This window comes from Pinus tabuliformis, chromosome 8, assembly GCF_031772625.1.
Source record: "Pinus tabuliformis cultivar Carrire ecotype Pingquan chromosome 8, CPIR1, whole genome shotgun sequence".
Lineage (NCBI taxonomy): Eukaryota > Viridiplantae > Streptophyta > Pinopsida > Pinales > Pinaceae > Pinus > Pinus tabuliformis.
Genome location: NC_142294.1, coordinates 1,309,338,717 through 1,309,410,805, shown reverse-complemented (window position 1 = coordinate 1,309,410,805; position 72,089 = coordinate 1,309,338,717). Strand labels below are relative to the sequence as shown.

Genomic DNA, 72,089 nt, shown 5'->3' with positions numbered 1-72,089 from the left:
CTGGTAGTTATGTCAGCTCTTAGGAAGACCGAGGAGAGCAAGACTCACCATGTCATCATCGACAATCATGATTCCTACACTTCCAAGCTCATCCCTGCAGGTGGTGAGCTTGTTTAGATATGTAGAGATCGTTTCGCCCTTTTCACACTTGATTTTTCGAAGCTTGTCCTTCAGCTCCAGCTTCCTTTGGTTGTTTTTTCCTGATATAGATCCTTCAATGTCTTCCACATTGAAAATAGAGTCTCCTTCCCAGGGAGACTCGAGACAATATGGTCTTGAACTCCCTCCAGAATAATCCTCCTCGCTTTTGCCACACATTTCTTCCATTTCACCAATTCTTGGGCATTAGCTATTGTTGGCTTGGGGACTTCTTGATCAATGAAGTCCTTCAAGCCATTTTCCTCTAATACTGCTTCCATGTGATCCTTCCATGCTATGTAATTCGAGCTGCCACCCAAGTCATACTCGAGTCTCAAGCCATTGACCGCCATTAGTGAACTTTGAGATGTGATAAGAAATCAATTTTGTACCTACAATCAAGAACTTCAAACTTCGAACTTCGACCTTCTTTGTATACTTTTCTCCTCTTTGGTCACCTTTGCTCTGATACCATGTAGAAATTTCTCTATAGATCAACTATCTCCGATACCATGTAGAAATTCTCATTGTAGATTAAACTGATTATGCAATGTTCTAAAGAAAAATACTTAATCTACTTCTACAATCAAACTTGTGGAAGCTTAATTGATTTTGAGCAAGATCAAACAGAACACATATAACAGATGAAAAAGAAATCAATCACACATGAAACATAGAAGAATACTCTGGGGAAAGCCTCAGCTAAAAACCCCGATATATGTATTATCATACAAGTGGAAATATCTTAGGACTACATAAAGCTTTGGCTCACAAGCTATCCAGCTCTCAATACAATCCCTCACTGTTGCTTATAGACAGAATAGACAACACATATGCCTCCCTTCAGTCCTCTAAGCCTCCTATTTCCTTGCGTAGTTTCTCCTGGGTCCTCCAGCTGCAACCTGTGTGATCTCACCTCACACACAACACTGACCTACGAAATAACTGTGCAATCCTGAAGGATTGAATTCCTTCTGCATGGATGAGTTTCCTTTATAGAAAAATTCCTCCAACTAATAGTACATTGTCCCTTCCTTTAATCTCAACTGGGTCTTTTTTTGAACTTACATGCATGAGTTATTTATGAGAGAATATTCAGTTATCTGGAGAACACTAGTTGCATGCATGCATGCATTAACTGACTAAACTCACAATTAGTTCCACAAATTGTTTGGAACTAATTTAACTAGACTTAACTTAGTTAACTGACAACTCAAATACAACTCATCCTTATCTCATTAATTAAGGGATAACTTCCTCAATCAAAGGGATAATTGTTGCATGTCTTCACAAAGACTTCATGTTTGATTTTCTCCAACTAATTAACTCAAGATGAATTAATTAATTATTTTTCAAACAGCTGCTGAGACCAAATTCGAATTTTAATTCAAGGACTAATTAAAATTGGAATATATCCTGCAATGTTATTTTTAGCATTTCTATTTTATCATTCCTTGTTGCTATTTTCAACACTGGTACCTGAAATGCTATTTATAGCATTTCTATTTTTAGCATTTCTTGTTGCTATTTTCAAAAGACAATTTCCTGATAATTTTGCTCCAATGGACTCAAAGGCATAAAATCTTCAAATGAATCAATTTGATCTGGGGTAGGAATAATCCAAGGATCTGTATAAACTGAGATCATATTGATTTAGTAACATTCGGAGGTGGGAGAGTAAAAGTACCCATTAAAGTAGAGTCTTTGAAGAGACCTTCCCTCACACTCCCATAAGGAATCTCAGTATTTCCCACGTTAGGGACGTTGTCGTTCGATGAACTAGAAGAGAAGAAAGATAGTTGGTTGATGGTGACAATTTTTCCTTCGTGAGGAAAACGAAGCACCCGGAACAAAGAAGAAACCACACAAAACATAACGTGGGTCCAGCTTCAACTTCCACTTCTAATTCAAAAGTCTTTCCTTCCAATGTAATCAACAAGTTCGTGAGAATACCATATGGACGTGAGCCTCTGACATTAAAGGGCTCCAAGGTGTTCGGGGGCTAGTTAAGAGAAGGAGATCCAATGGCCTTCCAACACAAAACAAAAATGATGCAGGTGGAAGCACCTTCATCAATAACAATCTGATGGATCATCTTTCCTCTAATAAGAACCTGTATTAGAAAAGCAATCTGATGAGGAAGACGAGGAACATGGTTTTCAAGATCAAAGGTAATCAAACTCAAATCGGCATGATCAATAAAACCTATAGCAGACAACAATGACTTCCGTTACGTTGGACAGGTTTGAAGAACCTCCAAGGCAGACATCGTCGAAGGTGCTTCAGCTAAATCCTCAACAACACTGTAGTGTTGTGTAGCTCTAACATTTGGATTATAAGATGATTTTTGAAGTACACCCTTGGGAGGTGGTTGGATTACGGACTCACTGTTATGGTGCTCAATATGGAGTGGACCAGAACTAGACGGAGTAGAGGTACAAGGTATAGATTTGATGACTTCTTTTTCCATCGTCTACTTATGCGTGATTTGATAGTCCTCTGTTTGAGTAGCAATCGAAATAGGTGACGAACCTTGCATCATGAAAAATTGGGAACCAGAGGATTGTGGTTGGTCTACCAACTATGTCTGCTAAAATGCAAAAGGTTCTTTTAAAATAGTCAGAGTCCCTTTCAACAAGCAGTTAAATTCAGAACATCGGGGACAATCCTTGGTGTAATGATCTTCCTCACAAATCAGGCAAGGATATTTGGGCTTCCTCTTAGATGCATCATCAACAGATCATTTGGGTGAATCCTGTTTTGGGGCATCAACTTTGGCTTTACCCTTTTCATTTTTCTTACCTTTAGAGGCCTTATCTGCTACGATAGACTGAACAACATGTACCTCAGAGATTTTACCAAGACTTGATGAATTTTTTGAAGGATTATTGGAACCAGTGTTTGAAATAGATTTATGCTTTGGGAATATTTTCTAGAAGTCTAAGGCATGGAACCAATTACACCATCAACAGGTGGTACATCAGGAGACTTTGATGTTGTCAGATCTGAAGATGGTCTCGGAGCATCAGGCAACATCTCATACAACATGCCAGATTGCAAATAGACTAAGTCTAGATTCTGAGCATGAGCAATAAATTGCTCTTCGGTAACACATCCACCCATAGCTATATCATTAGCAATCTTGTTAACGAATGATTTCGTGAACCATTCAATCAACAACTCATCAGCAGTCTTGAATTTGATGAGGCGACATCGACGTCTCCATTCATGGATATGATTGGAAATGTGGGTTGCGATATCCTGCTTAAGGGATGTGATCAAACGAGTTTCAGTTTTATGCTGAACTGACATTTGGAAGTGGGTGAGGAAGGCCATAGCTAGAGAGCTAAAGTCAACATACGTAGCTTGAGGCAACTCGATATACCATTTTGTGGTAGCACTTGTTAAGGTTCTCTGAAAGAGGCGAAGACGGATAGAATCGTCAACATATGAATTTGAAGAGCACCATAAGTGATTGTGATCACATGGGCTTGTGGGTCCTCTTTAGAATTTCCTTCGATTTTGGGGCAATCGCCTGGAATTTTAGTTGGAACCGAAGGCCAGTAAGGCGAATGAAAAATAGGATAATTTGTGAGTCGTGAGACATCAAGCGGCTCCAACGCAGCCAAGAAGGGAAATTGTGTGTTGAACAACATACATGGTCTTTGAGGAGACCCAAAATGCGGGTTCCAACCTTGGTGGTAAGGATTTTTCCCCCATAGTGGAGGATTTTGTCCATACAGGATTTGATTTTTCCCCCACTGAGGGTTACCCTGACCATAAGGTGGATTTTGTTTAGGGTAGGTTTGATATTGACCTACCATAGGTCATTGATAAGCATTGTATGTGACATATGGGTTGTAAGGTTGTTGACCTTGAACTTGAAGAGATTGACCCTAATGTTGTTGGGATTGCAAGGGTTGACCTTGTTGATACACATATAAAGCTTATTGCTACAAAGGTTGACCTTATTGCTGCAAATCTTGACTTTGTTGCTATAAAGGTTGACCTTGCTACTGCAAAGGTTGGCCTTGCGAGTACAAAGGTTGAGTAGATTACTGATCAAACTAAGTTTGCTGCTGCAAAGGCTGCTGAGATTGTGACAAAGGTTGCCTCTGCTGTCGTAATAGTTGCCTTTGTTGATGCAATGTTTTCCCTTGCTGCTACAAAGGTTGTCCTTGTTGCTGCAAAGGTTGTTGGACAATTCCTTGGGATATACCCTGTGGGTACTGGTAATTCCCGAATTGAATCTGACCATATCCACCAGGAATAGGATTGACTAGGCTAGACATAAGCTCCCGCTTGAGGAATCTAAGACAGATTAACCAAGGCTTGTGAACCATATGGGACATAATCTTGTTGGAGTGGAATCTGAGCCATATAAGGTTGTTGATATTGGATGTTACCTGATCTAGATGGACCAACAGGGTTAGTAATACCACCATAATAATGTTGATTAACTCCAACCATGTGAGTTTGTAATCCACTCACATTGGTTTCACCTTACACAAGAGGAGTATTCAGATATTTCCCTCCAAGCGGTGGCACATTCTATCCACTTGACGAAGGGGTAGAAGAACTAACTGAAACCTAACCTGAAATAGTCGGTTGCACCAGAAGGGTCGGTTGAAACAACGAGACAGGTTGCGATGGAATCGTAGGTTGAACGAGAACTCATGTGACAATTGTTTGTACAGAAGTTCGAGAGGTCGCGTTTGGAATGAACGAACTAGATGTAAGCATATCATTTGAAGACCAAATGGGATTTTGATACAATGACAAAGCACTAGCAGTACCCGAAACTAACTGAGCTAAGGTTGTATAACCGGGTGGAAACATGGGTCCACTAGTTTTAGGAAGGCTGAGAGATGGGACTCTTCCTGTAAAAGGAAAGCCTTCTGGAGGAAATTCATACCCTTGCTCATCATCAATATGAGGAGTATGGGTAGCAGAAACTTTAGAATGACCTAGAGAAGAGGTGGGATTTCACCTTCTGACTCCATAGATGGAAACAACTGGTGACAAGGAACCCGAGATGTGCGAGGAGAAAACTCCAAAGGAATACCAGGCCAGTCGTAAGGACTGTAAGGACACTGAGGAGATATCACAACATAATCGAATAACGAATTCAACGGATAAATAAAAAGCCTTTGTGGACTCTCACGGGTGAGAATAGGATTGTCTGGGGTCTCAGGATCATACTCTTGAGGGGACCAGGAATCCGATGGAGGTGGACGAGAAGATAAGGGTTGGATACTTGGAATAATCCCAAGTTCAAAACCTTGATCTTCAAGTGACTGAGGAGGCTTTGGATGAACTCCTTTGGAATACCCTTCAGTATCAGATAATGAAGGGGCATTATGAGATGAACTCAATGGTTCAGCCATGATGACTTCCTCTCAAGTGTAGAAAAGGAAAGGAGATTCGTTAAGGGCTTTATTAACAATCTTGAAATTAACAAGGAATTACTCAATATTGGTCCAAGAAGCAACTGCTTGGGTTCCACACATTTATCATGGGCAGTTATTTTTAGAAACAAAAACTTTTCCTTTTCATCTTTTAAGAGTCGAGAAAAGGATGAAAAGGTGAATCTAATCGCTTTCAATGGTTTAGCGAGCTTGAAAGGATAAGTTCTCGATGATCTTTTCAAATTTAAAGAGTCAAAAAGGATCGAAATGACCACTTAGGTAACTCTAGGCAAAAGGAGTACCAAGTAACCGTGAATTGCAATATACCCCTTAGCAAATAAATTTACCAAGGACTTGGCGTACGTGTAGGCAATCTCCCCAAATGTTGTGTTTGGTGTATCATGTTTATAGGGCGGCAAACTCGGCTTCCTATGGATAAAGGATTACAACCTATGAAGCTCTCCCTTTATATACTCGATGGTACCGGGAGCACAAGTCCATGCTACCATTATCTAATGCAAAAGCAAATGACAGCTGCTAAGTTTTATAGATGCCGTAACACATCTCTAGCCTAGACCACTAAGTATGAACATCAATGTTTCAAATGCTCCTTAGATTAATTGATAGATTTTAAAGTTAATCATGGACTTAAGTTTCGATTTCAAAGCCTTAACGATGTTACATGTTCCTAAAATGCAACTAGATGACAAAATGAAATCCTTTCATTCAGTGAAAGCTATCTATGTAGGGAAGAAAATCACCCAAATCGTGCATCAAACCAATGCAAAAGTGCATCAATGACAATTTCCAAATGCTAAATGCAAAACATGAAATCTAATCTTTTATATTATAAGCAAATGGAACACCAAAACAAAAACCTTAAAGTGAACTACCTTAAGATATAATGACGATTTTTTCCTTTTCACTTTAGTGCAATCAAAGTAATCTAGTGCAAAAAAGTGAAAGAGAATGCAAGCAAGCCAAAAAACATGAAAATATCGTTCACATTAATGATTTGAATGCAACACAAAATGCTTCGAAAACTATTGAAAAGATAAATACTTTCACTTTCGCTTTTCGAAACACAAACTCAAAGAAAGCACTTCCTTTCGATTCAAATGAGTCAATCAATTTGTAATCTATTGCTTTTCAAAGGGAACTTAAGCGACTTTCATAGTTTCTACTCAATCTGACATTGATGAAAACAAGTTAAGACACAAGAACCAAAAGTGATTTGCAAAGGACGCCCAAACACACAAAAGATTCTTTAACACAGGTAACTGATCTATGATGAGAATACTAACGAGTAGATGAAGGATGACCTAGAAGACATAGAAACCCTAAAAGGCTTAATCAAACTTCAAACACACTTAAACCAAGTTAAGAGGCGATTGTAACGAGACAAGAAAAGAGTCAACTAAAAACACACTGGTAAATCATTGGGAGAAGGTAAAAAGAACTGAAAATCAGAAGACAAACCTTAAATTTATTTAACTTCTGTTATCATCGCACCTATTAAGACAAAAGCAGCAATCATCGCTACTATAATAAAAAAATCCGCGATATCATCGCGACTGTTAGGGGAAAAAATGCGATGGGCAAGAAAAACAAAGAAAGAGCACAAAAACTTCAAGAACAACTCAAATTAACAACCTTCAAGCATTTACCAAAAAGTGAGACTGGCTACAGACAAGCGATGAAGTTTGGGAATGGATGGTTGATCAAACTCATCAAAATACAAGGTGAAGAATTGGAAGGAAATGATCATAGGCTCCCCAGTGGAGTCACCATTTTGTTGACAAGGTTAATCCTCTCTACGGACAGAGATGATCCCTCTAGCCCAATGAGTGGGTCTAGCAACTGAAGTGACAATCAACTAGACATCTTCCTAAGTTACAATTGAAAAGATGAACAAAGGAGATGGCCTACCTTATTCTGATGCTATTCTGATTTCCTTTGTTGAGGACCCTGAACCGCTTGTGCCACAGGCTTGTTCCTGCTTCTCTCAGTGTTTGTGCACTTGCACAAGTGATCAAGACACAACAAAGCATGCCAAAACAAATAGAAAATCCAATAGCAACCTACTTAACTGATCAAGGAATGTCAACCTAAATGATACATGAACATATACATTTTGGGAAGATGAACCAGAAGTTTTGTATTATTAGAAAGTAAAGGTGTTATAGACATTTTTGTGCCTTACAGCATGAAGCATGAAATGTCCATAACCTAAGGGATCCAAAGTCCCTAAACATGTTGTTCCTACCCCTAGAGGAACAAGGTCAGCAAACCACAGCAATTCAAATCAGTTCTCCACTGAAAAACACTCAAAAACAAGTCAATTCTGGATCATGTCAACTGCTCCACTGAGCATCTGCGCTGAATGTCAACTGCTCCATGGTCTACCTGCGTTGAATGTCAACTCCAGCAAAGGCTACCTGCGCTGAGCGAGATTTGACAAGTGGAAGTCTCATTCCTCAATCTGTCAGTGCCCAGGAAGCTTCCAAAATGACACTTGGATCAAGGAATTCGCCTAGTGATGAGTAAGAGGTTCTAAAACTCCAAGTGGAAGCAAGGATCTCCAAGTGGACTCAATAACTGAAGAAGAACTGGAGTTAGATAGGACACTAGTCACACATCAAGCTGACTCATGCTCTCTCCAAAACTCTATATAAGGATCTCTACCCTATGAGATCTAGAGGCTGGAATTTGGTATTTGCAAAGAAGTGCTGCTGGTTTGAGGTTAGAGCTATTGGGTGATTTGCTTTGAAGGAGGTGAAGATAGAGATTCCTTTCTGCTGGGGAGGTGATGCTGGATTGGGCCTCTTATGGTTGTATCACTCCCTGAACTCTACTTCTTCCATTAATAAAGCATTTGAGGTTCTTCTATATGCATGTGTTCCAATGATGTATTGTTATACTTGCGTATTTGATTTATTCTAATCCTTGAATCAATTATGAATGTATGCTTCTTGTAGTTTCTCTCCCTTGTCATTTTGCAGGATCTTGGTGTAGCTGGGCCAGTGAAAGAGCAAGGAGCTGGGAGCAAGCAGCAAAGAGAGAAGATTGGATCAACCATTAGCGAAAGACATCGGTTAGTGGATCCCTTTCTCCCCTCTCTTACATCTCATAAAGAAGAAATCTTAGATAGCTTTGCTTTGATTGTTGCTGAGGTACTGTCACCCTTAGAGTGGGATAGGGTCATTCTGTATTGGATACTTTTCCCAACAATAAATTGGCGACTCCACTGGGGATCGTATCTTGTTGGTTGTTTGTGTTTTTGCTATTCATTTTATAAACACAGGGAGTACTGAATCGAACTGCATTTAGACCTTTCAAATGCAAAGTAGAGGGCAGTTACTCTAGCTCAGTTTCTGGGCATGTTTATGATTTGAAGAGCTGATCCACAAGGACTCTGAAAAGCTCTTAGTGATAGATCTTCATCCTCTTTGAATCATCCCTTAGTTTACCTCTGATTGATAGCTTTGATTTGGCCAAAAAACAGTTGATTTTTGAGCAATCTGCAGCCCAGAACCCAGGAGAAACGAGACTTTCTCCTTCAGCGCAGCTGTTGTGAAGGCAGTCTGCATTTCAACGCAGGTCCCGTGAAGGCCACCTGCGCTGAATGTCAAACTGACAGTGTTACACCTGCGCTGATCCAGTTTTGCCTTGTGCAACTGGGGTTCTCTGCTTTCTGTTGCCCTGTTTTGATCATTGTTTTGCAGCCTGTTATCAGTCAGTAGTCTTACCTGAAACCACCTTTCTTTGCCTCCATTTCCGCCTCAGTTGTATAAAGAAACTGTATTTGTTCTTTGTGTATTTCTTACATCATTTGTAGTTTCCCATAACGAAAGTGAACTAGTCTTGCTGTGGCCTCTTAGATCTAGACCTGTCATAAGTGTTGTTTTGATCCTAAGAGTTAGTTTGTTTGCTGTTTATAGCTGATTGAGCTTTTGCTTTCGTCATATGGTTTGAATTTATGTATTTCTAGTGTTGAAACAAGTAAATCTTAAGGTGTCTTTTGATTTTGGACAAAATCTTGTTTGCATTCACTTGAAATTGAATTCAAAGTTATACAACAGCTTTCTTTTTGTAATACATCAACATTAAGAAAGAGAAAAGAAATACCTGCATTGTGCATCTGCATTTTGACAGCTTGCATGTTGATTTAGGAAAAAGTGCATCAGTGTGTGCTCTATGATCTGTGTGAAAAGATGATGTCTTTCTTTTCCCTCAGTAGTTAAGATTTTCATAAGTTGAAAGATTGAAAAAGCTTGCTTATCATTCTTAGACTGCATTTAGGAAGTTGTATCATACATCTCGTGGTGATCCAAAAAGGCAAACTTCTAAACAAGATCAACCTAAAATGAATCAAATGAACATAACAACGCTTTGAAACATAACGCAAACACATAGAGGTCTAAGCTAGAGACGTGTTCCGGCGTCTTTAAGCCTAGTGACTGTCGATCTCGGGGAAGGTGGGTGATTCCTCCTGAGGGACGATAGCGCTAGTACGGATTGTGCTCCCACGTACCGTCGCGTATATATTGGGAGACCCCTATAGGCATATATCCTTTATCCTTAGGAAACCGTGTCGGCCGCCCTACTGATCGCAATGCAGTGAACACAGCATTCACGAAGATCGACCACCCGTACTGTAAAATGTATTCTGTGGTTTTGCGAAAAGTTTGGCACACCCTCTGCCTAGAACTCCAGAGCAGTTCCTTTTGGCTTTTTCAAACTCTATAACGAACAAATTCCATCCGAGCATTTGTCACTTCGGGCTCGTTAAAACATCGAAGGAGACTAGAGTCATCTTTAGCTTTTTCTCGACTCTTAAAAAGTGAAAAAGCAAGTTGTGTCTAAAAGCATCGTTAAAATTCATTTTAAACGGAACAAAATCACCTCCTATTCCTGCGTTGATCTTAAAGTTGAGAAAATGGAACACACCAACCAAGGAGTTCCCCTTGGTGGAAATCCTAGTCCCTTCTCCTCTTGGGGAGATGTTGGTGCGCCCCACATGGCCACATTGTCGCTTCCAGGGTTGACAATTGGCCTGTCGGTCTGGCTCTTCTCAACCAATGTAGTTCAGAACACCACGGTTCCTGAACAGTCAAGTCAACAGTTAGATCAGTCTAGAGCTGCCACCCAGCCATCTACTTCCGATAACTCTTCCTCTCCTCCTTCCTCCTCGCAAGGTAGAGCCGGCAAAAGCCAAGCTCCCAAAGAGAAGAAGGAGAAGAAGAAGAAGGAGCCAAAAGCGACTGGGGGCAAGCAAAAGACATCTGACAAAAATCCACACACAGCACTGACCGGGCCTAAATCGCCATGTGTCATATGTAGAGGGGACCACTTCCACAGAGATTGTCCCTGTATTCCCCGGATACTAAGGGACTGGTCCCCTCGTTTGCACAATTCGGGAGCATCAACCTCTGATAGCCATGTTGAATGCTTACCGTCAACCAGCGAAAGTGAAGGTCCAAGACAAAGAGGGAGAGCTGGATCTCCCTACAGACTGTGTGAAGGCGATCACGCCATCCACCGTTGTCCCTTCTTAGACGAGGCGAAGAGAGTTTTGGAAGATCGTCCGGTTTCACCGTCACGACTTCCTCCTGGATATAAAAAACTCGAGCCAAGTCCTTCGTTAGTTGAGAACCCAGCTGTACCGCTCAAGTGGTCAGCTAAAGCGTCTGTCATTGAAAATGAACCTACTGAATCCAAAACGGACGAAAGTCCAAAGGTCGAAACGGCAGTTGACCCGGTTCTCCCTTCAGAAGTTTCATCTTCAAATGACACCGTCACTGAAGATTCATCTTCAAATGACACCCTCACTGAAGAGAATAAGGATGACACCATCCAGATTCTTTTCATCAACACCGACTCTGATGGGCTTCGGGGCAATGCGCCCATTCCTTTATCGCAGGAAGGAACATTGTCAGGGTCATATCCGACCGTGTATTCGGTCCGACCACCAAGCAACCTAGTTGTGTCCTTTGACTGGAACCAACTAGGCAGACCCCGGTTACCAGCCAGTATACCATTCAGAATTATCGTCCAAATATACAGGATGGTAATGGCTGGCACTATCATTGATGAGGGGGCATCTGTGAGTATCCTTTCCTCTATTGCTTGGAAAGCACTGGGTTCCCCAGCGCTTTTGCCTGAGATGAGAAATCTATCGGGCTTTGATAAAGGAACCAGTCAACCATTAGGGATCCTCCCCAATGTGCCCATTACATTGAAAGGGAAGGTCGTTCAAATGAACGTGATGGTCGTTCAAGGACCCTTGGATTATAACGTACTCCTTGGACGAGACTATATATATTGCATGGGAGCAATTGTCTCCTCACTCTTTAGAGTAATGTGTTTTCCTCACGAAGGAAGAATGGTCAAGCTCGTAGACCAACTTTCATTTTCGGGATCACGCATCGCAAATAGTCATATACCAACCCTTAATGGTCTATTCACTCAAGAAATGTCTCCACCCCCAGTCCTCCTTCCTGATGAGCGCGAGTGATTCAGAAAGATGGGACTGGAACCCAGGGGGCATGCATCCTGGTCTGCTTCAGGCAGAGAAAACCTCAGGTATAGGGTAGGTTTCCGCGGGAGAATATGACTAGTCCGTACCCCATCCGTCTAGGAAGAGGGGTTGTTCTGGAATAAGATTCTTTTGTCAAAGTTATGTGTTTGGCGCTCGGTGTCACTCACCTTTGTCTATTTCGGTAGACATCGCCGAAGAAATGTTTAGTTTGAAAGATTAACAAAACAATCTTTGGGTAACCTGAAAGAGGTAAACCTCTCTCGGTAAAACCAATGTTTTGTCTTTGAGTAGTGTTCTTCTCTTGTCGCAAGTAGCTGTTCTCTTGCGATCTTGCAAAAATCTATTGAGATCGGACTAGCGAGGAGTCAAGTAGCTGTTCTCTTGTGCTCTCGTATAGATCCGCTAAAGTTGAATTAGCAAGAAGACAAGTAGCTGTGAACACCCGAAGAAAAGCAGGGGTGGAATCGTAAGGCTAACCTTGAAATCTTATTTTATACCTGGGGGCATGCAAACCTTTTGGAGTGCAAGCAAGGGGCGACTATTTGTTTTTTAAATTTTTAGGTCCTCCCTTTAAACCTGTAGGTCTAACCCTTTAAACTCGTAGGATTGGTCGTTTTCGAACTTGCATAACGAAAGGATCCGGAGCAAAGCTTTGTAAGATCTAAGCTCTCTAAAAAATAGCATCTTCAGTGAGACATTTCTTATCTTATGACTGGTATAACGAGCAGTTTTAGCACACAGTTCATGCTCGTTAGAAAATAAACGCAAGATCCGAGCAGTTTTAGCGCATAGTTCATGCTCGTTAAAAAATAAACATAAGTTTGTGAGCAAGCTTTCCCCTAGAGTTCAAGCTCATCGAGAAAAAACGAACCAGTAAATAACCATTGTGATCGTAAATTCATCAGCCATAAAAGCCCTGCTCGTGTTTGCACCGTCACCTCCACTTTTCATTTGGCCGATCATTCACCTCCACTTGATTGTTTACCTCTTTTGAGGAGCAGCTGCGAAGAGTGATTTCACCTAGCCATCCTTGTGACACTGCCGTGATTGGAAAATTCCAACCTGTACCTAGAATCTGCTGCTATCCCTGTTTATCACTCGTTCCTCAAAAGACGAGTCTTCTTTGAGCTCTTTTCAACTGACTCGTAAAATATGAAAAGATTGTCGAGTTTTGGCCTTCCAGCTCGTTAAAGGGACCGGAAGAGCTATCCCTCCTCTAGATTTTAATCTTTTTGGACCTGAGGGATTATTGCACAAAAAGATCGAGCGCTTGTTTTATTCGGCTCGTTAAAACTATCGAAAACTCATCCCTTCTGTATGGTTTTATACTTTTTCGGACTTAAGGGATTAGATGACGAAAAAGGACTTTTGGAGTTAACTTTACGTACCTTTTCAGACTCTCTAAAAATGAAAAGGACCGAGTGGTCTTTGTCGCTAGACTCGTTAAACTCTTCCGGATGGGTGAGTAGCCCACATAGGATAGAATTGAATAGGAGAGGGAGGAGCGGAACCACCAGCCAGGAAGACCCAAGAAGCCAGGAGCACATGCATGCTATTACCACACTCCCTTGCCCCTTACTCTTTCACTTACTGAACTTAGAGACCTGGATGGAGCTCCCAGCCAGGAATCACGAGCGTAGTTACTCACTCGGATCTACAGAACTTACCTTCACAGCAAGCAGCTTATGGAATTTGAATCGGTTCATTAGACCTTAGAAGCCCCCGGTTTATGGGATACTGAGTACAACTAGATCTTCAGCATTAAATAGCGACAAACTTGTCTTTAGACGAGAACGAGTTTCCCTATCGCTAGGCTCGTTAAAACATAGCGATGGGCTTGCCCGAAGGGCAGGTTATAGAACAAGCATATGTTATCCTCCTCAAGCTTGACAAAAATAAAGAGGTACTGGTCAGAAATGACTGGGGAAAAATTGGGAGAATCTCAAAGCTTTAATGGTAGCAAGTCGCTCTTGAACATGACACTTTTCCTCCGTACCACATTCGGGTTGGGTTGTTTCATTTGCCGGTCACATCACCATGGTCTCGCCATACCATCCATATTTGGGGTAATGCTACCAATCCATTGTATCAGTGTCGCCACATGTTCAAGAGAAGTCATTCAGAAAGAGTCAACCGTGTCCCATCCACTGCCATACATTATCCTTCATCCTTTCATGACCGCCACCCTGAATCATATTTCACAGATCGTTTTCACCTCCATTAAAATCATTAGCTCCATTCCGTGTCACTGATGTGGGATTCATTAAGGCCCTCCTTTGACGGATCACTTCTTGTTGACATCATCTCCTTATCCAAGAAGTTGATCTAGGAACACCCCCTTCAGTACTTTGAAGCTTGCATGCCTCAATGGAAAGTTTCTCACTTCCGGCGACAGGTATACATCAATGACCTTCGACCAGAAGATTTTGCGTGGTGTTCGACGCCAAGTCCTCTATTCACACCACGTGAATTGTACTGTAGTACCTTGAGGGTCATTGTCATTATTGGTGATTCCTCTCGCGCTTGTTAACGGTTTACCTCATTGACCGGTAATCAAGCGATGTCTTTCCATGTTCGACTTCAGTGCAATTCTCACATGGATCGACTTGTACTTAGAGTGAAGATCAAACGAGTTTGAAGACCCTGGATCTAGTTTCATCCATCCGGGCTGCGATATATATTCAGGAAATAAAGACATTTGACATGTACATCATTGCAGCAGATGATCATCCTACTCAAAGGATGATAATTTCACCAAAATTATCAGTCTACCATCAGACGATTGTCTGTTCTATGTACAAAAATGAATTTATAAAGCTGAGCATGGGAATGCCCGCCTCAGCTAGATCATGAAAGCAGTATGAAAAATAATGTATTGTATTGTATCTTATTACAGGTCTCTCCCCACAGCATTGGATGAACTTCGGATCCTCCTGATAAAGCATTTCACCCGATAAACGACCTCATACTTTAGGGGGCAACTGTTATAGACATTTTTGTGCCTTACAGCATGAAGCATGAAATGTCCATAATCTAAGGGATCCAAAGTCCCTAAACATGTTGTTCCTACCCCTAGAGGAACAAGGTCAGCAAACCACAGCAATTCAAATCAGTTCTCCACTGAAAAACACTCAAAAACAAGTCAATTATGGATCATGTCAACTGCTCCACTGAGCATCTGCGCTGAATGTCAACTGCTCCATGGTCTACCTGCGCTGAATGTCAACTCCAGCAAAGGCTACCTGCGCTGAGCGAGATTTGACAAGTGGAAGTCTCATTCCTCAATGTGTCAGTGCCCAGGAAGCTTCCAAAATGACAATTGGATCAGGGAATTTGCCTAGTGATGAGTAAGAGGTTCTAAAACTCCAAGTGGAAGCAAGGATCTCCAAGTGGACTCAATAACTGAAGAAGAACTGGAGTTAGAGAGGACACTAGTCACACATCAAGCTGACTCATGCTCTCTCCAAAACTCTATATAAGGATCTCTACCCTATGAGATCTAGAGGCTGGAATTTGGTATTTGCAAAGAAGTGCTGCTGGTTTGAGGTTAGAGCTATTGGGTGATTTGCTTTGAAGGAGGTGAAGATAGAGATTCCTTTCTGCTGGGGAGGTGATGCTGGATTGGGCCTCTTATGGTTGTATCACTCCCTGAACTCTACTTCTTCCATTAATAAAGCATTTGAGGTTCTTCTATATGCATGTGTTCCAATGATGTATTGTTATACTTGTGTATTTGATTTATTCTAATCCTTGAATCAATTATGAATGTATGATTCTTGTAGTTTCTCTCCCTTGTCATTTTGCAGGATCTTGGTGTAGCTGGGCCAGTGAAAGAACAAGGAGCTGGGAGCAAGCAGCAAAGAGAGAAGATTGGATCAACAATTAGCGAAAGACATCGGTTAGTGGATCCCTTTCTCCCCTCTCTTACATCTCATAAAGAAGAAATCTTAGATAGCTTTGCTTTGATTGTTGCTGAGGTACTGTCACCCTTAGAGTGGGATAGGGTCATTCCGTATTGGATACTTTTCCCAACAACAAAAGGGAAGCTTACAACCAAAGACTTGATGTTGATAGGCTCTCCTTGAGTGGTAATCCAAGTCCAAGCCAAGAACTCTCTAAGCACTCCTTCTCCAAGTCAAATGAATAACCTCTAGGCACAATCTTAGCATAAGGGTGCAAATGTCATAGACCAACCATTTGGGAATGGGAGAGGATGAATTTATAGGTTGGGAAAGGGAGTTAGGACCTCTCTAAAGATAGGATTAGGCCCTCATATCAAGGAGGTAGATCATAGGGATAAGACTAAGAGGCCAAGTTGGGAGGATTCTACCTCATTTATGCCAAACAACCTCCAGCTCGTTGCTCTAGAAGCTTCTAGATCACGAAGCTTCTCATCCTCTTTAGGAAAATTACCTCATTGGGATCATCACGGGTATGCAAGGGAAGAGAGCGGTGCCAATGCTGGTCAAGTACAGTGAAACATGCAACCATCGTTGTTTTAACTCTTATAAGAGCAATGATTCTCATTTTATGGTTTTAAGGGCTATTTCTTCAAGGAAAGTTGAAGGCATTTTCCAATCAAAGTTTTAGGAGGGATCTGAGTTGTATACGTGAGTAAGTACACTGCATAATTGTGATGTTTTAGGCACTTCGAGGTATGTCACAAGGAAGTGCAAGAGGTGTGACAAAATAATGTGTAAAAACCACTCAAGAAGGAATTCTTTTGGAATATCGGCTTTAATGAGCCTCTTCCTTCTCCATTCCTGGATATGATCAGAAATGTGGGTTGCTTGGTCTTCGTGGAAATTAGCTAAGAGCTCATTTCCAGCATCATAACGAATGGGCAATTGAAAATGGTTTAAAAATATGTGTAGTGTCCTATCTAGGGTGCTAGACTAGGCTATATTTATTATCGACCAGGATGCGTAGACTTAGAGGCATGCGTCTAAACTATATAGACATAAAGGATTATTAGCTAAGTGGTTATGATGGTAGGTCACAGGACTTCTTTACGGAAGATTGAGGTATGTTACCTATCACCCAAACACTTAGGTCACTCAGTTAATCTACTTAATTACAACAGTCACTCAATGCATTTACCAAATTAAAACACTGTGTATCACTTCAAACCAAGATTTCAATCTCCTTACAGAGACACCATGCATGAAACCCCTGTTCAGCAAATACTCAGCATTCACTAATATTTATGCAAGATAAATACATATGGAAATCATAAACATACTTTGAAATAAAAGCAGAGTTCATGACATTGCTTTAAAAGACAACAAAGGATCGAATCCCTTACAGGATACGATTCACGATCTCAGTGATGAACTGTTCAAGCACTATCATAAACATAAACCATACGCATTCTATTGAAATCGAAAACTAATCTTGATTGCTATGCATATCATTTAATACCCTAAGTTGCGAATGAAAAGGAAATTACAGTATACCAGTTTAACGCAGGGCCCGTCCGCGTTCCAAAGGTATACTGGACTGTGATCAACCGATTATAAAATCAACGCAACAAGACAAAGATCGTGACTGCAACTGTGTTCTTGATATTAAGTTCAAACTCTGTTTTCAAACGATACAATGATAACCAAACAACTACTACACAGAACTGTGTTTACATATGTTTTTACAACCCTTACATTTCGAAAATGAATGTACATTCATGATGTGGCTGTTGCCGCTTTTATCATGTCGAGATTTTTAAAATGTTTCTATCCTAAACTGATTTCAAAAAGGAACAAAACTAAATCAATTTAGAATGCTATGTTGTTGCTGCCTTTGTCGCCAACATGCTATACTTTGACCATCGTTGACCGCGCATGTAAGAGGGTCGATTCTTCTATAGGATAGATATTCGTCCATGCTTGGACATTCTACTTTTCATCCCTACCCTTCGCTCTAGCCTAGCTGTCATGCCACATGTCAAACAATGAACCAATTATAGGATGTTGGAACTTCCTGTAGTTATTTTACCAAAAATTCCTAATTCTTTAACATAAAACTCCTAAATCAATTTCAATGCATTTTAATAACTATAGGACTATTAACTAATCAATTTTCAAGGAATCTAAGAGATATATGATGGAAAGAAGTAGGCAAATGATATGTTTTAGGAGGAAAAAGGAGGTCATGGGATGGTACCAACATCTCTCCCCGACTTAATGAATTAGCATGTCCTCATGCTAACCCCGAAGTGCTTCCCTTGAACTCTGTCCCTACCTGTATCTCTGCTGCCTTTAGCAATGTATCCACATTCTTTTTCACCTGGGCATCTTTCTGACCATGGAGCTCCTGCTTTAATCTTTTGTATTTTTCTTTGAGGGTCTTCTTCTGGTTGTACCACTTAGTGGCCCATTTACAAATATCCGTTTTCTCAGCCTCAAGTTCACTGATTCGCTCCCTTAACTTTTCATTCTTCTGTTGAGTCTCTTTACTCTGCGCTCGGAGCATCTCATTTTCTTTCTTGATAACTTTTTCTAGCATATTAGCCTCCATGAGTTCTTCCTTTAATTTCTCAATTTGTTTCTCCAGTTTCTTCTGTTTCTTAATGGGAGGTGGTGAACCTTTTTCTTGCCTGTTATTGCTCTCGACCTCTATATCAGCTCCTGGTCCTGGTGGTGAGTGGTCACTACTCTCAATATCCATTGGTATAGGTGCATTGGATTCAAGCTGGTCTTCTTGTAACTGGGCTTTTGGTGCTCTCCTTGTTCTTCTTGAATAAGTGGTGAAAATTTTATCTTTCTCTGCCTTCTGAGCATCTTCTTTTCTCATTTTCCTAGTCCTTATGCTGCTCACAGGTGGAGGTACCTTGCTTGCTTTGGATACTGGGATCTCTTCATCGATATCCTTCATGAAACCTGAGTTCTCCTGCAGTTCTTCTTTGTCTTCCTCATCTTTAATTTGATTAGCAGCTAAGAACTCCTTCCACGGTTTCCCTCTTCTCTGCAATTCATGCTCAATAAGAATTTTAATTAAGCCAAAGTGATATAGGCTCTTGTCTTCGTTTCCCTTCTGCTTTTGGATGGTCTTCGACATCTTGGTCAGGCTTTGTAATAGAAAATATGGTAGACTGATGACACACTGTCTTTTCAAGTGTAGCAGTAATTTAATATGGTATAGATAGACAATACTGTAACGGCCTTCGCAGGTTACGAATTTTTGGAGAATATAGACCATCTCGTCCCAGGGATGCATCAACCAACTCCTTGGGATGCCTTTCTTCCAGTTAACTGATGAGACTCTGGATCTAGACATAAATTGAGTCCACGACTTCTCTTTAAATTGCTTTGTCTTAAAGTACTTCTCCCCTTCTGGGCTAATCCCTATTGACTGGGCTATGGTGTCCTCTGAAACCCTAAATGAGAAGTTACCTATCAGGGCTTTCTCTCCATTGAATGTGAAAGCGAATTGTTTGGTAACCTCTTCATTACTTCCATGAAATTTCTCTAAAAAGGGTAACCACTGTATCTCTCTGAGAATTGAAATGCAATCTTCATGATATTGAGAAATGTCGAACATGCTCGGCTCGACCCTATTGGTCATTTTGGCAGAGGGGTCGTGCTCTAGCAATTTCAACAAAGAAATTTCAATTTGTTACCTGGTGGTGTCGCTCCCTTAATATCCAGTATGATGCTCGGTCGACTGTCTTATGACTTTGGTGGGAGTCGAACCCGAATGGTGATATTTCCCTCTTGTGGCGCTCACTGCTTTCAATCCTTACTGTGGAAGTCACGGGAGTCAAATGCCAACGTGAAATAACTGAGAATGATGGTGAAATAACCAACTACACTTACTTCATAGCGTATTCATCTTTTGGAATAGAGGAATGGCTGTACCGCTTGTATAGATGCCATCATAGGAGCGCTGGAAGCGTATATGCAATACTGGGGTATGATTTCAGGGAGTCCTCTGAATCATTTGGCTACGTCGGGTGGTGGAATCATAATTTGGTCATGTGGAATACAATGAATAGGCCTGCTTTAACATTTGTTTCTTTCCCTTTTTTTTTAAAACACAATCCACCACGTGTCCTGTTTCTATTGGTACTCGGCCAAATGGAAGATGTTGGTATGGTTGTAGGATGCGATTGGCATAACAAGGTTGATATGAAAAGGGTAATGGATTTAGAGGTATGAAATAGGTTGAAGTATGAAAGATGATAAGAATCAGTGAGATAAGGGATGATGGAAAATGTAGTGTCCTTGAAATCGATCATAACAGTCACAGTCATTAAATTTAACATTAAAAATTAATCTAAGAAATTAAATGTTAAGAATAAGGAACACATTACACTTTTGTTGGTTGTTATTGCATTGGCATGCTGAGTAAGACTAGTCTCTTTTGACTATTCTTTGTTGTTCATAACAGGTCCCCTGAGATAGATTCGAATGCAACAGGTCCCTTTGAAATCTTGAAGGTGTTCATGCAGCTCCTTATATGTATACAGGTTCCTTGAGATTAGGTATTTGATGGAGTCTTGGTGCCCAGCAACCTGTGAATCCTTGTAGAAACTTGATGAAGCTTTGTTGAAGTAACCCTGAAGTAACAGTGTCTTAACAGGTCCCTTTTATGTGTCTTAAACAGGTCCCATTACTGTTGGTGCTGGTAGCATGGTCTTCTGTGATCTGAATATGAAACTACTTGAAATTCGTTTGCAAGGTATTCAATTCAAAAATAAACATATTTAAAAGCTTCCCATGTCTTGCAGAAATGAAACACATGAATTTTTCAGCTGATTACAACCCATTTAAGCATAGCAGAATTATTTCTTTTTACTGTTTAACACATAAAAACGAATTTGTTCTGCAAAATAAACCAACCACATATGCACAAGAAGTTGATAAAGCAGTTCACTCCCTCCAGGGCTACGTCTGCTGGGTCCAAAGCCTCCAAATGGGCTTGTCCTTGTTTTTATTAAATGCTCAAATTGAAAATACAGCTGAATAGAAGCATCTACAGGAGAAATAGATGGTAGAAATGGATTCAGAACACATGAATCCTTTAGGATTGACTATTGGATCACCTCCAATGGATACCTGCAACCCTGTACAGTCTTCCCAATACTGGCCCCTAGTGGCTCCTAGAACTTTCACGGCTCCAAAACGTATGCAAATGACCTCTGATGGCTGTAAGACCTGCACCAATGGCTTCAGAAGGTCGAAATTATCCAAAATCAAAAAAAAAATTCGTCCAAAACCGACTTCCTGGGCCAAAGTTATGGCCATTTACTCCAAACTACCAGTTTCCCCTAAAAGAACTCCAGCTAACTTTAGTGGAGGCCAGTTAGGCCCGCCAAATATGGCGGGTCCGACAAATTCGGCGCCACCGCCAACTAATCCGCCAACTGACTGCTGTTACATTTAATGCCTTCATCAGAGTGCGTGCTGACCGTTAGGTGTGCTGGCGGTTAGTTTAGCTCCTGGTTTTGTTGTCATGGTCATATGGGTATGGGGGCTGGCCCCCTTTGTTTTCCCGCTCAAAGTAGTTTAAACTTTATAAAAAATTCGTTTCCCCATACATTCAATGGTTATGTCTGTGGTCTGGCGGTTAAAACGTTTGGCTGTTTCAGACGAGGTCGTGGGTTCAAACCACGGGAACTCCATACAAAGTTTTGAAACAATATGCGCTGCACATTGCTTACGTCACCCAGGGCCACGTGGTGGCCTCCGGGCCTGCCACGTGGCGGATTTTGATTGGCCCGCAGAAAGGAATATTCTTCGGAATATTCTTTTTTTAATTTTTTTAAAAAAATTCCAATTTTCTAATGTTGCGGGCAAAATATTGTTTTGGCCATATCTCCCTCATACGGCGACCGTTTTCCGAACCGTTTGCGGCGCTGGAATCGGGAGGACGAGCACTTTCCAGTCGTTCAGCTGTGAACCAGTTTTGAGCACTTTGAATTTTGAGCATTTTTTAAAACACCTAGGACTTGAGCACCTGATCACGCCTCCCCATTGGGAAGCTTTTGGACCCCAAAAGCCTTCAACTACCTGTTAAAGAGGTGAGGGTACAGCTCCCTCACTCTGTCCACCTCCATCCACTTTGCCTTGTTCAGTTTGCTGCCTTTCAAACCAACCCGAACATAATCTACACTGCCCCTCCTTGAAGTACGTGTCCTTCTGTCAAGGATTGTATCTTCTTTCAGCTCATCTAAGAATTCTGGCGAGAAATCTTCTATAGATGGCAGCTGAACAGCACTTTCATGATCAGCAATCAAAGGAGGTTCATACAAACGTAAGTTCTCCACATTGACAACAACATACATTTGCATGTAGGAAGGCAAATCTAATTGAAAAGCATTATTTCCAACCTTCTTGAGGATTTTGAATGGACCATAACGAATAGGCTTCAGCTTTTTACCTTCTCCTTGCATCCTTTCCTTACTAATGTACAGCCATACCTCATCCCCTTCTTGAAACTTGTGATCGACTCTATGCTTGTCGTGCCTTTCCTTGTACTTGCCTTGACTTTTTTCAAGCTGTTCTTGAATTTGCTGATGTATTTGTTGAATTCTTTCAATGAATGAACGAGCTTTGTCAATATCACTATGTCCCTCAATGGCAACATCTTTCTCAAGAATGAAATCAAGAGGTGATTTTGGCAAGTAACCAAAACAAGCTTCAAACGGTGAGGTGTTTGTGGAAGAGTGCTTGGCACGGTTGTAAGCATGTTGTATGTAGTGCAAATGTTCATCCCAAAGCTTGGGATGCTTGCTGCAATAACCTCTCAAGAGGTGCACAATGGTTCTGTTCACAACTTCGGTTTGTCCATCTGTTTGTGGATGGAAAGCAGTGCTTTTCTTCAACTTTGTGTCCATCATCTCCCATAGGTTGGACCAAAAATTCCCCACAAATCTGGAATCCCTGTCACTAATAATGGAAGTAGGCAAACCAAAGTGAATCCGTACATGATGAAAAAATAATTCAGCAGTTTGTTCAGCAGTTATAGTTTTCTTACAAGGCATAAGTATACACATTTTGCTGAAACGATCAACTACTACATATAAATAATCATGTTGCTTTCTAGATGTTGGCAAACCTCCTACAAAATCCATAGAGATGCTCTCCCATGGTCTAGAAGGTACCGGCAAAGGAGTATACAAACCAAGCTTCCTATTGCTAGGCTTGCTTGTAGCACATAATGAACAACCTCTTATGAACCTTGAAACCGAATCTACCATGCGAGGCTAATAGCAATACCTCTGTAGATGTGCAACTGTTTTGCTCACACCAAAATGGCCAGCAATAAGAGAAGAATGAGCTTCTCTCATGACATTTATTCTCTCCCCCTGTGGTATACACAACTTGCCCAAATGAAACAGCAAATTGTTATGCATGTGATAATCATTTTCCTCTACATGATTCCCTTTACTCAAGTTAGCATACACATCTTTAAAGTCATCATCAGATGCATATTGTTCTATGTAACTATCATGTACAATGGAATCATTATTAAGTAAAGTAACAGCACCAATAATAGGCCTTGAAAGCATATCAACAACCTTATTCAAAGTACATTTCTTGTACCTTATTACCAAATGGAACTGTTGCAAGAAGCCCATCCATCTGAAGTGTCGTGACTGTTGTAACTTGCTTTGTGATTGCAAGTACTGTAAGGGCTGATGGTCGGTATGTATAACAGTTTCTTTGCCCATCAAATAGTGTTTCCACTTTTTGACGCTTTGTACCAACGCATATATGTAGGATAATTTACAACAGCACCATTAAAAGTTTCAGAATGAAATGCAATAGGCTTACCATGCTGTAGAAGAACTGCACCCATAGCATAATCACTAGCATCTGTTTGTATCTCAAATGGCTGTCTCAAATCCGGTAATGCAAGGACTGGAGCTGAACTAATCTTCTCTTTCAAAGATTCGAAAGCTTTTTGTTGCTTGCCTCCCCATTGGAAAGCATGCTTCACACTTGTCACTGCATGCATAGGAGCTGCTATAGAAGAGAAGTTAGAGATAAACTTCCTCCAATATTGAGCTGCACCCAAAAAACTTCTTACCTCTGTTATGGATTTGGGAGTAGGCCACTTCACAATAGCCTCAATCTTAGCAGGATCAATTCTCAAAGCACCTCCTCCTACTATGTGTCCCAAATAAACCAAAGAAGTCTTTCCAAATTCACACTTTGACATTTTAAGAAATAACTTATTCTTCTTCAAAACATCAAGTACTTTTCTAACATGCATGACATGATCTTCTCTAGACTTGCTGAAAATTAAGATATCATCTAAGTAGACAATAACGAAATCATCAAGAATAGGACGCAAGACATCATCCATTACCCGCATGAAAGTTGCAGGTGCATTGCACAAACCAAACGGCATCACAAGCCACTCAAAGAGTCCTTGTTTGGTTTTAAAGGTTGTCTTCCATATGTCACTTTCTTCAATTCTTACTTGATGATATCCACTACGCAAGTCTAACTTAGTGAAATATCGAGCATCTTTCAGTTGGTCTAGCAAATCATCTATCCTTGGGAGTGGGTAACGATTCTTTACCGTTATCTTGTTCAAGGCCCTGAAATCAACACACATACGCCAAGTGCCATCTTTCTTTGGAATCAATACAATCGGTGACCCACATGGCGAAGTACTTGGCCTTATGAAACCCTTGTCCAACAAGTCCTTGATTTGCTTCTTTATTTCAGCATTCTCCATAATAGACATGCGGTACATGCCTATGTTTGGAAGAGGACAATCTGAATGCAAATGGATTTCATGCTGAATCTCCCTCTTAGGAGGCAAACCTGTTGGCTCCTGAAACATCTCATGATATACATCAACTACATCATACAGATCTGATTTAAGTTTTGGATCACAATTGTCAAATGACTCATGATTCACATCAACCTTGGGCTTAATCATAAGAAGAACAAAATTCTTACTTGAATTGACCAGCCTTTTTACCTGTCCTGCATTCACCATCGCTATATTTGTCTTCTTGCGATGAGCTCTAACAATGAACTCCTTGCCATCTTTGAACAGATGATACTTGTTTTCATGGCGATGAAAGATAGCTTTCCTGTCAAACAAGTAAGGACTTCCCAAAACAATTCCTGCTATATCAAAAGGTACCACATCAAGTTCAACTGTATCAATAAAGTGTGCAGTAATTGCAAAGCGCAATGTGCACTTTCTTGAAACTTGTAAATTTGCATCCTTGCAAATCCATCCAAGTGGATATGGCTTCGGATGTGGAATGGTCTCAAGTTTAAGCTGCTTGACCAAGTCCTCTGATATAAGGTTTGCTTGTGACCCACTATCAAAAAGTGTGTCAATCTTAGTATGTTTTGAAATCACCCTCACATGAAACAGTTCAATTCTTTCTTCCTCATTAGGAGCTTGTACATGGCAGTTTGAGGTACTAGTGCTGGCTTGAGTTTCTATTTCTTTTCCCTTCAAGTTTTTCAAACCCATGGCTGTAATTTTGGTTTCATCACCTGAATCTTCCCCTAAATCTTGTGGTGTAGATGTAGTCGCAGCAGTTTTCTGTTTCCCTTTGGATTTGTTAAATTGAGGTCTTTTTTCAGGATATAATTTCCAACAGTTTTTCTCCTCATGGCCTGCTTTAGAACAGTGTTTACATATCACTTTCTCACTCTCCTGTTTGACAGATGCATTCTTTTTGCCCTTTCCCTTGGAGGTTTTCTCTTTGCTTTTCCCCTTGGGGGGCTTGTTTCTACCCTCTTCAAATGTGTTTTTTCCCCTTGCCTCTAAATGGGTAGCTTGGACACAAACCTCATCCAGGCTAGTAGGGTTAAACATCAAGATGGTGTGTCTAAGGTAGCTATGCAAGCCACCAATGTATTTCAGCAAGGTGTCTTGGGTCTGTAAATCTACCCCTAGCAAGAGAGCTCTTCTCCTGAATTCTTGGGTGTAGTCTTGGACACTCTGACCCTTAAGTTGTCTGAAATTTTGCCAGTTCATAATGGCTTTCTGCATGTGAGCAAGAGGATAAAATTGTTTTTTAATGGCTAACAGAAATTCAGGCCATGTTAAGGTAACCTTACCAAATTTCTTGATCTCCTCTTTAGTCTTGGCTTCCCACCAGACTAAGGCTGCTCCATCCATTCTCAAAGAAGCCAACTGAATCTTTGTGGCATCATCATGCATATTTTGGATCCTCAAGTAAACTTCCAACTGCCTAATCCAGTTGTCAAGCTTTTCTGCATTCACTTCACCATTAAACATAGGTAATTCGAATTTTACATCAAGCTTTAAAAAAGGACTTTTTCCAGAGGATCTATGCTTATGAACAGAAGAAGACGAAGATGAAGAGGAAGAAGGTGAAGATGGGGGTGGTGGATCACCATTTCCTCCATGTCCTTTCTTGGAATGATCATCATCCTTCTTACCTCCTGAAGAGCCTTCTCCTTCAGGTGGATGTTTGGACCCTTCTCCAGACAATTTCTCATTTCTTTCTTGGTACAATATCCTCACCATTTCAGTGAGATCTAAGAAAGCCTTTCTGAAGATTCTTTCTTCTTCTCTTGAATCTGTCTCTAGAGGAATTTCTCCTCCATGCTCAGACATCCTTGAAGCTTCTGCTGAGACTCTTGAGGGTGAAATTGAAGGTGTAGGTGATGGCTCTCTGGCCTTCCTTGACTGAGGATTCTCTCTTTCTCTAGTCAACTGTCATTCCCCTCTTTTAAGTTTCAACCTGGTAAGTATCAATACTTGCAAGACAATTAGAAGATCTTTGCAAAAAAAACCCTGGGCTCCGATACCAACTTGATCTGAATATGAAACTACTTGAAATTCGTTTGCAAGGTATTCAATTCAGAAATAAACATATTTAAAAGCTTCCCATGTCTTGCAGAAATGAAACACATGAATTTTTCAGCTGATTACAACCCATTTAAGCATAGCAGAATTATTTATTTTTACTGTTTAACACATAAAAACGAATTTTTTCTGCAAAATAAACCAACCACATATGCACAAGAAGTTGATAAAGCAGTTCACCCCCTCCAGGGCTACGTCTGCTGGGTCCAAAGCCTCCAAATGGGCTTGTCCTTGTTTTTATTAAATGCTCAAATTGAAAATACAGCTGAATAGAAGCATCTACAGGAGAAATAGATGGTAGAAATGGATTCAGAACACATGAATCCTTCAGGATTGACTATTGGATCACCTCCAATGGATACCTGCAACCCTGTACAGTCTTCCCAATACTGGCCCCTAGTGGCTCCTAGAACTTTCACGGCTCCAAAACGTATGCAAATGACCTCTGATGGCTGTAAGACCTGCACCAATGGCTTCAGAAGGTCGAAATTATCCAAAATCAAAAAAAAATTCGTCCAAAACCGACTTCCTGGGCCAAAGTTATGGCCATTTACTCCAAACTGCCAGTTTCCCCTAAAAGAACTCCAGCTAAGTTTAGTGGAGGCCAGTTAGGCCCGCCAAATATGGCGGGTCCGACAAATTCGGCGCCACCGCCAATTAATCCGCCAACTGACTGCTGTTACATTTAATGCCTTCATCAGAGTGCGTGCTGACCGTTAGGTGTGCTGGCGGTTAGTTTAGCTCCTGGTTTTGTTGTCATGGTCATATGGGTATGGGGGCTGGCCCCTTTTGTTTTCCCGCTCAAAGTAGTTTAAACCTTATAATTAATTCATTTCCCCATAGATTCAACGGTTATGTCTGTGTTCTGGCGGTTAAAACGTTTGGCTGTTTCAGACGAGGTCGTGGGTTCAAACCACGGGAGCTCCATACAAAGTTTTGAAACAATATGCGCTGCACATTGCTTACGTCACCCAGGGCCACGTGGCGGCCTCCGGGCCTGCCACGTGGCGGATTTTGATTGGCCCGCAGAAAGGAATATTCTCTGGAATATTCCAAGGAATATTCCAAGGAATATTCTCTGGAATATTCCAAGGAATATTCCTTGGAATATTCTTTTTTTAATTTTTTTAAAAAAATTCCAATTTTCTAATGTTGCGGGCAAAATATTGTTTTGGCCATATCTCCCTCATACGGCGACCGTTTTCCGAACCGTTTGCGGCGCCGGAATCGGGAGGACGAGCACTTTCCAGTCGTTCAGCTGTGAACCAGTTTTGAGCACTTTGAATTTTGAGCATTTTTTAAAACACCTAGGACTTGAGCACCTGATCATTCTGGACACAACAGGTCCCCCTGCAGAATGTTTATAACTAGGTCCCTATGAGATAAAACAATGACAAAACAACTTATTTATTGAAATCTGGAATGTTGGAACAAACTGCTTTGGATATTTACAGTGAGGAGATGAGATAAGAAATCTTTAAGAATTTACAATGGAGAGATAAGAGAACAAAATGCTGATGCTTCTCTCCCCCACTAAAGTTTTGACTTGTCCTCAAGTCATTATTCAGGTGATAAATCAAACAGTGAACAAAAGAAAGAGAATTCTTACCTGCCAACGAATTGGTTTTCAAGTAAGAATTCGGGGTTAGAGTGTGCCAGAGGCTGGTTTTCACATCTAACCCATTATTATTATTATTATTTTTTTTTTTTTTTTTTTTAGTTATTGTTTTGTTTTTTTTTTTTTTTTTTTTTCTTTTTGAATTTCTAAATTGAAAGGAAATGAACTAAGGCAGGGATACTGCAGCTGAGGGCTGCAGTATCTCAACCTCTCTTTGTTGAGATACTGTTTGGAGAAAATCTTGCTTGCTGATGGGCTTAGTGTATAGTTTCAGGCGATGACCATTGACAGTAAAGGAATGACCTTCTCCATGAATAGTTTTGAGCTTGACTGAACCATTGTTGTAAGCCTGAATAATTTGGTATGGGCCCATCCAATGGGTGGTAAACTTGGCTTTATGATCTCTGAATTTAGAGTCAAAAAGTAAAGCCCAGTCACCTTCCTTGAACTGCTTCTTCTTGATATGGGCATCATGCCACTGCTTCCTTTGTTTTTGCATGAGGATTGTGGTTTCCTCTGCTTGCTGCCTCATTTCATCCAGCTGGTTCAACTGCTGAATTCTTTCTTATTGTGCTTGGTCCAAGTCAATTTGCAAATCTGCAGCCAGTTTAAAAGTATGTATTTGAAACTCAATAGGAAGCATTACCTCTTTGCCGTACACCAACTGATATGGTGTAAATCCTGTAGTATCCTTCCACGTAATTCTGTAAGCCCAGACTGCATCTTTGAGCTTCTCTTCCCAATTCTTCCTGTTCATTGCCACAGTTTTAGTAATGATCCCTTTCAAAGTTTTGTTTGTGAATTCCACCTGCCCATTGGCCTGTGGATGGTAAGGGGTACTTTTCCTATGCTTGATTTGGTATTTGTCTGTGATGTCCTTCACTAGCTTTGAGGTGAATTGAGTACCTTGATCAATGACTATCTCCCTTGGTACTCCATACCTTACAAAAATCTCTTCAAAAAGGAAATTTACCACTGTGTGTTCGGTGGCTCTAACCAGTGCTTTTGCTTCAGCCCACTTTGTGACGTAATCAGTACATACTAAGATGTACTTCTTACCATTGGAGGTTGGGTTAATGGGTCCTATAAAGTCTAGAGCCCATTTGTCAAATGGCTCTAGGTGAACTTGGGGCTGAAGGGGCATCTCGTCGGTAGCTGTTGGCCTGCCCATTCTTTGGCAGCTGTCACAACTCTTCACATACTTCTTGGCATCCTTGAAAATGGATGGCCAGTAGTATCCAAGAGTAAGAACTTTGAATGTTGTCCGCTTAGCTGCAAAATGCCCACCACACGGTTCATCATGGCAAGATTTTAAAATATCAATTATCTCATCATTTCTTACACATCTTCTAATGATCATATCATAACCAGTGTAAAATAAATCGCCATTAAGCCATGAATATCTAGCACTTTGTTTGACTAGTCTCTTCTTTTCCTTTGCAGTAAAGTGTGGAGGTGTCCTTCCTGTAGACAAATAATTGGCCAAATCAGCATACCAAGGATTTACTATGGAAATTGCAAATAAATTTTCATCTGGAAAAGAATCTTCAACCGGAACAACCTCACCTGGATTTTGCAGTCTAGAAAGAAAATCTGCCACCTGATTCTCTTTACCTGGTCTATCTAACACTGTGATGTTAAATTCCTGTAACAATAGTAACCATCTGGTAACTCTGCCACTAGTTATTGGTTTATTCATTAAATGTCTAATGGCAGAATGATCAGTATGTACAAAGACTTCATAACCAGTTATATAATGTCGGAATTTATTCACAGCATATATGATGGCAAGTGTTTCCTTTTCTGTGACTGTGTAATTTGACTCTGCAGGTGTTAGATTTTTGCTAATGAAATAAATGGCATAATTACAAGATTCCTCTTTTTGGCCTAATGATGCACCCACTGCAGTGTCAGATGCATCTGTAAAGATATGAAATGGTAGGCTCCAATTAGGCCCTCTCAAGACTGGTGCAGTTGATAACTTCTTTTTGAGTAGTTCGAATGCTTGTTGGTAGTTCTCATTCCAGTTGAAAAGTACATCTTTTGTTAGAAGTTTAAACAAAGGTAAAGCTATTTTACTAAAATTTTCAATAAACCTTTTGTAATAGCTTGCATACCCAAGGAAACTTCTTACCTCTCTTTGATTCTGTGGAATTGGCAAATCAACAATGATCTGGATCTTTGCTGGGTCAACCTTGATGCCTTGAAAAGATATATAGTGGCCTAATACTATCCCTTCGTTTAACATCATAAAGCACTTTTCATTGGTGAGGGACAAATTAGCTTCAATACATCTTTTCAAAACTCTCTCAAGGTTCTCTAATGCATGTTCAAATGAATTTCCGTACACTGAAAAATCATCCATGTAAACTTCAACACAATCATGAATTAAATCAGCGAAAATAGCTAACACAGCTCTCTGAAATGTAGCTAGAGCGTTGCAAAGTCCAAATGGCAAAACATTGTAAGCATAAGTGCCCCAAGGACAGGTGAATGTGGTTTTGTCCTGGTCTTCTGAGGCTATCCTGATCTGGTTGTAGCCACTGAAACCATCAAGAAAAGAAAATGATGATTTCCCAGCTAGGGTGTCTAACACTTGGTCAATAAATGGTAGTGGGAAATAATCTTTGAGCGTTGCTTTGTTCAGTTGTCTGTAATCAACACAAATGCGCCACTTACCATTTTTCTTGGGCACTATAACCAATGGGGATACCCACTGACTATCAGAAATAGGATATATAAAATTAACTCTCAACAGTTTTTGCAATTCTTCTCTGACAATATCCTGGAGCATGGGGTTCATTCTTCTCTGTGGTTGCCTCACTGGTTTGATGGTACTATCTATATAAATATGGTGAGTGCATGTGTCGGGGTGAATCCCATGCATATCGGTGTAGTCCCAAGGAAAGGCTTTCTGGTATTTTCTCAATAGTCGAATCAATTTCTCTTCCTGAGATGAGTCTAGGTGATTGCCTATGTTCAGAGTTTTCCCTGGACTAATCTCTATGATCTGACTTTGTGTGTTGGTGATGGATTGAACTGGAAAAATGTCGTGAAATGTGGTTTGCAAAGATTGAATGGTGCATGTTTCCTGAAAATTTTGGGCTAAAAGTACATCTGCAGCATGATATTGGTCATTTCTCAAATTTTCGGAAATATCAGGTTGAGAAAGGAATAATTCTACCAAATCATTATTGTTTTGTTCTTGGAAATCATAGATTTGGTCAATGCTAAAAACAGATTGTACTTCTTCTTTATCATTGAATTTATCATCAAGCCACAAATTGTGTGTTACTGCTGGTGATTGTGCCGATGGATAAAGAGTGAGTTGTTTTCTTTCGGTCCCTCTTGAAATGATCATGTTGCCCGATCGATATCCTATGAATGCATCAGCAGTCGCTAACCATGGTCTACCAAGGATGATAGGGTGCCCTCCTAAATTGGATTTGGGTTGAAGAACTAAGAAATCCACTGGATACTCCCAAGAGTCCAGTGAGACAATTATGTCCTCCAAAATCCCCTCAGGAATCACTTTAGACCTATCAGCTAGTTCTAGAACAATCGTTGTATGTTGCAAATTTATGAGCTGGAGTGTTCTCATGGTTTCAAGAGTCATGACATTGATTGCGGCTCCAAGATCTATCAAAGTGTTTGGAATCTGTATGTTGTTAATGATGGTGGTCACTTTGGGAATGCCAGGATCAACATACTTCTCCATGGAGATGGTATTGGTCATAAGGCCTGCTAAATGTCCTATAACATGAATGGTTTGAGGATCAATCCTTTTTCTAGCAGGCTTCTTGAGGCATATGTCTTTGATGGCCTTAGTATATATGGGAATGTCTTTTATAGCTTGCAGCAGTGGAATTTTTATGTAGACATTCTTGAGTTCATCGAAGACATCAAACTGTGGTATAGACAGTGGAGGTTTTATTTGGACCAATCGGTCTGGAAAAGGTGGATGCAATGGTTGCATCTGCTTATCTTTGGTATCATCGTTTGGTTTTCTTTGATTTGTTATTTCATTTTCATTTTCTGTGTTTTCTTCTTCCTTATCTGCTATTGGAGAATCTTTGTGGAGTACCCTACCAAACCTCAAGTTGATATTTTGCAAGGGTAGTGTGGGATATGAGGTTCCCTCTTCTACATTGTAGGTTGGCCTCTCTGCTCTATTATTTGGATTTGGGACAGTTTGAGCAGGAATTTGAGTGGGTCTGGGAGGTTGTGAGTTAGCTAGAAATTGCAGTTGTGGTGGATTTATTGGTGGAGAAGCAGGCAGTGCTTGTTGAGTAGGTTGAGGCTGATAAACAACTTGCTGAGGATACTGCTGATATGGTTGAGAATGTGATGAATACGGCTGATGGTATTGTTGATATGGTTGTGAATATGGTGGGTATGATTGAGGATATGTATGATAGGATTGAGAGTACTGTTGAGACGGTCTCCATTGTTGCTGTGGGTGGTTTTGGTGCTGCCATGGCATGGGTACATTCCATGAATTCTGTGCATACATTTGAACATTTATAGGAAATTGCAAATTTTGATTTGGAAACATACCTTGAGGTGCTGGCCTTGGCTGCCATGGTCTCTTTGTTCCCATGTAATGCACGTTTTCCATCTTTGCATTAGCTTCCATATTACAGTTCTGCAAAACCTAAACTTTAGGACAGTTAAACATATCATGATGTTCAGTACAGAAAGCCCAAACTTGGATGTTTTCTAGTGGGCAGTCTTTTAATGCATGTTTCTTCCGGCATTTTGGGCAGAAGATAGCCATTATCTGATCTTCATCTTCTTGTTTCTTCTTAGCTTTTAAAGTGTCAATTTGGTTCCCTAGGGTGCTTAACAGATCTGTTTTAAACTCTTCTAACAGATTCCCTATTTCAGCCCTTGTGACACTTGCGGAGGCAGATTTTGTGACTTTGGATGACAGGGTTCTTTTTCCCATTTTAGCCTTGCTCCTTGAATACTTTTCGCATAACTCAGCGATTTCTTCAAAGGGTAAGGCAAAAATGTCACCTTTTCCCATCAAGTTAAGATCATCCATGTATTCCTCTCGGATACCTTTCAAGAATATTGTGCGGATCAGATCAAGAGGCATAGTTCGGTGTTTGGATTTTTGTAAGTTGTAGACAAACCGTTCTAAGTATTCCTCTAAGGTTTCATCCTCTTGCTGGCTCATTCTAAAGATATCGTCTTTAGAATATTTGGATCTACAGTAAGGTTGATATTTCCTTAGAAATATTCTTCTCATGCCATCCCAATCAACTATAGCATGCTCACCAAGCCTCATGAACCATCTTAAGGCTGATGCCTTTAATGTCGCTGGGAAGAGTCTAAGCCTATGGGCATCATCTATATAGCCATATGTTCGACATAAAAAAGTCAAACTCGAACAAGAATGAGTCATCATCTTCTTGTGGTTCATGTATAGGAAACTTAAAAGTTGACTCTTCTTCGTCTCCCTGTCCGTGATTTGGTATTGACCCAGCTCCTTCCTCAGCCATTCTAATAGGTCTCTCTGTGTCAGTGTCACTTGTTTGAAAGAGGAGATTAAAGAAAGATTGTTCGGTCACTGTGCTACTTTCTCCTTGTGTGGAAGATCTAGGAAAGTGCTTCTTCTGCGATTTATGTGTTAATAAAGTTTGCCTTTCGATGAGAGTAAGTCTCTGTCCTGACTTTTGTTTTTCTTCTAATGCTTGGATGACTTCCTCAGCTGGTGTTGTATTCCCTAAAGAGTCTGCTCCTGATGATGATGGGTTAGTTTTTATATGGTGGGGGGTTTTTACGAATCTACCCTGACTGTCTCTAAATCTAGGCATAAATGAACATGATTTCTAACTGTGTTTTTGCTTGTTTTTGTTTATTGAATTTTTTCTTTTTAAATCCTTTAAGTACGCCTCCCCGGCAACGGCGCCAAAATGTAGTGTCCTATCTAGGGTGCTAGACTAGGCTATATTTATTATCGACCAGGATGCGTAGACTTAGAGGCATGCGTCTAAAGTATATAGACATAAAGGATTATTAGCTAAGTGGTTATGATGGTAGGTCACAGGACTTCTTTACGGAAGATTGAGGTATGTTACCTATCACCCAAACACTTAGGTCACTCAGTTAATCTACTTAATTACAACACTGTCACTCAATGCATTTACCAAATTAAAACACTGTGTATCACTTCAAACCAAGATTTCAATCTCCTTACAGAGACACCATGCATGAAACCCCTGTTCAGCAAATACTCAGCATTCACTAATATTCATGCAAGATAAAGACATATGGAAATCATAAACATACTTTGAAATGAAAGCAGAGTTCATGACATTGCTTTAAAAGACAACAAAGGATCGAATCCCTTACAGGATACGATTCACGATCTCAGTGATGAACTGTTCAAGCACTATCATAAACATAAACCATACGCATTCTATTGAAATCGAAAACCAATCTTAATTGCTATGCATATCATTTAATACCCTAAGTTGCGAATGAAAAGGAAATGACAGTATACCAGTTTAACGCAGGGCCCGTCCGCGTTCCAGAGGTATACTGGACTGTGATCAACCGATTATAAAATCAACGCAACAAGACAAAGATCGTGACTGCAACTGTGTTCTTGATATTAAGTTCAAACTCTGTTTTCAAACGATACAATGATAACCAACTAACTACTACACAGAACTGTGTTTACATATGTTTTTACAACCCTTACATTTCGAAAACGAATGTACATTCATGATGTGGCTGTTGCCGCTTTTATCATGTCGAGATTTTTAAAATGTTTCTATCCTAAACTGATTTCAAAAAGGAACAAAACTAAATCAATTTATAATGTTATGTTGTTGCTGCCTTTGTCGCCAACATGCTATACTTTGACCATCGTTGACCGCGCATGTAGGAGGGTCGATTCTGCTGTAGGATAGGTATTCGTCCATGCTTGGACATTCTAGTTTTCATCCCTACCCTTCGCTCTAGCCTAGCTGTCATGCCACATGTCAAACAATGAACCAATTACAAGATGTTGGAACTTCCTGTAGTTATTTTACCAAAAATTCCTAATTCTTTAACATAAAACTCCTAAATCAACTTCAATGCATTTTAATAACTATAGGACTATTAACTAATCAATTTTCAAGGAATCTAAGAGATATATGATGGAAAGAAGTAGGCAAATGATATGTTTTAGGAGGAAAAAGGAGGTCATGGGATGGTACCAACAATATGGTAGCCAAATCACCAAATGAAGCAAAGGTGCCCCCTGGGAGTTCAATGTACCATTTAGTTGCATTCCCAGTTAGGGTACATTGAAATAATCTCAACCTGATTGAATCATCTATCAGGGAGTTCAACGAACACCATAAATGGAAAGTGGTTATATGGTCGCCCGAATCTTCACCAGTCTTCCCTTCGAATTCGAGTATGTCCGACGAAAGTTTGGTTGGAACTGGAGGCCAAGCTGGGTTGTATCAGATTGGATCATTAGTCAACTTTGATAGATCTGGCAAGTTTAAAGTTTCCAGGAAAGATAAGCGCAGAGGACCTTGAGGATTCCACCCGATCTAGGCATAATTTCCAACGTTCTGAAAATAATACCCTGCATTTGTGAAGGCACTAGGTTTCCTTAAGTAGTTCGTAGAAAAACCTAAACCATAAGGAAAACCTTGTCGCCCAGAAAAAATCGGAGTTTGTCCAACTCCTGCCAAAAATTTTCCATATCTAGTGAAGTTTCCCCCTAGAGAGGTGTTGAATGGAGCAGAGATCCCTTGGTAAGGGTTCCATGCATTTGAAAAGGGAGAAAAACTATAGAATGAACTCACGAAGGAATACGACATATTCCCTTGTTGGATGAAAGAGAACTGATTCCCTGTTCCAAGTCTGCTAACATTTGGGTTAGTCTATCCTTGGAAAGGATTATAAATTTGACCCATGGAGGGAGAAGGTATTTATCCTAAATATGGGTTACAATGTGGTATATGACCACTCCCAAAAGGGAAACCCTGAAAAGACGCTGACCCACTCGTCATGGAAGTCATAGACGTGGAAGCAACGGATGGAAAACTTAATGGAACTGAAGGAATTACACTGGTAGGCATTCCAAAGGGGAAAGAACCAGTGTTGGAGGCAAAATCTTGGGTGCCCCCACCCGAAGATCGAATGGAGGTAGAGAAAAAAATTGCAGCGTTAGGAGTGATTGAAGGTATGGAAATTGTACCTTCTCCTTGTACTGATAAAGGAGTTTGTACACTAGTAGCACTCATGGTTCAAACCATGCTCCCAGTAGTGGTCATCAAAGGAAAAGATTGATATAGACCAAGGCTCAAAGGCCTGTGGGTTGGAGTCCCGACATATAATAAAATGTCTGTATAATCGGGAGGAAGAGGAGAAGAAGGAATCAAAGGAGACTCAGGGAGTTCTTCAACCTCTATAATGTCTTCCGATTGGAAGAGGAATCTAGAAAGTACTGGAGCGTTCCTCTCCAAATCTCGATGTACATCAGGTCTATTCTATGAATCAATAGCTTGAACCAGAGAATCAATATTCGTTTCTTCTGCTGCCACTGAATGGAAATCACCGGCAGAATTGCTCCAACACCTTCTAGAAAAAGGCTCAGCACTCATAGGTGATAGCTTGCGAAGCCTCCTAGACCGACGAACTGGTCAATCAACCACTTTTAATCATTTTAAGGGAACTAATTAAAGACTTAAATTTTTTTATAAAGCTATGCCAACTAGGAGAAAAGAGAGCTCTCTAACAAAATTCCATAGAAGATACAGTAAATCAAGCAACTTCCAAGTATTTTTTCTCTGGGTGATGAGGACCAGGCAGCAAAATACAAGAAAGTGAAATCAAGGACCTTCCGAAGATAGTCTAGGATAATGACGACCCAGGCCTACCAGTGAAGGTAACAGAAACAGTTACCCTGACCTCCAAACAAAATCCTTTGTTGATGCAAGCACCCAAGCTTCGCAAGGGTACCCTCCAAAAGTACTAATGAATGTGATGCAACATCTGCCTCAGGTGCCGCAGGATTCCCCTTCACAACCACCTATGTTATCCCTAGGAATAAAAACTATGGGCACCATTTCGTATCAAAATTCGGGTGGAACAGTCTCGGGGCAGGATCCAACAAGTAGGAGAGGATGTATCTCTCTTCCTTGTCTTCACTCTCCATCGTGCTTGACTCCCAATCACGGAGCTTTCCCAGTCTTTATAATGACATTGGATTTCACTCATTATTCAACATATATGTTTAATAAGTTGAGTGGCCTTGGAGAGTTAACTCTCCACTCATCTATTCCAAGGCCCTAAAGAGATAGACTTGTTGGTATAATTAATGACAAATTAAAAAATGTTCTAGTTCTTTTTAATTAAGTGCTCGATTTTAAAAGGTTGTTCTTTAGGTCACATGTACAATGAGAGTGAAAGTTATGGAGTTTTGACACAAAAGATGTAAAAAATATGATGTAGGTTAACCTGATAATGCAATATACATCAAAGCAGAATACTATAACCTACTTCTACTATCAATTTGCGGAAGCTTAAAGATCGAGCTGAACAATATAACTAGAAGAAGAAGAATCAATGGCACAATACACATGAAAATACTTTGGTGAAAGCCTCAACTAAAAACCCCACACTATTGTATTATCATACATGGTGGAAATACATAAGAATTATACAAAGCCTTAACTCTCACAGCTAGCCAGCTCTCAGTACAATCCTCACAGATGCTCACAGGCAATCTTGGCTTCTCTCCAGCCTTTCTCTCTGCCCTCCAAGCTCATATTTCCTTGCGGATTTCCTTGTGGATGATTCTCCTTTTACCAAGTGGAACACCTCCTCCAAAGTGCACAATCCTCAAGGATGAATCCTTGAATGCATGCATGAGTTTTCTTTATAAGAAAACACATGCAACTGATAGTACACTGTCCTTGAACATTAATTTCAACTAAGTATTTCTCAAAATAGACATGCATGAGTTTATGATGAGGGAATCTTCAGTTAACTGGAGTAGCACTAGTTCAGTGCATTAATGCATCAACTGACTGTTAACTCACTATTAGTTCCTCAAACAGTTTGGAACTAATTTAACTAGAATTAACTCAATAAACTGAGTTAACTAATTACGACTCAAATATAACTCAATCTTATCTCCTTAATTTAAGGGATAACTCTTGCATGACTTCAGAAATACTTCTAACTTGAATTTCCCCAACTAATTAATTTAAAATTAATTAATTAATTATTTCCAAGTAGCAGTTAAGACTAAATTCGATTTTAATTCACAATTTAATTTAAGGACAAATTAAATTGGAATATTCTTGTTGCCATATTTCAACAAAAGAAATCAATAGAAACTTAGCTATATGAAAATGAAACTATTTTCTTCGATGAAAAGATATTTCTACTTGGTTCTATGAAAAACTTATATAAGCAAAAAAAAAAAAAACATTTTTCAGAAACATGCTCCACACACTCAAAATCTAACAAAAAGACTAAAAATGCTTACAGTGCAAACTAACCTAATGCAAACTATAATGTTGATGCAAGATCCTATGAATGCTCATATAATAAGAAAATGTGTTTCTTTACAAGATCAATAGGCCAACTTGACTACAAAGAGGGCATACATTCAATGAAAAGATTCCCTTGAAACCAAGCAAAACCAATCGAAAAAGTTCACAATTGCTCAAAAACAACCAAGAAACCAAAAAGAAAACTGAAAGAAAAAGAAAGACAAGAACTATGTTTTTGTCATTTTCTTTTTAAAATAACCCAAAGAAATTTTTTAGACAACAAAAGACTACTAAACTTCAAAGACCAAAAACAAGCATAAAGAGTCCCAAAATTCACAAGTTATGCACATCACCTATGTAGTGAAACTTGGAACAATAAAGGACTACAAACTTGCATAGATTGATCCGAACAACAGTACAAAAAACTTCAACAAACCAAAAGAAAGTTGAGAAAGACATTCAAGATTGCCAAAGAGGCACTCAAAAACCATGAAAAACAAAATAGGTCAACCAAAAAGGGAAAGCAAAGTAAAGCAATCTGAAAATTGGGTTATAAACAAAACTACAATCAGTTTCTTGTTTCGTAAATTCAGAACAACCAAGAACTTCCACAAGAAGCCTTGAACCCAAAGCCAAAACTGAAACCTTACTCAAAAAGCAAACCCTAGGATAACTACGTTTTTCAACAAGAGGAAGATTAGAAATTGAAAACTTGCAAGAAAGCAAAGCTTCACTGACAGTGAATGACAAGAAAATAGAAAATAACACCAGGCAACAATCTTAGATGGGCCAAAGATTTTGAAAAATTAATTGAAAATAAGGTATATGCGACTGTGTAAAAACACAGAATCGTGTATACGCAACTAAAACAGATGAAACTCGCATATACGCGAGTCTATTTGAAGAAACTAGCGTGTATATGCTACTGTGTCCTCTGATAAAAGCGTATATAAAGCTAAATCAAGAAAAAATAAAAAAATCCAGGAAATTAGTCAGTTATGACTACCTCTCATGGACATGGTCATACATGAATGACTTACTTAACGCAGTTGAATCCCAAAATGATATCTATTATAATGCACTGTGTAAACCCCCATACTTAAAAAAAAAAAAAAAATCCAGGCCTGATCCAAAAGATTAGACTTGATGCCCAGGAAGTAAAAAGGTCATAGACACTGTAAAAACAAGAAACCAATCAAACGGGCCCTGATCAAGGAGAAACAACCCAATCTAGGAAAAACAAGAATGTTTTCCCTAGCGGAGTCACCAATTTTGTTACGGGTAAATTCACCCTAGGGTGTTGGGTTGAGAACCCCAACAGAGCAGAGGTCTTACAGCATAAAGAGGCATGAAAATAGACAATCCTAATACTTAAACTACTGAAGTAGGAAGAAGAGGTATTACCCGGAGGTCCTATGTTTGAGGTCGTTCCCATAGGGTCCAAACCCTATGCTTATTCCAATGCTTTAGAACCTACAACTCATTCAAGCAAAACATATACAACAACAGTAATAGAAAGCATGTTCATGATATAGATATTAGGTCATATAAGCATGTAAGAAAATAAGCATTAACATAAGATTTCATAGGAAAATCATAACATAGATTAATGCATTAAGACCTTAAATATCAAGAACAAAACAACACATCTTTATTGATGTAAGCTAAAGAAAGTACAGAAGAACTACAACCTGAGTCGTCCGCCGACCCCAAGCGAAACCGTCCTTTGGATCCGTCCTGCCCGGGCCTCAGCAATCCTCCTCCATAGGTATACACAAGGATGTCATAAAGGGATGAAGGACATATTAAGAAGGAAACAGATGTTTCCTATGACTTGGGAGTGCAGAAGACATAGGGATTTCTTCAGACTTGATCGGGGATGTAATCAACTATAATATCAATATCTAATCCTTTCTCCTCCTTTAGGCCTTCCCATGGAGGTCTATTTATACTTCTCCAAATTAGTTTTTCAGTTGGGAAACAGTTGGGCCATGGGCTACAATAGGTGAGTAACAGGTAAAACCAGTAAACTCCGCCCGAATTTAAGGAGATTATATATTTTTTAATTTTTTAACACATATACGTGGGTTAAGTATAGACTGACCCGTGTGTACACGCTTTTTATACAGGGCAAAACAACGTATGGGATTTAAAACATTGTTTTTTAGATTTTGGACCAAGTCTGGAAGGGAAGGGTTGCCCTAGGCCATAACACAGAGCATCAAATCTACACACTTCCCAAAGGTACACTAGAGCAAGTTGACACATGCAAAGGGTGTACTTTGGAAAAATGCACCAAATCTTCCTTCACAACAAAGATAGTCGAGCACATGCAATCCTGGATCGAGTCCAATCAAATGTGTGTGGACCGTTCTTGACAGTATCCACGACCAAGCATAGGTATTATGTTATATTTGTTGATGATTTTTCTCATAAATGTTGGATATTCTTCATGCAGAAGAAAGATTATACTTTTGCAAAGTTTTTTGAATTTAAAGCATCGATCGAGAAAGATACATGCAGGAAGGTTAAAGCTCTCAGGAGTCATAATGGTAGAGAGTATGTGTCGAATGATTTTAAAAACTTTTGTGCGGTAGAAGGCATTTGATGAGAGATAAAAACACCTCATAACCCGCAATAGAATCGGGTAGCTTAAAGGAAGAATAGAAGCATAGTAGGGGCAGCAAGAGCAACGTCGCATGATCAGGGCCTACCACTACACTTGTGGGCAGAGGCATGCAACACAACCATTTATTTGCAAAACAAAATCCCTAATCAAATTCTTGGGATAAGTACATTGGAAGAGGATTTTTCAGGGAAGAGACCAGATATGAGTCACTTCAGGATTTTTGGTTCATTAATCTACTTCCATGTAATCAAATATTCACGGAAGAAGCTTAAGCCAACAACAGAGTTGGGAATATTTTTGGGGTACACTGATACACCTCACAACTATCGGGTCTACTTGCCAACCAACAGGATAACATTGGTTCGCATGGATGTAAAATTCGATGAAGAGAAGACCATGAGATGTTCCCTTGAGATGGAGCTTCAACTACATGTGGTTGAGTAGCTTTTAACTCCTAAGGAGGAACCTCAGATTGATGTGGAGCAGCCACATGAAAAGGATCAGGGAGTGGAGACACCCACTCATGCAAGGTCTTCCAAAGATGGGAAAAAGTGAACCAGAGAGGTTGACAAGTTATTACATGATGCGAGAGAGAATGTGGGAGCACCCACATCATAACGCGGGCAGAGGAGGTCACCAGAGAGGTATACTGGATACATGGCTCTTATGAGCTGATGTGTAGAGATAGATCCATCCTCTTTTGAGGAAGCAGTGCAATAACCGGTTTGGGTTGATGCCATGGTTGAGGAGTATGACTCCATTGTCAGGAACAGCGTTTGGGATGTGGTCCCAAGACCAACGGAAAATTCAATGGTGAGTTCCTGATGGATTTACAAGGTAAAGCAAGTAGCGGATGGTAGTGTGGAGAAACATAAGGCCAGGTTTGTAGCTCAAGGATTTCCTTAGGTGGAGGGGATTAATTATGATGAGACTTTTGCTCCTGTTGCAAGGTACTCATCCATGAGATCCATTTTGGCATTGTCAACGCAAATGGGATGGAAGATACATCAAATGGATGTAAAGACAACATTCCTTAGTGGCATGATTGAGGAAGAGGTATATATTGAGGAGCCTGAAGGTTTTGAGACCTTCAACCGAGAGTCGCATGTGTGCCAACTCAAACGAGCGTTGTATGGGTTGAAGAAAGCACCTCATGCTTGGTACGCCAAGATCAATAGCTACTTCACCAGGTTGGGCTTCACCAAAAGTGAAGAGGATGTGAACCTGAACCTTTACCATATTGTGGTTGAAGGTAAATTGTTGATTATTATTTTATATGTCGACGATTTGATTCTGACATATGATGATAAGTTTATCAAGCCTTGCAAAGAGTGCCTTGCAAGATATTTTGAAATGAAGGACTTGGGGCTCATGCACTACTTTCTGGGCATGGAAGTATGGCAAGGTGATGAGGACCTTTTTTTCTCTCAGGGAAAGTATGCCAACAAGATACTAAAAAGGTTCGATGTGGAGAGTAGTAAACCCATGGATACTCCTCTAGTAGGTAACTAGAGGAAGGAGGATTCTAATTTTGGTGAAGTAGTGGAAGCTACTATTTATAGGTAGCTTGTGGCTTCTCTCATGTATTTGGTGAAGACATGACCAGACATGTGCTATGCATTTAACCAGCTTAGTCAAGCGATGGTTAAGCTGACAAAGCTACATTTGGAAGGCAGCCAAGCATGTGTTGAGATATCTCAGAGACACTACTCAATATAGTTTATGGTACAGATGGACAAAGGGAGTGAAGCTTAAAGGCTTAACTGATGCATAAAGGGAAGGAATTCAATCTGAAAAGAAGAGCACATTAGGAGGGATCTTCAGTATTGGGTCAACAACTATTTATTGGTACAACAGGAAACAAAGATTAGTTGCACTCAGTTCAACAGAGGCAGAGTACATGGTTTCTTGTCAAGAAAATTGTGAGGCTATTTGGATGAGGAAGAGTCTGGTTGGTTTATTTGGTCAGCAGATGGATCTAACTATGATTTACTATGACAATCAGAGTTGTATCAAACTCTCCAAAAATCCAGTTTATCATGATCGGTCCAAGCATATTGATATCTGGTATCATCATCTTCGAGATTGTGTTCAGAGGAGAATTATGTTGTTGGAGTACATTCCCACAGAGGAGCAAGATGCAGATATTTTGACAAAGGCATAGTCAGGATGCAAATTCGAGATTCACAAAGACATAATCAGGGTAGTTGATAATCCCTTTCTTGTAGTGAGGGAGAGTTAAAAATATCAACAAGAAATTCCAATTTAATTTGTCCTTGAATTAAATTGTGAATTAAATCGAAATTATATTCTCGTAGCAACTTGTAATAGTTAATTAAGCTAAATTGACTTAATTGACTTAGGAAATTCAATTTGTAAGTCTATCTGGAGTCATGTAGAGTGATCCCTAAGTTTTAGCGGCCTAAGTTGAGTTCTTTGGAGTTGTAATTGGATAACTCAATCTAATTGAGTTATAGACAATTAAACTAGTTCTAACTATCGGAGGAACTAGTAGAGGACTAGTAGTGGATTACTGCACCAGTGCATCACCAGTACCTCATCTGAAATGGACCAAATTAGTAATGTTGTGTTAATTCCCCATTCAGAATAAAACCCAAGATGCCTATCATTTTCTTATCAAGTGCTTAAGGATTCACCATTTTTTCTTAATTAACTGATTCCCATGAGCCTTTCTTATGTAAACATTATAAATAATTTAACATAAAACATATGTTGAACAACAACAAAATAATAGCAAATACCATCAAAATACAACACACAACACAAAGATTTGATGAGGAGTTCATCCCTCCTGGGCTACGTCTCCTTGGTCCAACTTCCAATGCTTGGGCCTCTCTATTATGCTCCAAATTACAACAAAAGTGTGTTTACAATGCTCAAATGCCTCTGAAACTTGTCTCAATGAGTTCAGAATAGCCAAAACTGCTAGAATTGACTCTTTTTTGTAACCCATTTGGATAAGAACTGAAGAAGTTATGACCTCTCCCAATTCTCCCACTATTCATTCCACAAATTGCTCCAAAACTGACAGGAACCATATTTTCGCTCCAAAATCCGCTAACCGAGCGAGAATTTTGTTGCATGGCGGGCCATAAACTGTCAACTGATCTTATCAGAAATTGCAATTGGCAAGTGCTGCAGGGTTATGGTCTGTGAATAAAACAGGGATTTTTGATTGCGATATTAGCGGACCCGACCACACTATAAAACGGAATTGATAAATATATCGCATCCGAGAATTTATCACAATCGGTGGAGAACTGGCCAGTAGTCATAAAACAAGACTCTTTTTTCTGCGATCTGTGATCGATCACATCATAACCCGGGTACGCTAGGGCCTGATTTCCATTGTACTTCCCTTTGTCGATCTGCGATTTTCGATTTATCGTATCACAACCTCTCTATGCTCAGGGGCCGATTCTATAACACCTTTCTGCCTACAACTGCAACTTGTGATATGTGGGGGCCAATGTCGGCCTGCCACTTGGTGCCTCCTCATTCGCTGAAGACCTTGCCACATCATCCAATCCTTCCATGTAGAAAAGTCAAACTTGAACTTTGACTTCCTCTAACTTCTGCATATGAGCTCGGATTTGAGTTTCATTCACACCATTGGATTCAAAATGACGAGCTCTTTGATCTGAAGCTAAGATTAACAAAATTATGACACTTTGATTTTTGAGCATAATTTTGAGCACGAGATCACTCCTCCCCACTGGAAGCTTTTGGACCCCAAAAGGATCACTTTCAATTGTTCAGCAGGTGAGGGTACAGTTCCCTCACCTTCCCCTCTTCAATCCATTTGGCCTTTGATGGATTTGTACCTTTGAGACCCACTCGAATATAATCAACATTTCCCCTCTTTGATGACCTCGTTCTTTTGTCAATTATGGTGTCTTGCTGAAGCTCATCAAGAAATTCTGGAGAAAAATATTCAATTGATGGAATCCGTACACTTTCTCCTTGATCTTCAATCAAAGGAGGCTCATACAATCTCAAATTTTCAACATTAACAACGGAATAAATTTGCATATATGAAGGAAAATCAAGCTTGAAAGCATTATTACCAATCTTTTCCAGAATTTTAAATGGACCATAACAGATTGGTTTCAGCTTTTTACCTTCATCTTGAAGCCTTTCCTTGCTAATGTAAAGCCAAACTTCATCACCTACTTGAAATTGATGATCCACACGATGCTTATCATGCCTTGCCTTATACTTGCATTGACTCTTTTCTAGTTGTTCTTGAACTGTTTGGTGAATCCACTAAATTTTCTCAACGAATTTCTTTGCTCTATCTATGTCGCTATGTCCATGTACAGCTACATCTTTCTCAAAGATGAAATCCAAAGGTGATTTAGGAAAATAATCAAGGCATGCCTCAAAAGGCGAAGTTAGAGTAGAAGAGTGTTTTTCTCGGTTGTAAGCAGGTTGAATATAATGCAACTGTTCATCCCACAACTTAGGATGTTTGATACAATATCCTCTTAGCAAATGAATAATTTTCTTATTAACCACTTCAATTTGACCATTTTTTTTTTTTTTTCTGGATGGAAGGTTGTACATTTTTCAACTTGGTGTCCATCAAGTTCCATAAATTTGACCAAAAATTCCCAACAAATCAGGAATTATAATCACTTACAATAGAAGTAAGTAATCCAAAATGAACCCATACAGTTTGAAAGAAAAGTTGAGTTTTTTGTTCAGTGGCAATTTGTTTTTTACAAGGCATTAATATGCCATCTTGTTGAACCTATCCACAACTACGTACAAATAATCATGACCTTTTCTTGATAAAGGAAGACCTCCTACAAAATCCATAGAAACACTCTCCCATGGACGTGAAGGAACTAGAATTGGTGTGTACACTCCTAGTTTCCTATTACTAGGCTTATTGACTACACATAATGAACAACCTCTGATAAAACGTGACACACTTTAAAGCATACGAGGCCAGTAAAAATACCTCTGAAGATTTGCCACTATTTTACTTACACTTAAATGTCTAGCAATAAGAAAAGTGTGTGCTTCCCTTGTGACATTTACTCTCTCTCCCCGTGGAACACAAGTTTTCCCAAATTATACAACGGATTATCATGTACATGGTAGTCTAATTCCTCAACTTGGTGACCTTGACTCAAGTTTGAATATACATCTTGAAAGTCAGCATCATGCACGTATTTTTTAACATAACTTTCAGGAAAAACAGAATGATTCTTAAGTAAAATGGATACATTAACAACCGGTCTATAAATAATATGAACAAGTCTGTTATAAATACCTTTCTTGTACCTAATTACCAAGTGGAATCGCTATAAGAATCCAATCCAACGAAAGTGACTTGATTGCTACAATTTTGTTTGAGATTGCAGATATTGCAAAGGTTGATGATTGGTGTGAATAATGGTTTCTTTTCCCATTAAGTAATGCTTCCATTTCTTCACACTTTGCACCAATGCATAAAGCTCTTTATCATATGTAGGATAGTTAATAAAAGAACCATAAAAAAATTCAGAATGAAATGAAATGGGCTTACCATGATGTAAAAGAACCACACCCATGGCGTAGTCACTTGCATCTGTCTGTATTTCGAATGGTTGTTTCAAAACCGGCAATGCTAAAATTGGGGCTGAACTGATAATTTGTTTTAAAGCATCGAATGCTTTTTTATGCTTGCCTCCCCACTGGAAGACAACCTTCACGCTAGTCAAAGCATGTAGTGGAGCTGCTATGGATGATAAATTGACAATGAACTTCCTCCAGTACTGCGCTGCTCCCAGAAAACTCCTTACTTATGTGACTAATTTGGGTATTGGCCAATTCACAATGACCGAAACTTTAGATGGGTCAATCTTCAGCTCACCTCCTCCAACTATGTGGCCCAAATACACTAAGGAAGTTTTCCCGAATTCACATTTAGACATCTTCAGAAATAATTGTTCTTTTTTTAAGACATCCAACACTTTCCTCCCATGTTTGACATGCTCTTCTCATGATTTGTTGAATATCAAAATATCATCTAAATAGATAATTACAAACTCATCAAGAAAGGATCATAAAACATCATTCATAACTCTCATGAATGTAGATGGAGTGTTGCAAAGACCGAAAGACATAACCAACCACTCAAACAATCCCTTTTTAGTTTTAAAAGAAGTCTTCCAAATATCCTCCTTAGCTATTCTAACTTGATGATATCCACTTCTCAAGTCTATTTTAGTGAAATATTTTGCATTCTTCAACTAATCTAGCAAATCATCTATTCTGGGCAGTGGGTATCGATTCTTTATGGTAATTTTATTCAAAGCTCGATAATCTACACACATGTGCCAGGTTCCATATTTCTTGGGTAGCAAAACAATTGGTGAACCACATGGCGAAGTAGAGGGACTAATTACACCTTTATCTAACAATTTCTGGACGTGTTTCTTAATTTCTAAACTTTCCAGAATTGACATTAGATACATAACAATATTTGGGATGGACAATCTTGTTGTAGCTAAATTTCGTGTTGAAATCCCCTTTTTGGTGGAAATCCCTTTGATTCTTGAAACACATCTCCATATTGATTGACCACATCAACCAATTTGTCTTTCAGCTTCACGTCATAGCATGCATAGGATTCACACTCCGTGCCATTCTTCTGCTTGATCATAAGGAGCACAAGATTCTTGTTGGAATTGACCAGTCAAATTATTTTCCCTACACTTGCTAAAGACATATTAAGCTTTCTAAGATGGGTTCTCACAATATACTCCACTCCATCTTTGAAAAAATGATATTTGTTCTCAAATATATGGAAAATGACTTTATGGTCATACAGATACAGGCTTCCCAACACAATTCCAAAAATATCCAGTAGCACTACATCTAATTCGACTTCATCAATGAAATTGGCAGTAATATCAAACATGAAAAACACATTTCCTTGTGACCTAGAGATTTGCATCCTTGTTTATCCAACCCAACGAATACGGTTTATGATGAGGAACGGTTTCCAAATTCAACTTCTTGACCAAGTCTATAGAAATTAAATTTTCCTGGGATCCACTGTCAAACAACGTATCAATCTTGGTGTGCTTGAAAATAACTCTGATATGGAACAAATCAATTATGTTTTCTTCATTTGAAGCATTGTTTGAGTTATTTCTGCGCTGGTGCTTGCCATGACTTCCTCTTTGCTTCTTTTTTTCCATGACTTTTCAATTAGTGATTGTGGTTGCAATCTTTGTTTCATCACCTAAGTTGGAACCCAAGACTTGTTGTACATCAATGTTTGTCTTATGTTTCCCTTTATTGTTAAATTTCTTCGGTCTTAATTCAGGATGAAGCTTCCAGCAATGCGCTTCATTATGGCCCTCTTTGGAACAATTCTCTCACACGAGTTTCTCCCCTTCTTTCTTAACAAAAGAATTTTTCTTCTGCTTTCCTTTAGATTTCTTTCCTTTTTTAACACTCTGGAATGGCTTTGTTATAAATACCTTTTTTGTACCTAATTACCAAGTGGAATTGTTGTAAGAATCCCATCCAACGAAAGTGCCTTGATTGTTGCAATTTTGTTTGAGATTGCGGATATTGCAAAGGTTGATGATCGGTGTGAATAATGGTTTCTTTTCCCATTAACTAATGCTTCCATTTCTTCACACTTTGCCCCAATGCATAAAGATCTTTATCATATGTAGGATAGTTAATAACAACACCATTAAAAATCTCATAATGAAATGAAATGGGCTTACCATGATGTAAAAGAACTACACCCATGGTGTAGTCACTTGCATCTGTTTGTATTTCAAATGGTTGTTTCAAATCCAGTAATGCTAAAACTGGGGCTAAACTAATCTTTTGTTTTAAAGCATCAAATGCTTTTTTTTGTTTGCCTCCCCACTAGAATACAACCTTCATGTTGGTCAAAGCATGTAGTGGAGCTGCTATGGAAGAGAAACAGGCAATGAACTTCCACCAGTACTGCACTACTCCCAGAAAACTCCTTACTTCTATGACTGATTTGGGCATTGGTCAATTCACAATGACTGAAACTTTAGAGGGGTCAATCTCCAGCTCAACTCCTCCAACTATGTGACCCAAATACACTAAGGAAGTTTTCCCGAATTCACATTTAGACATCTTTAGAAATAATTGTTCTTTCTTTAAGACATCCAACACTTTCCTCACATGCTTGACATGCTCTTCTCGTGATTTGTTGAATATAAAAATATAATCTAAATAGACAATTACAAACTCATCAAGAAAGGATCTTAAAACATCATTCATAACTCTCATGAATGTAGCTGGAGCATTGCAAAGACCGAAAGGCATAACCAGCCATTCAAACAATCCCTATTTGGTTTTAAAAGTAACCTTCCAAATATCTTCCTCATCTATTCTAACTTGATGATATCCACTTCTCAATTCTAATTTAGTGAAATATTTTGCATGCTTCAACTGATCTAGAAAATCATCTATTCTGGGCAATGGGTATCGATTCTTTATGGTAATTTTATTCAAAGCTCGATAATCTACACACATGCGCCAAGTTCCATTTTTCTTGGGTACCAAAACAATTGGTGAACCAAATGGCAAAGTAGAGGGACAAATTACACCTTTATCTAACAATTCCTGGACTTGTTTCTTAATTTCTAAACTTTCCATAATTAACATTCGATATATACCGATATTTCACAATGGACAATCTTGTTGTAGCTGAATTTCGTGCTAATTCCCCTTTTTGGTGGCAATCCCTTTGGTTCTTGACACACATCTCCATATTGATTGACCACATCAACCAATTCAGCTTTCAACTTCACGTCACAACCTGCAAAGGGTTCATGCTCCGTGTCATTCTTCTACTTGATCATAAGGAGCATAAGATTTTTACTGGAATTGACCAATCGTTTCATTTTCCCTGTGCTTGCTAAAGATAGATTAAGCTTTATACAATGGGCTCTCACAATATACTCCACTCCATCTTTGAACAAATGATATTTGTTCTCAAATTCTATGGAAAACGACTTTCCGGTCATATAGATATGGGCTTCCCAACACAATTCAGAAATATCCAGCAAGACTACATCTAATTCGACTTCATCAACGAAATTGGCAGTGATAGCAAACCTGAAAATGCATTTCCTTATGACCTAAATATTTGCATCCTTGGTTATCCAACCCAATGGATATCGTTTATGGTGAGGCACAATTTCCAAATTCAACTTCTTGACCAAGTTTGTAGAAATTAAATTTTCCTGGGATCCACTGTCAAGCAACGTATCAATGTTGGTGTGTTTGGAAATAATTCTGATATGGAACAACTCAATTATGTTTTCTTCATTTGAACCATTGTTGGAGTTATTTGTTGCGCTGGTGCTTGCCACGGCTTCCTCTTTTCTTGTTTTTTCCACGACTTTTCCTTTAGTGACTGTGGCTGCAATCTTTGTTTCATCACCTGAGTCGGAACCCAAGTCTTGTTGTACAACAATGTTTGTCTTCTGTTTCCCTTTATTGTTAAATTTCTTCGGTCTTAATTCAGGATGAAGCTTCCAGTAATGTGCTTCATCATGGCCCTCTTTGGAACAATTCTTGCACACGAGTTTCTCCCCTTCTTTCTTAACAAAAGCATTTTTCTTCTACTTTCCTTTAGATTTCTTTCCTTTTTCACCACCCTGGAATGGCTTCTTCTTACCTTCTTCTTGTACGTTTTCCCCTCTTGCTTCGAGGTGTGTAGCTTGAACACATACCTCATCAATATTCGTGGGATTAATCATAAGAATGGTGTGTTGAAGATAGTTATGCAAACCTCCTATGTATTTCAACAAATTATCTTGTCACTGCAAGTATACTTCTAGCATAATAACTCTTCTCCTAAACTCCTGAGTATACTCTTTCACATTTTGACCTTTTAACTATCTGGAATTTTTCCAATTCATGATAGATTTTTGCATATGAGCTAAAGGGTAGAATTGTCCTTTTATAACATCAATGAAATTAGACCAAGTAATAGAGATCTTACCATGTTTTTGATCTCGTCTTGAGTTCTTACTTTCCACAAAATGAGTGTTGCACCCTCCATTCTCAATGAAGCCAACTAAATTTTGATATCATTCTCTTGAATATTTTGAATCCTGCAATAGACCTCCAACTGACGAATCCAATCATTAAGCTTCTCTACATTCACTTCACCATTATACATGGGCAACTCAAATTTAACATCAGTTTTAGAAAAGGTGATTTACTGGTTCCTTTCTAAGAATGATGATGAGTATGAGTAAGGGTTGTATTGGTGGAAGAGTGTGAAGATGCTTGTGAAGAAGAAGATGAAGAAGATGGTGGAGAGGGTGGAGGTTTGTCTCCATTCTCATTACCTCCTTTTCCATTACCTTCTCCTGAAGAACCTTCTCCATTGGGAGGTTTGGAACTTTCTCCTTGCAATCTGCTATTCCTCTCTTCATAAAGGACCTTAACCATCTCATTCATATTGAAAAAATCCTTTCTAAATTCCCTTTCATCATCGGTCATGGTAGGTTCTCCTTCATGAGACATGGTCTTTGAAGACTCAACTGCAACTTCTGCAATGTTGTGCATGAAATCCCCCCACAGCATGTTTTGGGGCGCAAAGCCCAAGTTTTGGTCAAATGTATTGTATTGTATGACTCTGGGAATTGTGGGTGTGGAGCGCAAAGTATAGGTTAAGTCATAGGGTTGTCCGCCCTAAATAATGTAATGCAAAGTCATGTCGGCCTACCCATGGTCTGCAAACCATGGGATTGTATAAATAGAGTGAGGCTCTAAGTTGTAAAAAGGAGCGAAAAATAAAGAAGAATATGAATGGATCAAGCATAGGGTAAGAGTTTAAGTGTATTGGGCCGTATTAGTAGGAAGAGGCTCTACAGCTAAGTGTGCAGAGGCCTAGTAGAATCCGCAACTGAGTACGCGGAGCCCTGCAGCTGAGTGCGTAGGGCGGTGTCAAGTCTGTAATCTTGATCGAAGAATAATAAAGAGAAGTTGATTCCTATTTCTGTGTATCTACTTGTGCATTGCCTTCTTTACATTTATACTGTTTTATTTATCGCGCACACTGATATGATTGTTGAATATGCTGTAATAATCATTAGTCTTACACCAATAAGTTAGGTAATCAAGTAATAATAGATCAAATAGCAAGGGACTTGGGTATTATATGGGTTGCACCCCGAGTAGGGCTGCGCGAAAGCAACATCACAGGTTGCGAAGGAATAACAAGTGCGCATAGCGACATGCGCGTAGGGTCCAACCGCTGACCACCAGAAGCTCATCAGACATCCCCAGGGTGCAGAAACCTAGTTCTAGCACCCTCCCATACTACTTCGGCTGAGACCTCAGTCCGCGCTCTGCAGACTGTTGCCGAAAGGGCCAGTAGTACCAGGATTTGCTTGGCTAAATCACCTCTGAACCTGGGTCAAGCCCATACAAGCCAACATGCAACTTGAGGATGTACTGGTGTAGAAGACTTTGGCAACCTTTCTTTTCTTCCACTTGATCCAACTACAGGGCTTTCAACCAACTTCCCTTCTCCTCTTTCGAGTTTTAACTTTGTTAACATGACACAAAACTAGCAAACAATACTCCTTCTTTGCACAAGCAAATCTAGTGAGAAAAAATAAGTTCTTTGATACCAACTTGATCTAAAATGGAGCAGATTAGTAATGCTATGCTAATTCCCCATTCAGAATAAAACCCAAGATGATTATCATTTGCTTATCAAGTGCTCAAGGATTCACCATGTTTGCTTAATTAACTAATTCCATGAGAGTTTCTTATGTAAATGTTATAAACAAATTAACATAAAACATATGCTGAACAACAACAAAATAACAGCAAAGAATATCAAAATACAACACATAACACAAAGATTTGATGAGGAGTTCACTCCTCCTGGGCTATGTCTCCTTGGTCCAACTTCCAATGCTTGGGCCTCTCTATTATGCTCCAAATTACAACAAAAGTGTGTTTACAACACTCAAATGCCTCTCAAACCTGTCTCAATGAGTTCAGAATAGCCAAAACAGCTAGAATTGACTCTTTTTTGTAACCCATTTGGATAAGAACTGAAGAAGTTATGACCTCTCCTAGTTCTCCCACTATTCGTTCTACAAATTGCCCCAAAACCGATAAGAACCCATATTTTCGCTCCAAAATCTGCTAACTGAGCAAGAATTTTGCCGCGCGGCAGGCCATGACCTGTCGGTCGATCTTATCGAAAATCACAATCGACAAGTGCTGCAGGCTTATGATATGTGAATAAAATGGGTGGTTTTTTATTGCGATATCGACAGACCCGACGACACTATAAAATGGAATCGATAAATATATCGCATCTGGGAACTTATCGCAATCAGTGGAGAACCAACGGGTAGTCATAAAATGGGACTTTGTTTTTTTCAAAGTGCAATTTTGATCTGCGATCCATCGCATCGCAATCTGGGTACGTTGGGGGTCGATTTCCGTAGTACTTCCCTTCGCCGATCTGCTATTTGTGATATATCGCATCGCAACCCTTCTCTACTTGAGGGCCGATTCTATAACACCTTTCTACCTGCGACTACAATATGCAGGGGCCAATGGCAGCCTGCCACTTGGCGCATCCTCATTCGTTGAAGACCTTTCCACATCATCCAATCCTACCATGTAGACAAGTCAAACTTGAATTTTGACTTGCTCTAACTTCTGCATACGAGCTCGGATTTTAGTGTCGTTCACATCGTTGGATTCAGAATGATGAGCTCTTTGATTTGAAGCTAAGTTTAACAAAATTATGACACTTTGATTTTTTAGCATAATTTTGAGCACCTGATTAGTACCACGCCAGTTAACTTAAGATTCACTCCCAAATAATTCATGCATGTCAATTTAGATGAAGACCCATTTAAGATTAGAGTTCAGGGACAGTGTACTATCAGTTGTGTAATTTTTCGAGGTATACATATGGTGCATGCAATCAGTTGAGGACCTATTTTTGGATTGTGCAGTTATGGAGAGTGGATTTCCCATTAAATATGGGTTGATTCCTCTAGGAATTACGCAAGTAAGTAGGGGCTTGGTAGGCAAGTAGAATTGGTTAAGTGTTGGCATGAGTTGGCTTGTGAAGTAGAGAGTTAGATTGTACTAGTGCATGAATTGTTCAGGATGAACAAGCATTGTATTTTCTTCTTAGATCTTCTGGTTAATGCAATATAGATAGTCCAAGTTTTTAGTAGTTGCTTTCCCTAGAGAAATATTGTGTTATTTGCGATTGATATTCTTCCTCTTTCTGCTTATTGTTTTCATCGAATAGTTTTGGTTTCCGCTGAGAAGATTAGAGTAGATTCTTGTCTTGTGTTTTAGCATATCACATAAGTTGTTGAATCTACAATAAAAATCTACAACAATAAGTTGTGGAAGCAAACTTTCAAGCACATTGTCATCTTTGGGTAATTGGCCCATACTTGATATTCAAAAAAAACACCATGGTTGACTAAAGAGCCAATTTCATAGTTTTGTCAAAGAAACATGTAGTATTCCTCCAAAACCAAGGTCCATGTAGGAGGCTTTGGATTTTTGAAAAGTTTTGGGTAGTCTTACTTATTTAATGGTTCATTTTTTAGTTGCCAAATAACCATTGTTTGAGCAAATCTTATGGGTGGATTTTACCAACATTTATTTATTTTATTAGAGGAATCGACAAGTAGGCTAGGGTCGATTCTTACTGCTACCACTATATCTCTAGGTGCCTACATATGCCTTTACTGATATGAGTTTTTGCATGCCACCATCATGTTTGGTATCCCTATTATCAAAGGAAATAATTTGTGGTTGGTGTTCCCATGAAGTCTACTTCATAGATATAGTATGGATAAGTTATTATGCATTGTGAGTCTAAATGTTATAGACCCAAGGACTACACTGACATGCTAATTATTATCGTTGAAAAAGCCAAGCCTAAACCGACCAAGTCCATCAACAACAAATTGATATCTTTGTAACAACTTGTTGATATATAATATAGAAAATTGTATTCTCGAAACGTAGGTTAATTGGGGGAATTTGAACCTTGAATTTTATAGTTTACATAATACTTCATATCACAACAATTATTAATTGAGTTGTCCTCGGGGGATTTTATTAAGAAATGAGGACATGGGGTGAGCGTTGATCCACTTATGTGTGCATCGGCCACAAAACTATTTGATATGGTCTCTCTGGGTGCAACCACACATTCAATTGATACCTCAAGGTGCCCCCATGGCCCTAGATTAAACCCTCATTGAAATTGAATCTTATCCAATGTTGAAAAACTCCTTGTTTTCCACCATTGAATCCAACCCCTTTGAACATGATTTTACCAACATAATAAACAATTTAAATATGCTTTCTATATCAAATACAACTTGCTTTACAATAGTGATTTAAATTAACTTCCACACTAAATTCCATAACTTATCTCATTGTGTATCTTTTGCACAAATCTCCTAATTCCAATTCCTTAGTAATGTCAGTCCACTTAATTCATTTTAACTTATAAAATAGTATTATAATTCAAAAAATAGCAAAAAAAAATAGAAAAAAAAATTTGTAAAGCAAACTCTTAAAATTAATAAAATAAAAATAATAAAAACATCCATAAAAAATATTTTTTTATTACTAATAAATTAATTGCAAAATGATTATATTTATTTATTCAATCTTTCACTCGAACGATAAAATTTGATGGGTCTCATTAAATACAACCAAAATGTTTGTTTACTCATCAACATTATTTCTTTGGCACTGTTAATATTAACATTCTTTTGTCTTAGGGTTTGATATGGTTCTTATTTTTCAACTCATTATTTGAAGGTGGATTCACTTTTGTGGGTTGTGAAAGAGTTAGGGATGAGTGTCAAGGTAGGAGGGCTACCCCCTTTCCCAAATATAGTGGCAGGAAAGTCAATTCAAACAGGGGATAAAAGTAACCCTCTGGAAGGAAGTAACCCACTGGGAGAAGTTTTGGGTTTCAATAGTCTCCTATTATTGGCGATAAATGACAAGCGAGTTTACGAGGGCAATGCATTTTGAAAGATCCTCAAAAACCTGGATTTGTAATACCCCCTACGTGCTTGGAGGATCATCGTAAATATATGCGTGATCATGCTTTCATATGTAAATTTATTGGAAATTGGCCTTCTAAGAGAGAATTGGAGAGGCAGATCCAACAAACATGGAAACCTAAGGGTGAAGTAGACTTACAATTGTGGCCCAAGTGTTTCTTTACACTCATTTATGTGAACTTGGAGGATAAAGCTAGGATTTTTGAGGGAGGGCCTCATTTCTATAATAATGCAGGTCTATATATCAAACACTAGGAAGCTTGCTTTAATCCAGATAAAGAGGAATTTTTGGCGGCGCCGGTATGGGTAAGACTTTATTCTCTTCCTATGATTTCTAGATTCCTGAAATTCTAGAAGGTATTGGGCATGCTTTGGGGCATTTTGTAAATATTTCAGAGGTGACTAGGAGGGGTAAGAACATGTCTTACGCTCGTTTATGTGCATATATGAATATTTCACAACCTTTGTCGGAATCTATAGAGTTGGATTACCAAGGTGAGATTTGGACCCAAACACTGGATTACAAGCATGTACCTTTTTGGTGTCAACATTGCCATGTGCATGGCCATTTGTTTTAGGACTTCTCATTGTAAAGGAAGGATCAAACTCTTAGTGGATCAGTAGGAAACGATGGGCTTATGAGGATTATTACAAGATGGTGCACCCAACATGGTCAAAATACACATACCTTGAACTTGGGGGATAAGAATACCTTTTCAACCTTGGAGACAATGGAGGAGGACTTTAACATCTAGGATGACACTCCTATTTCTGATCACACTTTGGAATCCTCGCAAGAAAAGCAACCCCAAAAGTGGAAATTACCATAAGTGGTTATTAATTATGAAGAATATGATTACTTTGATTTACCTAGAATTGAGGAAGTCATTTTGTTGGCAAAGAAAAATTTGGAAGAACTTTCAGGAAAAGAACGAGCTTTGTTTGGCTTTTTGAATGATTGGGCAAAGCAGGACTTAATAGAATTGTCTAAGGAGAATGAGGAGCAGTATGTTGTAATTTTTATTAATTGGAAGACCAAAAGGAAGTAGTCCTCTAGAGAAGGTCAAGGGGTTCATTCTATTCAAGCTTGAAGGAGAAAGGGAAATATATTTTGATGAAGGAATTGTCAAAATATACCAAAAAGAAAGGTCACAAATATAAAAGGGAGACGCTACATAATACATGGGAGGAGTTAGTGAACTCCGACCAAGTTAATGCTATCCCAGAGGTTTTTTCCCCATCAAAAAATATTATCATGAATATTTTATCATGGAACATGAGGGGGTTAAATAGCAAAGGGAAGCAATGATGCCTCAGGGATAGGTCAGGATGGAGAAACCAACAATTGTAATCTTTCCGGAAACTAAACTCCTATGGGAGACTGTTGGGTCCCTATAATACTAGTAATTACCCCATTACTATTGTAGTTGCATCCCTTATTAATATTGTTGTGCCCCTATTATCCCCATATTGTTATTACTGTGCCCCATAGAATCCCTGTATTGTTATTTTTGTGGCTTTATATTATTATTGTTAGGTCGGCTGGGTTATATTGTGACTCCTTAGACTCCTATATATAGAAAGGAGGTTTTGTCATTTGAATCATCCAAGAATTGTTCATTTATGTAATGTAAAGGAGGTTTCCCCCTCGAAGAGGCTAAATTCTAAGGCGTTGATCTATCTTTTCTATCTTTTCTTGAGCTGGTTTCATAACATTTGGTATCGGAGCTTGGGATTCTAGGGTTTCGCTGCTCCAAACAGGTCATCGTGGAATTTTCGCTATAACTTTTTTTCTGCGACGTTTCAGAAGTTGCAAAAAAACCCATTTGAGAATAAATCGCATTGAACCTCGAGTCTGAATTTCAAAGCTTTTCACGCTATATTTGTGTAGATATGATATGAGGAATTTGGTCTTTCTGCAGACTCCTGAATTTCATTCCAAACAGGTGACCTGGGGAAAATTGTCATAACTTTCTCTCTGGGGATCGGATTGAAATTTCGTAAGAAGGTACAGAAATAGGACGGACTGTAGTTTCTTGTATGCATTTTTCAGATCCAAAGGTCGAAACAGTGACTCGTGGCACGTCGTACAAGTTCGCTCTACTGAACTAGTCTATAATCAAGTCACTATGGGAGATTTCGCATAACTCTTCCTTGGAGAATCCAATTTGGGTCAGACTTGTGGCATTGGAAAGAGGACATAGAGGGATACTGCAGTTCACAAATTCAAAACTAGATGATCGGAAAGTACAGAGATACATCAGAGGCAATATCGAGCTCCTACAAAGTGAGAAAATGTGTGTAGATTTTCTTAAATTTTTGCTTAAGCTTGGTTTGAAAATTTATTTTGAAGGAATTCAAAGGGCATAGTAGAGCATTATTATTGGTAACTGATGCCCCGAGGAAAGAAAATGCAAACACCTAGTAAGGAACCTGAAAGCTCTAGCATGACTCATGAAGAAGAGGAAGAAATGCTACATGATATATCAAAATTACAAGAACAAGTGCAACAAATGTCACTGTCACAAAAGCTAACAGAAGCTAAGATAAATGGCGTGGAAGCTAAGATGAATGACATGGAAGCTAAGATGGACAACTTGAAGATAGATTTGAACACAAATTTGAAGACATGCATGGCAAATTTGAAGACAGATTTGACAAATTTTCTACAAGAAATACTTACCAATGGTGAAAAGGTAGTAAAGGAAACTCATGATGCGAACAAAAGAAATGTTAATCATGATTTCTTAGACTCTAATGTGGGATTGAAAACCCACCATATTCCAAAAATCGATATGAGGAAGTTTGATGGCAAGGATCCCGCAACATGGATATTACAAATGGAGCAATTTTTCGATCTCAATAATGTGCAAAACACACAAAAGGTACGTATTGCAATTTTATATTTGGAACCAAATCAGTTTGTATGGTGTCAATGGCTTTGATCTCGTAAACAATTTATCACTTGGGCAATTTTTACGGAAGAATTGATAGCACATTATGAGGATACAAAAAGCAACACTTTTTTTAGCCAATTGATAAGTCTCAAACAAAAGGGTTCAATAATGGAGCACATTGAGGAGCTCCAAAAATTGAACATAAGGGTAAAAGATATTCCAAAGGAGCATAGGATTGATGTGTTCATAGGGAATTTAAAGGATAATATCCAACATGATGTTCGCCTTTGGGAACCTGATTCATTAGAGAAGGCATTCAGGATAGCAAGAAAAATGGAAAGAAAAATTATGGCAACCAGGAAGCATACCACTCACAACTATAAAGATGGAAGTGTGGTTGCTCCTAGTCTTCCACAACCTATAAGGTTGACACCACAATAATTGGAAGAAAAAAGAGCAAAAGGGCTTTGTTACAGTTGTGATAGCAAATACACTAAAGGTCATAAGTGTGCTGAGAAGAAATTATTCTACATAGATTGTGAAGAGGAAGAAGAAAAGGAGCAAAAAAGGTCAAAAGAAGAGGATATACTCCAGGAACAAAGCCTAGATAAAGAAGAAATGAATCCGACCATATCTTGTAATGCATTGGCGGGAATTACCACTCCTCAAACCATCAAGATAGAAGGACAAATCAAGAAGAAAAAGGTACTAGTGTTGATTGATTCAGGAAGTACCCACAATTTTATTCATTGTAAGGTAGCAAAAGAATTGAATTGCTTCTTATACCCAGCACCAGAGTGTCAAGTGATGGTTGCAAATGGAGGAACAATAAATTTCTCTGGAAAGTGCCATAATATCAAGCTATCGATGGGAGAATATGTATTGACTAGCCCAATGCTTTCCATTCCAATGGGAGGTGCTGATGTTGTACTAGGAGTACAATGGCTACAATCCTTGGGTATAATAGCTTTCAATTTTCAAGAACTTTTCATGAAATTTTCCATGGAAGGAAAGGAAGTTGAATTAAGGGGTATTGCAGGGAAACCAGGAAAGATAATTAGCTCTAATGGTATGACAAAGCTTCTAAAAAAGGAACAAAGGGGTGTAATTGCACAATTATGTCCACTAGATGTTTCCACATTGCAATCATCTATTTCTCCAGATCTCCAAAAAGTCTTGGACAATCATTCCAAGGTATTTGAGACTCCGAAAGGTCTTCCACCTATTCGTGATCATGATCATGCTATTCATTTGATTCCAGGAAGTGTTCCTCCAAACATCAAGCCGTACAGATATCCCTATGCCCAAAAGAGTGAAATTGAACATATGGTTGCAAAAATGCTAGAGGCTGGTATAATTCAACCGATTCAAAGTTCTTTCTCTGCTCCAGTAGTATTAGTGCACAAGAAGGATGGATCATGGCGCATGTGTCCGGATTATAGGGAGCTCAACAAGCTCACTATTAAAGATAAGTTTCCCATTCCCGTCATTGATGAATTACTGGATGAATTGCATGGATCAATTTACTTCACCAAGTTGGATCTTCGTTCAGGATATCATCAAATCAGAATGAAGACTGAATAAATTCCGAAAACAACATTTAGAACTCATGAGGGTCATTATGAATTTTTGGTCATGCCTTTTGGACTTACCAATGCACCTTCAACATTTCAAGGTTTGATGAATTCCATTTTCAAACCATTCCTTAGAAAAATTGTGTTACTATTTTTTGATGATATACTAATCTACACAAGTCTTGGAAGGATCATGTTGAACATGTTGATAGGGTGCTACAAATATTGGAGGAGAAACAATTATATGCAAAAAGATCCAAATGTTTCTTTGGAGTACAAGAGGTGGAATATCTGGGTCATATTGTATCTCATGAAGGAGTTAAGGTAGACCCTAGCAAAATTAAAGCCATTAAGGAATGGAAAATCCCCACATACATAAAGCATCTACGAGGATTTCTCGGGTTGACAGGGTATTATCGCAAGTTTGTTAAGAATTATGGGAGAATAGCAGCACCTCTAACAACATTATTGAAGAAAGGCATTTTCATGGACTCTAGAAGCAACAAAGGCCTTCGAACATCTTAAAGAGGCAATGTGCCAAGCACCGGTCTTAACTACACCGGACTTCACAAAAACCTTTATTGTGGAATGCGATGCTTCAGGAAATGGAATTGGTGTTGTTTTAATGCAAGATGAAAGACCCATTGCTTTTGAAAGTCGTCCAATCAAGGGAAAGTTTTTACACAAAGCTATTTATGATAAGGAAATGTTGGCAATACTCCATGCACTTAAGAAATGGCGACCCTACCTAATGGGAAGACACTTCAAGTTAAAAACGGATCATGACAGCCTTAAATACTTTTTAGAACAAAGATTATCCTCTGAAGGGCAACAAAAGTGGGTCACAAAGATGTTGGTTATGACTTTGAAATCATCTACAAAAAAGGGAAGCAAAATGTGGTGGTAGATGCACTCTCAAGAAAGGATGAGGATGTGGAAGCATTGTTGTGCGCCATTTCTATTATCCAACCAGATTGGATAAACGAAGCAAGGGAGGAATGGAAGAATGACGAAGAAGTATGGGCACTTATTCGAAAGTTACAACAAGATTCCAGTACGTCTGATACATTTAGCTGGCAAAATGATTCTTTGTGGTACAAAGATCGCTTATACCTCTGTAAGAATTCCCAACTAAAACACAAGATTCTTATGGAATTGCACACTTCTCCCTTAGGAGGGCACTCAGGATTTTTAAAAACTTACCACAGGGTTAAGAAGGAATTTTTTTTGGGATGGCCTTAAATCGGATATTCAAAAATTTGTGGCGGAATATTTGGTTTGCCAACAAAATAAAGTTGAAACAATTAAGACACCGGGTCTATTACAACCTTTATCCATTCCAAGCCAACGTTGGGAGGAGGTTTCAATGGATTTTATCACAGGTTTACCCAAGTCTGAGGGGAAGAGTGTCATCATGGTGGTAGTTGACAGACTTACCAAGTATGCACACTTTTGTGCATTATCACATCCATTTAAAGCCAGTACGGTTTCTACTGCATTTATGGAAACAATTCAAAAGCTACATGGAAACCCAAAGATTATTGTAAGTGACAGAGATCCCATTTTCACTGGAAATTTTTGGACAGAATTATTTTCTTGTCTTGGTACTCAGTTAGCTCATAGCTCATCTTATCATCCTCAATCTGATGGGCAAACTAAGATAGTAAACAAATGTTTGGAAGGATATCTTCGTTGCTTTGTATCTGATAAACAGACACAATGGGTCAAATGGTTGCCTCTGGCTGAATGGTGGTATAACACTTCCTTCCATACAGCAACAAAAATGACCCCATTTATGGCACTTTATGGATATCAACCACCATCCATCACATCATATTTAAGAGAAAATTCTAAGGTTCATGCAGTGGAACATCACATCAAACATCAACAACAAGTCCTCCAACTCTTAAAGGATAACCTCGTGTTGGCACAGAATAGAATGAAACAACAGGCAGATCAACATCGCAGCGAAAGAAGTTTTGATGTAGGTGATTGGGTATTCCTACGGCTACAACCATATAAACAAATGTCCCTCAAGCAAGCTAAGAAGGATAATAAATTATCACCAAAGTATTATGGTCCTACAAGGTGTTGCAAAAGATTGGTACTATGGCATACAAATTGGAGGTTCCTGCAGCTTCTCGATTGCACCCAGTTTTCCATGTTTCATGTTTAAAGAAGGTTATAGGCGACAAGCTCCCAGTTCAAACAATATTGCCAGAACTTGACGAGGAAGGAAAAATTATATTGGAACCGGAAGCAGTCACAGAAACAAGAACTCGACAACTATGAAATCGATCAATTTCAGAGTATCTTATCAAGTGGAAGAACTTATCCACTGAAGATTCCACATGGGAGGATGAGAATTTTATACAGAAGCATCCAGAACTACTCAAGTGTTGAGGACAACACTTTTTTTGAAGGAGAGGGGCATGTTGGGTCCCTATAATACTAGTAATTACCTCATTACTATTGTAGTTGCATCCCTTATTAATATTGTTGTGCCCCTATTATCCCCATATTGTTATTACTGTGCCCCATAGAATCCCTGTATTGTTATTTTTGTGGCTTTATATTATTATTGTTAGGTCGGCTGGGTTATATTGTGACTCCTTAGACTCCTATATATAGAAAGGAGGTTTTGTCATTTGAATCATCCAAGAATTGTTCATTTATGTAATGTAAAGGAGGTTGCCCCCTCGAAGAGGCTAAATTCTAAGGCGTTGATCTATCTTTTCTATCTTTTCTTGAGCTGGTTTCATAACAGAGACACTACTACCAATTTGTGAAAAATGTTGGAAAGGGTGTCAAATAATGGCTCTCGACGCGTGGGGTACTGTTGGTGGTTTGGCAATTTTGTTGAACTTTTTAGAAGTAGTTTCTTAGGTTTGGATGACCTGTCCACAAATATTAACTAGTAGGTTTCATTATCTCGGAACCAAAGAGCTCGTCTCTTTAAAAGCAATGTATGGTCCTTTGATGGCAGGGCATAAGCTTAATCTTTTGGAAAAAAAATGGCGACTAAGAGGTATGTTATAGATTCAGCGTGGATTGTTGACGGGGATTTCAATCTAATAAGATATATGAAGGAGAAAAAAGGAGGAATTCAAAAATTAGACCCAGAATTGGTCTCTTTTGACAGATTCATTAAGAAACTGCAATTGGTAGATATTCCAACTATAAATGGTCTTTATACTTGGAAAATAGATGAGGAGAATGACACCAAATTGCAAGTTGGTTGGATCGATTTTTCCTCTATGAAGAAGTGTTGCATAAGGATATTTTTGTCGAAGCAACAATATTACCATGTCTTGGGTCTAATCACTGACCGATTAGGCTAGAACTGGATTTGAAGGAAGCTTCATGGAATCACCCTTTTCAATTTGAGAGCCTTTGGTTGTGAGTGTCTGGTTTTGTGGATCTACTAAAAAAATGGTGGTTGAAAATTGTTGTGAGAGGTAAGAACAAAATGCACATGTTCCAATTAAAGCTCAAGGCTTTGAAAACCCATATCAAATTATGGAATAAACGTGATTTTGGAAACATTTTTGAAGAACGAGCTTTATTAGAAGATCATTTGCGAAGGGTTGGACAACACATGATTGTAGAAGGTTGATCTCTTGAACTAATCATAAAGGAAGGTCTTACCCTCCATAAATTGGAACAAAGATGGCACTAGAAGAAATCCTTTGGAAACAAAAATCTAGAGTTCAATGGCTTAAGGAGGGTGAAAGGAATTCTAAGTTTTTCCACAACTTGATGTTACAACATCATCATGATAACTCGATTTTTTCCATTATTGGTGATGATAGGGACAAAAGGCTTTTGCATGCAGAAATTGAAAATGACTTGGTTCAATATTATCATGATATTTTGTCAGAGAATTCCCATAATCGACAATCAACTATTAATTCAATCCTTCACTATATCCATCGAATTATTATTAAGGAACAAAACTTAGCTCTCATCTAACCAATATCGATCCAAGAAGCGAGATGGTTGTTATGGAAATGTCGTGCAATAAATCTCCAGTTCTGGATGGTTTCACCTCAGACTTTTTTAAAGAATGTTGGGGGTTTATAGGTATGGAGATTCATGAATTGGTGGAGGATTTGTGCCAGACACAGTGGTTGTGGGAAGGTCTTAATGCAACATTTTTAACACTTATACTGAAAGATGGACATTCAGAGGAGCTTAATGGCTTTCGGCTTATTGCCATGTGTAATGTGATTTACAAAATAATCTCTACAATAATCGTGAAATTTCTGAAGCCATTACATCCATAGTTAATTTCTTTGGAACAAACTGGCTTTGTAGAGGGACGAAAAATCTTAGATGGTATAATTACTGCATATGAAATCATTCACTCCCTTAGAGCATCCAAATGACTAGGTATGACGATTAAAATGGATTTGTTTAAGGTCTATGATAGAATCAACTGGGATTATTTGTTACAAGTTTTATCTGCTTTTGGGTTTTGAGCGCAATGGATCTCATGGGTAAGTTCTTTTATATCACCTCCCTTTTTCTCTATTTTGGTTAATGGATATGGGTCTTATATCTTCAAATCTTCAAGAGGTTTGTGGTAAGGTGATATTCTATCACCTTCTCTTTTCATTTTGGCCATGGAAGGGCTTCACAGATTTTATAGTAAATTATGTTCAATGGGTCACATTTTTTGGTTACGAATGTTTGGAGAAAATCTATCAATTACACATCAACGATTCATTGATGATGTTGTTCTGTTTTTTCTGCCTACTCTAAAGGAAGTGAAAGGAATATGGTGAATCCTATAGACCACCATGGTGGCTTCAGAACTCTAGTTAATAAAGACAAGACCAACATTTTCTATTTTAATTGTCAAGATTCCATTGAGAGTGATTTGACTTGAATATTGGGATTTTGTGAGGTTTAGTTACCTTCTAAATATTTGGGTCCAGTTGGAAATACCTTTTATCTAGAATATCCTTGAAAGTTAATAATTGATATTTCATGCTCTCAATTTTGCAAGAAGATTGGTTCTTACTAAATCAGTGTTGTAGCCATTACCAAATTATCAACTACTTGTGACACCAATCTCGAAAACATCCTATAATAGGCTTCAACCCTTGTGGTGTGCTTTTCTTTAGAGAGGTTCTACTAAAGCTAGAAAGTAGGCACTTGTAGGTTGGGATACATTGATCAAACCAAAATCTGCTAGTGGATTAGGGTTACGAGACCTTGAACTAGTCAGTAAAGCTTTGGGTATGAAAATTTTGTGGCTTTGGGTTAAGGAGGGTCATGAATTATGGAAGCACATATGGCTCCGTAAGTATGTCCCCATTGGATAAATAGGAGGATCGATTGCGCTTTGATGGTAATATTCCAAGTTCGGGTATTTAGAAGTGGGTGCAAGGTTGTAAGGATGTAGTGAGAAAACAAGCTTTCTAGGATATAAAAGTAGGGGAGACAACTTTTTTTTGGGAGGATGTCTGGTAGCAGTTACCTTCTTTGGATGATAAAGATAGTCTTTGTTCTATTAATTTTTTTACCCACTCATTAGGTGCAGTGAGGGTTGCTAATCAATTATGGCGACGGTGGAAATACAAAGATGATTGGCCTCCTACTTCGACTACACTACCATGGGAGGATCTTAAAAATACACTAGAAGATAGACATATTAGGATTTCTTAGAACGATAATGTTTTATGATGGGTTCAACAACTAATAGGATCCTTTTCTCTAAAAGAGGCTTACTCCTTTATTGCAAAATTTTTGAAAATGGAGAACGTAGTCTTGTGGTCTCGAATATGGGCTAGAATGTGGTGGCCAAAAATTTCTACCCTTTTATGATTACTTGCATGGGGTCGGGGCTTCTTACTTGGGATCGTATTCATAGAAAGGGATATGAGGATCCATCCTTATCTTTTCTTTGCTTACAAGTTGATGAGACGGTAGAACATATTTTTCTTTCATGCTCTTTTTTGGTGGAAATTTGGGATCTCCTTCCTCATATTTTTGGCATGGAGCGTCCATTCTCAAAGAATATTAATATTATGTTGGATCAATGGTACCGCCAGAAATTTAAGAACCCTATTATTTCTCATGATTGGATGCTTGCACTAGGTTTTATTCTTTGGAACTTATGGAAAGAGAGGGTTTTTTAAATTTTTTGCCCAAAGAATCAATCAACTTTGGTGTTCAAGGATTTGATCATATTGAATGTTCGAGAGACCATTCTTGCCTCTCCTTGGTTTACAGATAATTGGCAGGTGAAGGATTCTGAAGCAGTTATCATGAAAAACCTCAATTTGGATTCTTCAATGATCCCTTCTTCACTTCCATCGGCAAAAGCATTTGTCCTTCAATTTCTAACTCCTATTCTCCACCCTTGAGCTCCTTTATCAAGATGAGCTTTGATGGGGCCTCCAAAGGGAACCCAAAAGTTGCAGGTTATGGAGGGATTTTCCGCGATGAAAATTCTCGGCCATTGCAAAAATTTTCGATTTCTTGTGGGATTGCAACAATAATTTAGCTGAAATTTTGGTTGTGGAGAGAGGCCTTATTATTGCTATCCGAGAAGGTTTCCAATTATTGCAAGTGGATGGTGATTCTTAGGTCGTAATTCAATGTATACAAAAACTTTTGAACGAGAAACTTGTTCATAAAATAGTGCATTACTGGAGATTGGAGGATGTCGTTTTTAGTATAAATAGTTTGACACCAAAGTTCAATTACATTATTGCTCATCATACTCGACATGGAGGGAATAGGGTGGAAAATTTATTAGCAAATTTGGGGTGCAAGTGTAAGAACTTTAATTTGAATGAATCACGGCCTTCAAATAATACACATACTGAAATTCATCTTATAAAACATAAGGTGGATGCAAACAAAACTTCTTTGTCTGGATATCTCCCGATGAGAGTGCCATTAACTAGTCCTAAGTGGTTGATGTTTTTGTTGTTACTTATGTACTGAGCGAAGTGGTTGATAGCCTCTCACAAACTTGCTATGTTCTATGGCTTTAGTAACTTTTACAACTTAGATAATCCTTATATTGCTAATCTTTATGTAATCTTGTTTACAAAATACAATATAATATGATATTTTATTTTAAAAAATTATTAACATTTTTATTAATGTTAATATTAAAATGATTAAAAACAGTATTAAAATTATAAAAATTAATGACGCTTAAGAGTTGAAATTCATATCCTCATCCTTTCACATTAAAATGATAAAAAATTGTAGAAAGAGACGAATGCTTGAAGCTTAAATTCCTTTTTCTTTCCTAATACCCTACCTTGCATATGTAACTTATATCTTTCGTGCCCTAATCCCCTTCCCTTTCATATAATAAACAAACATGTGTCTCTCTATACGGATCACACCAATCCTTAACATGTGTCTCTCGATACGGATCACACCAATCCTCTTTGAAGCGATTTGTTCGCCCAGTACTTGGCTTCATCTTTGGGATCTCAGCGTCACTCCCTGGCGGCAGCTGTTGCAGCACCATCTTCACCATTTCTCCGGATTATTTTGTTAAAATTCTCACGACTTTCTACAACTATTGCTGATAAAGACAAGTCCACAAGCTACCCTGAAGGCGATAACACATGCCCCGTTTCAGAATTCTTACTCAACGAATGTGGGTTGTGTCAGTCTGAGCTCTCAACTATCCTTAAAGTAAGGCCATCCTTGGTTGCGACGAGATCAGCTCATAGAGCCCAAAAGGCAGTACAGTTACTGAGAGATTCGGGATTCACAGAGCACCAGGTAAGGAAGACTATTACCAGAAACCCAGCTATTCTTTGTCTCAATGCTGATCGGCAGTTGAAACCCAAGATTGAGTTAATGAAAACATTGGGCCTTTCTGCACAAGACTTGGGAAATGCCATATCCATTGACCCAGACTGCTTAACGGGAGTCTCGAGAAAACTCTGCGTCCCAATATCCAGTATCTTCAAAACCTGTTTGGATCAGAGGCTAATGTCAAAACTGTTTTCAGATTGGTACCTCTTATTCTACTACCTCAACGAAACGGGCCTGAATTTTGGGAAAAGAAATTGAAGCATTTGACAAGTTTTGGCCTCCTTGAAGATGACATCAAGGAGCTTGTTAGGAGGCACCCACTTATATTAAAGCTTCAATGGATAAGGTGCAGAAGCACATGGACTTTTTGATGCATACTGCAGGGTTTCCTGCAAAGTTTATTTTTTCGTATCCTCTGTTAGTGTCTGGTTACAGCTTGGAGCGTAGGATGAAGCCCCGCCACAAGGTGTTGAGTGTTCTCAGTGCAATGCAACCTTCCAAGTGCCCTCCTAGTCTCCTTCCCGCGCTTTGTTTAAGTGAGCGGAAGTTCCTCGAAAAATATGTCCAGTGCAGTCCTCATGCCGAAAAGTTACTTGAAATCTACAATGGCAAGCCTGCCCTCCTCTAAAAGACTAGATATTCGGGTTTCTGTTTTGATCAGGGTTAGATTGTATTGCGTTGCTCTTCACCAAGGGATCATCAGTCTGTTATGATCCAGTGCCGTGAGGCCCACATGAGTAATGAGTGGGAACTAGTATATATAGAAGATAATCACGACACAATCAGTTCCGGTCTGGGATCTTGTTTTGGCCAGTTTTTTGTCACACCACAATCACAATCAACATGCACTATTGAAGTATGCTCAGCTGTGATTGTAATTAAAGGGTACTCAGTTGTAATACAATCACAGAGAATGCATCAGGTAAACAGGTTTTTGAAAGATGAAAAAACTCTCATCACCAGATAATTTGTTTTTGCTAGTAGTTTTGCAACGATCATGCATTGCTCTCTCCCTTTAAAATGTGATGGGATTGATGTGAAATTCTGACTGTTTGAGTCATGGTTAACTTGTAAAAGGAAATATTCAAATCCCAAATGTAGGGACCTTAAATTTGTATGTGTTTCTACAGTACCATGATTTGATTGTTTCCAGATCAGCTATATCTATGAGACTAATCTGGAATTAACACATTTCAAATCCAAGCTAAAAATTGGACACTAGTATCTACACTTTCTCTCTGTGCTTTGTTAATGGTCTCTGTTTCTTTGCTTGGGAAAAAAGTCTGTGGTAATGACTTTTATTACTGCTAGTGGTATCAAAGACCATTCCTAGTGATAATGGAATGTGATCCATTTCAATCACGCCTCTTGTAAAGCAGAACCCTAGCCACTACTCTAAAACACAACTTCTGATGCATGATTGGCTAGGCAAAAAGTCATTGGCACATTCCGTCGTCCCAATGTGGTTGGCTGCTCACTTATCCTTCGTCCTACATTCATAGGAAGTCTGTCAACATTTTGTTACACGTGCCTTCCAAATAGCCACTTGTTTTGGATGGAACCTTACCTCTAGGGAAAGAGGCAGACCAGGTGACTCCCTAGACAGAGGAGGGATGGGAACTATTTATATGTTTGTTTTATAGGGTTTAAACTATTTGTAAATGCTTTCTTGTTGTTTTCTTTATATAATTTTGAGTTTTCAGTGCAACATCTACAGTAAGGTGTGCACATCTAAGAGGATCTGTTGCATAATTGCTTTGCCCCTTGGGATGTTGGCAAGAAGCATTCTAGAAGCCAAATGGATCAGAATCAGCAGCCTCGGATTTGAAAAACTTGGTAAGGAGTTAGCAACCATTATTATAACGCGTTCAAATTTGCTACCTTTTGCCCTCATCACTTGGTTGATCAATTTGCTACTTTTGCCCCTCATCACTTGGTTGATCTTTAGGACCGTTTTTCTGAAATGGTATGAAATTTAATGATGAAATTCAACATTTTAATAAATTCAAAATTTCACCTGTCCAACACTAATCATGCCATCTTTGCTGCCAAGGCTTTTTTTAAGATATTTTCAATTGGTCAAGCTGAGAAAGATAGTGAAGCAAAAGTGAGAGTTTTCATTATAAAAAAGCTCAGGCTTTAGAGTAGGGATATCTTGGGTGAATGCTTGTATGGGGTCTGCTTGGGCCTGAGCCTGTGACGATAGGTTCTTAGGAAAGTGTTACTGTCTTATCTACAGTTAAAGAGTTTATTTTATCAATAATGTTTTTTGAAGATTTCTGTAATCTTGTTCACTACCACGCTTCCCAGTTTCTATAATTGCTTTTGCAATGCTTGTTATGATAATTTTAAGTTAACGTAAAACCAGACCAGTGCTCTAAATTTGTGTTTTGCATAGTAAAAACTATTGTTGTTATAGCTCAATCTACAGCTGTTATAGGTAAATCTGTTGTTGTTATCATAATGTTGTTATTTCAAGAACAAATTTTTATGTACTAGAGATCAGCATGTTGAAAACCATATCTATGAAGTGGACGTCATAGGCAGATCAAGCACAAATTGTCTCCTTTGATGATAGGCATGCCAGACATGATGCTGAGATGCAACAACCCAGATCACTAAACCAGAGAGATTTCATGTGTTGTCTCACCTCAACTGCCCAATACAAGTAGGCATGGACCACAGTATGGGATTGTAAATATGTGCATTGCATCAGCGTTAACCTTGACAAATGGCTTAACACTAAACTTAGACGTGTGTTAACCAAAGCAAGTGTTTTCATGGGGTTTATTCTAGCATTGCCACACTATTAAATACAACCATGCATTAGGTGGTAACATCCCACTAAGCATTTAGATAAACTTTTCTACTAATGCTATTTAATATTTACTATAAGAATACACCTGCAACGTTAGTATCTAGTGAGGACCAGTATGGACAAATGGAGATGGAAATAGAGCCGTAAAATAATTTCTGGTGACACCGAAATTGGAAGTACTGAGTCCTTTAACAACCTGCAGCTAGCTATAGCTTCTTTCAG

The 72,089-nt window shown here is 39.0% G+C and overlaps 1 pseudogene; it reads left to right on the top strand.

The window, feature by feature from the left end:
* Positions 1–36,541: 36,541 nt before the first annotated feature.
* Positions 36,542–70,164, top strand: LOC149240291 (uncharacterized; annotated as a pseudogene).
* The last annotated feature ends 1,925 nt before the right edge of the window (positions 70,165–72,089 follow it).